Raw genomic sequence first — 69,707 nt, forward strand, 5'->3', positions numbered from 1 at the left:
AAATAGACTTTTCAAAAGATATTTATAAAACACTTGAACACTCTATTTTTTGGTGTTCAAAACCATATACAATTACGTATAGTGAACTGCACTATTAAATAACTGGACAATTTTAGCAGAAACTTATTATTGGATATTATTTGTCTAGGAAATTTCAAATGTGTACACGTATCTCCTTTACATATTATAGCAAATGGAAAGTTGATATAGCCGCTTAATCAAGATGACATTTTTTATATTATGCTACATGATACTGATTGACATTCAAGATTAACAATGGAAAAAATATCATTCAACTTGGAAAGTCATACTAGTAATAAATTCAAGTTTGGCATTTTGTTATGTTTTGCTACATGATACAGGTTGACTTTCAGGATTAACAATGAAACACCCTTATCATTCAACTTGGAGTGTCAAACAAAATTTTAAAAAGCAGCATGTTGAATAAATTATCATTCAATATATAGCAATATAATAACACCAACTCAAACAGAAAATAACAATACATTTAAAACAAAACTGTCCTCAATACAATATCATCTATAATTGTACCATGAGATGATATAGATGATAAAGGCAATATATCGAGCTGTAAAGAGAGAATTCACACGAAGTATCCGAGAATCAATTATAAACGGAATCACAGTCAATTCTACAGAGACCTTTCTAACAACGTTCTAAAACACAAAATTTGGACATTTAAACTAAATCCAAGACTTTTGTTTCAAGTAACATCAAACGTTCACTTTGTAGTTTTATTCATGCTATAGTTGGATTTTTCAATATATTTGACTCGAACTAAAACACATACAGTTTTGTTTTCAAACAAATTAAAATTATCTAAAATCAAAGCTAAAAGGGGTTTGGCTTTACTTTGCCTAAACGAACAAGTCACATTTTTACGTTTATCAACTTGCAAACTCTGTAGTCATTAATCTTTATGGCGAACTTCCTAGATAATCTTTGTTACTGGCCCTGAAATTAAGTTAAAATAAGAGATATGTTTGTTATACAATAAGAAACGAAAACGTATTGATATGAAGTTGCTGAAAAAAATAAACCACTTGTATTGTTCACTAAGCAGTCACTTAATGAAAGGTCACATAACAAGCATCTTCTTCTGGAGAAGAAAGATTTTAACAGTAACTGTTCGTCTATTACTTTTTCCCCTTTAGATTTTCTCGTAGTATATATGCGAAACTATAAACTAACGCATTTCCAAGTAAAATGTTTATTTTTACAAAAACTCACCAAAGTGGTTTGTATGATGAAATAAATTCCCATCTATTAAAACTGTAAATAGCAAACCATCTTATCTATTGATTAAATACCTTTTTTTCCATAAATAGTAGACAATTACGTAGATGACATATAAAAATTGCATGTTGTATTCAGTCTTTAAATAACCGAGAGTAAACAGACAAACACTCCTATCTTTAACAGCTGTTAGAAATCATCCGAAAAGTAATTATCAATTGAACGCAGAATGCCATGAAGCTGTTGTTTACTTCATGATATATAATAACAGCTGTATTATTAATTCCTGTATATAATTTCCTTTTTAATCAGCTTGAAATGTTTTCAGCCCTTTTAATGACATGAAATTTGAACATAATAGACTGAGCAATTGTATGTAAATCGACTTATCTCCAAGTAATGATTAAAATAAAAGAACCATCTGATGCTTTAGATCAATACAGTTATAATTCATAACGAAATAGCTGGACTCTGGCAAAATATGCATTGATCTCATAATTTCTTGTAATATCATATATCTAAACTATATTTTCTTATACCATTATATATCTTAACAAAAATAAAACGGAAATTTTAGGTCCTTGTAATAAAGTTTTTCACTCCACTAGTCTTGCACAATGTTAAAGGAAAGCAAGTACGAAACATTGTTTATGAAGAGGCTATTATTATCTTAAAAAAGACTGTTAAGAATAAAAGTTGTACTGTTTTTACTAAAAATAAATCTCAGAGAAAAACTGGCAATTGCTTTACTGAAACATGGAAAGGCCTCGAAGAAAGAAGTACCTACTGATGAAATTCAAATAACTAGATTTAAGTAAACGAAAAAATGTTTTGATTTGAATTTCAAACTCACAGTTCACACTATTTTGTAGAAGGGGAGACATACACTGTGGAAGTTCGAACCCTAAAGGCTGAGGTGTACTATCATCTCACTTTCCTTATGTTCAGACATACTTGTTGAAAACGTCATCCTAGTCAAATAACATTTTTAAACGTCGAGATCTGTATCTCATGTACTTATCTAATTTGTTTACAGTACAAGTTTACACCATTTTATAAATGGATTTTAGCTGTCAGATAAAACCTTTATGGCTCGATTTGATGATCAACTAATATATAATTTTTGAAAGGACAAGAATGTCTCACATTAACATTCTCTAAAAGTATAAATTACCAACAAAAAAGGTAATTTTTGTAGTATATATTATACTACCCCCACAAGTTACCATGTAGTTCAATCTCTCATTAAATAGTCAAATGACAGAAAAGGCCAAACAAAAGATTTTAAAAGACACAAAGTCGAAGACTCTTCCATAAGGATAATGCGTTTTATAAAAACATTTCATGGCGATATATTTTACTCAATAATAACATATTATATTTGCTGTGCTATTTCATTAATCATTTTTCTTTGCGCCTCATAAAAAGTACCCAAAAAAACAAGCTGTCTACAAATGAAAAAAAGCAAAACACATGCCCCTATTATGGCCAGTCGTACAAGTTTCAGTGTCGGGTATACTGTTACCGTATGACTCCATGATATCGACTATAGACCAATGCGTTATCCACTTTTCTAATAAAAATCGTTTTTAATATGAAAGTCATGTGACCGTTATTTTTAACCTACTGACCCTTAAAACAATAAGTAAGCTATTGACCACAGACAATTATCTTACTAAGTTTAATTACTTCTTCATTTGTTAGACAAGTGATCTTCACCTCTGACCTACTAACTTCCAAACTATTTGACCAATCATATTACAACCATTGCAGGTCTAATTGTTCTCAAGTCAATGAGCGGAATCATTTTAGTCTCAAAAGTCATGTGACTTTTACCTACTGATCTCCAAACTCTAGGGGTCATCTGTTGACAACTGGCAATCGTCTTGCAAAGTTTGTCACCTGTAGACCCAAACGGTATGTGAAATGGATCTCACATTTAGTTAAGGTTTCTCACTAAAATTAATTTACCAAGTGTTTACTGTTTTCATGTTTTGGATAATCAGACATAAAGTCATGTAAATCTTATATGATTCAGTTCTAGCTAAGGCGAAGCCAATTCCTAGTGTGGTTTTAGTTCAATTAACTTCCAGTCGACTTTTCAAACTCTATATCACTCTCACTGACATCATCGTCCAATTGTACAACTGTGTCACCATTATTTGAAGTGTGTATAAGGCGTTTCGCTTCTATCCCTTCCTCTTCCATATATGAGCCAAATTTACGATGAAATGCTGCTACAATACCACCAATTCCGAGAACGACAAGCATGTCTATAGCCGCATGCCACGCAAATATCATAGCCGCTATCATCATTTGGTCATGATCTTCCTCATCCCAATGAAATGAACTCTTAAACGGCGGATATAATATCCAACCCACCTGCCAAAACCAGGTACCCTGTAAAAGTGTCATATATGATCGCGCAAGAGCACATGGTAAACTGTTTCTATACTTCATTTCAAGAACAACAGCAATAATTGACCCTACAACTGCATATATCAACAGTGTGTGTAGAAGAACATCTAAATCTGTCCGTCCGTATAGATGGAATTTAAAAAGTACGAATTCACAGGTTACTGCCATAATCATTGCAATATAGTCCATTTTTGGAGGTAACGGACATTTATAATACATCAATATATCTACAACACCTGTGAATCCAAAGAATAAATACATAGTCGCATGTTGCCCATTTCCTAGATTAACAAAATGCCACTCTTTGGAAAATCCCGTGTAAATTTCAAGAGAAAAGCCTACTGATACCAATATCAGCTTTAAGTAAGCTTCAACTGGCAAATTCTTCAATTTTCCACACAGGCAAGAACATTTAAATATAACCGACGAGGTGAATTTGGAATTTCTCTTCTTTGCCTTGTAATAGCGATGGAACATCTGGATGGACCACCAGAGAGCAAACACAATAAAGAACGATCCTGGGAGAGCATGACCACCAAAGTTCCCCATGGTTATTTGTTGTAGACTATCCAATACAGAACTGTTTGTACCTGAAAAGAAAACCTGATTTATAATAAATATTCAAAAGAAATAAACTTAATAGCAACACTTTATTTCACCGATAACAAATCTACTGAGCTTCCTTATAGAAAGAAGAAGCTACAGACAAAATTTGGTAAAACTCTGAGAAAAAGTTACAAAAGAAACATTATAATCTAAGTAAGAAAATAGCTTGTTTGCATTTATATTGAGTCTTTTCCATTAAACACTATATTGCAACATATTGTTTTAAACTTGTTTTCTCACTTAACAATGGAGTTTATCAGAAGTATCAGACAAGATTTGTACAATTAAAGGAAATCTGTTGTATAACTGTACAATACATAATGGTAAAAAGCAGAATATTATGCTCAGGCCCCGTGTTCACAAAACATTTTTCGATCTCAGCTGAGTTTGAGTTTGAAATTTTAATATCAGTTTTACTAAAACTTCAAGCTTAAATTTCAAATGAGACTGACCATCAATACCGAATAATCACTTTAAAATAATTATTAACTTAAAATTTTGTGTTAAACATGCTATTTTGATATAAATAAGAAATTAAGTTTCATTATCAAACTCAGCTGAGATTGAAAATGTTTTGTGAACACGGGGCCAGATGACAAAAAGTTTTAAAGCATGTGCTTACATGCATTTTATCTTGATTGCTATAAAAGTTATAAAATACAAAATGTATAGAAAGAAGATATACAATAGATTCAGTAAGCCTAATACTTAGGTGTGTTTAGTAACAAAATGCAGACAGAAGTTTCATTGCCAATGACTGCACAGTACAAACTAATGTATCCCCACCTCCCTTTTCCACATATTTAGTTAACGCAATATAGTTCTAGTACAGCAAGTTAAGAAATTACTGATACAGTTTTAGAGATAAGTTAATCAACGCTGCAGTGGGAAACCCTTGTATTTGTGGACACATTGGTTGAGTGCGCTGAGACATCGCGCTATTCTATTCCACAGTTTTTAAGAAGTGGGACAAAGGATGAAACTTTCATTATAGACAAGTTATCATATTAAAATTAAGACTTGTATTATTGCATGCAAAACTTCAGCCAAAGAAGGGACGTAATTTGAATTAATTTCAGAGTTCTCTAACTTGTTCATGTAAATGTAAATACATGCCTTGCAGTCTAAAAATATGTAGATGTAATTGAGATGTAACTCGACAGTAAGTTACACGCATAATTGGGAAAGGTTACATAATTTACATTAAATTTAATCTTGAAATAGATATCTAACTAGTTATACCAGTAGATTTGTTGTGGAAAGGTTCAATTCAATACGTGAACTTTTTACTGAAAAAGCCACGGTTTATCTTAACCCAATTTTTCTAAGTCGAAAGGGACAATAATTTACAATAAAGTCAATCAAGAGTTATCTAAATTAGATATTTCATTAAGTTTGATGACTAGGGGCATTGTGTGAGGTTTCAACACGATACATATCTGTTACAGAATTGATTGGAAGCAAAACTTTAAACCCTGTAAATAGTGTAGAAAGATCGCTGACAAGTAACCTGGGTAGGTACAATCGACATACTTAAGATGATTTCCTAACATGAAAGAATAGTGCATATCTTGCGATGGCAAGTGAGGGGATGGAGGTGGGGGAAGGGCAGGTAAAGTAAATAATTAGATCAAATAATAATCAGAATGTCATGAAAATTGAAATTAACTTACTCAGAACCAAATCACATTCATTTACATATCTATCCTGAATGACCCGATATCACAGACAAATATTAAACATTTTACTGCCCAACTTTAACGAAATAGTTACATGCATGGCCATTGACAGATTTTGTTTATTCATATAAAAATAGGAAAATGCACTTCACTTAATGAACAATCATCAATAAACGAACGTTTACTACCTTGTAAAACAGATAATTAAAGTTAATCATGCAGAAAGAAACTAGGAAATGACGGATTGTTAGTCAATTTATCCTCAACAGCACAATTTTTCACTTGATAATTAAAAATAGACCAGTTTTTCTCATAGGCCTATGACTGTACATTATAAATATATATTTGTAAATACAAATAAAATGTGGAAAATGAAGTTATGAATTCATATTTATGGAACTCACAAATCTTTAAAAAAAAAAACTGCGTAAATGTTTTGTGATAAAGTCACGCTTTCACTGATAAATTTTCCATTAGAATCGAAACTAGGGAAAACCTTACATAAATCCGCTCTATTTTGACAAGAAATCTCCTGGATGTTACAACCGTTGCTGTCTTAATGCAGTTCGGTAATGAAATTGTCGTTCTAAGAGCTTAATAGTGGTCCAACTGGATACTTCAGTCAATAACACGTCAAATTGCAAGCAGCAGCTGCAGATAAAGAATATTATATTCTATACCATATCGAGGATTTTTGACGTAATCATTTGATGTATATCTTACTTATTTTCCAATCCTTGATCGTACGTGCGTGCAGTCACGACACAAATTCTCCACAATAATTACGTGTCATTTGAAATGAAGTCACTTTTAATTCTCCGTCAGATAAATTTTGATCGGATCAGTAATTAAGTAACGAAATTATAGAATACTGACTATGAAAGAGCTTGTCTAGCAGAAACATTATACCATGTAATTATATTTTGAAGATAAATTCTGAATTATTGTATGCAGGCATAAGATATTTTTTTCATCATATTATAGATATAAATTACTGTCTTTCTAAAATGATATATTCCGTGTAAAATGTTATCCAGTAAATTTTTCATTATTTTGAACATATTACACAGGCTTACGGGGTATATAATGGTTAGACTGTTAGGAAATGATAAACTGGCCATCTGTGTAATGGACAGTCAATTTGAAAGGGAACGGCAATAGGACAGGAAACCAATTTAGATTATGGCATGTCCCAGTCAGTTTCTTCTCAGAAATGAAGTTTTTTTCATAATTTAATAGTTACAATTACAATAAAGATTATTTAAATATTACCATTTGGGCCGCGCCATGACAAAACCAACATAGTGCATTTACGACCAGCATGGATCCAGACCAGCCTGCACATCCGCGCAGTCTAGTCAGGATCCATACTGTTCGCTAACGGTTTCTCTAATTGCGATAGGGTTTGAACGCGAACAGTATGAATCCTGACCGGTCTGGATCCATGCTGGTCGCAAATGCACTATGTTGGTTTTCTCATGGTGCGGCTCATATTAAAATTTGTGTCAAAGCAATTAGACATGTAAAGAGTATTAGTTACGTATGTAATAATATGTTTCTATAAGAAAAGTATTCCGAAAAAAGTAACGCGCGAGAATAATATTTATTTGTGATGTGTTAATAGTCTGGTCGCATTATTTTCGACTTAGTTATACATTTTCTAGATTTTTCATAAACATGATAGATGGTGTCAGGAAGTTGTGGTTTTTCAAAGACATTATAGCAGATTTTCGTGGTGCCCTTCTCATGACGATCACGTTCAAAGGCGCTGTACATACAAAGACAGCCACTCCGGGTACCAAATTCATCCTCCACAAGTACAGACAAATCAGAGGGACGGAATGAGAGAAATCCCCTGGAGCAGAAAAAAACTTTTAGATACAGCCCGGCTTATCTAACATAACTCTTTGCGAAAAGGCAGTCAGGTTCTTAAACGTGCCCAGTGTGTAGGCCTGATAGCATGAAAGGTTGAGAGTTGCTTTATTAACATCTATGTAAAATGGCAAGTAAGAGATGCTAGCGCCTGTATTTTGGCCATAGTGCCTCAGCAAGAAACTGTACATTACCATATGTGCCTCTGCGGGCACTTTTGTTCAGGCATGGAAGACATCTCGGCACAACAATTACCTTCCAGGGTGGCTTTCTCTGATGAAAGAGTTCTACGTCTCTTGACGAGGTTTCGAACCTGCAGTACTGGGACAGGAGTGTGTTTCAAAGCAGGCACTGACTATTCACTCACGGTGGCTACTATTCGCATGCTTGAAAATAAATAATAAAATCATGTCATTAAATCTGTCAAGAAAATGTCAAACAAATTTTAATCATGAAAAAATACAAAGTATTTCTTAATGTATTCAGTATACTTCAGCAATTTATAAAAGCTGCGGTCCTTTTCAAAACCTAGCGAAGGCTAATGATGGTGGAGTAGGAACAGTAGCATGTCCATGTCACTGAAATATTATGTAATCTGACAGTCGGTATACAAAAGATTTATTCTTTGATTCTTGTACTAGTGCATCTCCTCTTAGAGAGTTTTCATAGAGGATATTACATGAGCGTCTTTTCATACTGAATTTATTAAACGAGTTGAATAAAATAATAAAATGCGAGGCTCTGCCGAGCATTTCATCAATTTTATTCAACGAGTTTAATAAATTCAATAAGGAAAGTCACAAATGTAATATTCTTTTGGTCACATGTTAGCCTTTCCTGTCGAAACATCAAAATTTCTACTTTCTTTTACTATATAGACAAGTCAATTTGACCAACGTTTCCTACACTATAAACGACGTCGACGTCAAACCTTTATTACACTAGTGTATTATCATTTTTATTTAATGGCTTTATTACACTCACGTGTCGTCAAACATGTGATAAAAGTATATGTTATATAGTAGAACTTAAACAGATCCTATTCTATCACGAGCTAAAACATCTTCATGACATACCTAAAAAGGTACATTAACACCTCAAACATTCGTGTATGTAGGACAGTCGTGTATTCAGCACATAATGCATTCATCTAAAATCTTAGCTTATTTCATTTCCTCTCATGAACAGACTTTGTCAAACCTTGCCTACCAAATTACTTCAGCCATATATATCAATCATATGTATGTATTGTCTAAAACTAAGTTTAAAAAAAAATTACATGATAAATATTTAAACTGACTTCTATTAGAAACCTGTCAGTTTTGGGCCTAAGTTAAAACAGTTTCATAATTTTTGTCAAATTATCTTACACTCATCTGTATTATTTCATAATTATTTTTTAATCCTGTCGGTAGCCCTATGTCTTTTCCTAAACTGTTGAATTCTGACCTTTTTCGGTAGCATATAATACTTCTTTTTCAGTTATTTTGCATTTTGTACCGAAGACTAGGCTACAAAGCAACATATGAGCCGCGCCATGAGAAAACCAACATAGTGCGTTTGCGGCCAACATGGATCCAGACCAGCCTGCGCATCCGCAATAAAATGGATTCTAATTTCTTGGCGTATGTTTTTCCAAATATGGGCCGTATGAGATGCCATGTTTTAATTAGGAAATAATGTTTAGAAAAACCGTGTTTTAAATTTATTAATGCACGAAAATAGGGTACATGTCCGCGGAATAATTATTCTGCGGACGTGTAACAGATTTGTGTGTATTAATTTTAGTAAAACACGATTTTGCTATTCTAATATGCTTTTAATATAAAACAGTACATGTACATAAAATATAGTAGCGCTCTTTCTTGGAGGCAACAAAAATATTGACGTCATCGTACGTTAACGTGCTTTATAAACTAAAATTGAAATTCTCTTTAGAAATAAATTATTTTGTATATTTTGTGGAAACGTGGTCTCACAAACATTAGCTATGACTGTCCAAAGTATAATGAAACAAAAAAACATGTGTAAATACAAATGGAATATGGAAGATAAAAAACCCATCCTATTTACAGAACCCGCATATTTTAGAGGAGCTGTGTACACTGTGATAATATCACGCGTTTACTGCTTAATTTTCCACTAAAATCAAAACTTGGGAAACCTTAAATAAATCCAATCACTCTGTCTCGACAAGAAATCTCCTATTCTTTTACAAAGATTCTGTCTTAATGCAGTTTTGCAATGAAATTGTCATACTAAGAGCTAACTACAGTCCAACTGCATACTTCAATCAATAGCACGTCAAATTATAGGCTACACTATATCGAGAAGGTTTGGTTTGGCGTTCTCTTACTTATTTTTTTTTTTTTTTCAATCATTGAAATTTGTCAGATTTTATTGGGAATAATTTCCTTGCGTGCAGTCAAGCCACAAGTTCTCAGAAATAACGATTTACAGTTGAATTTCGGTATCTCGAACTCACTAACCTCACAATTCCGGCTATCTCGACGACATTTTCAACTCCTGTCCCGATACACGTGCAAAATATAATTTTAAGTCAAATTTCGTTTATCTCGAAGTAAAACGCTTTATCCCTTGGATTGCGACATACCGTGTTTCAACCTTGGATTGCGACATACCGTGTTTCAACCTTGGATTGCGACATACCGTGTTTCAACCTTGGATTGCGACATACCGTGTTTCAACCCTGGATTGCGACATACCGTGTTTCAACCTTGGATTGCGACATACCGTGTTTCAACCTTGGATTGCGACATACCGTGTTTCAACTTTATTTGGTATCAAGTCACTTTTAATTCCGCGTCAGATCAATAATTAAGTTTCTTAAAACGATAACTGATAGTGAAAGAGCTTGTCGCTTAGAAACGATACGTTTCTAAGATAATTTCTGAACTACCGTACTGTCTGCAGACATTAGAAATTCATTTAATTTTTCATTTTCATGAACAAATTATCGTCTGTCTAAATTGATAACTGTGGCGATAAATGCTGTCATATTGTTTTACTGTCTGAAGCGTTTGTAAATGTAAAATTATGATCGGCGTGAAGTTGGCAGTACAGCAGTAGCAGCAGTGTGAGCAGTTAACTGCTGCTACTGCCAGCAGTTACAGCAGTTAACTGCTGCTACTGCCAGCAGGAGGAGCAGTCAACTGCTCCTACTGCTAACAGTTACAGCAGTTAACTGCTCCTACTGCTAGCAGTTACAGCAGTTAATAAGCTGTTACACTAGTTTGATGATGTTGGTGATATCAAGTATTTTGTGTAAATAAAAACCTTCACCTTCTTTGCAATATACATCACATCAAGTAAATCCCTATATTAGTACATTCAGTGCATCTAAATGTTTCCTTTTTGTACTGTTATTTCAAGCACAAAATTGGAGAGAGGGGTGCACTACCTACCCCCCTCCACCCCTACCCTTCCTTGCTCCTACGCCTATGGTAAAGTAGTTTACGTTTTCTAAATAAAAGGAGTACGTCTTTTTTAAAGGCATATATATTCAATGAGATATATTTTAAGATTATTGACGTGAAGATAGGAATAAATATTAACAAACAGTTGCTTGCTGTGGAATCGAATTTCCTGGCTCCGTAAAGACACTAAACTAGGTTTTAGGACTCCATCTATCGCATTATGTGTGTGTGTTCGGGTTTAACGTCTTTTTCAACATTTCTTCAGTCATATAAAAGACGGTGTCTACTTGCAGCAGTGAGCACAATGCCCAACTTTATAGTGCTGCCTCACTAGAATATCACACCGTAGACACGGCATGATTTCCCACCCAGTCACATTATACTGACACCGGGCTGACCAGACCTAGCACTATCATATTAAAGCAGAAGCTGCTAGTACCATCTTTTACGTCTTTGGGATGACGCGGCCAGGGATCAAACCCACGACCTCCCGCTCTCGAGGCGGACGCTCTACGACTAGGCTACCGGGGAGGTTCTATCGCATCATGTAGATTTGGTAGAAGCGAAAAGTTTGGGGGTCCCCAGCTCCGCCCCAGACCTTGAGTTTTGGATCGGACCGGGTGGCCGTTGTAGAGAGGGTTGTCCCCCACCAGGCACGGGTGGCCGCCATTCCGGGAAAACTCTTGTTTGGGAGAAACCCGGGTCGAGGTCGGGCGGTTTTTGCCTGGAAAAGTCTTGTTTTGGGGAACACTGGGTTGAACCTTTCTTTCAAGAAATTTGTACGAAACTGTTTAATGCTGTCGATGTCGTAAAAGGATCCTTGTTAATTGCTGTCATTAAACATTTTACTTCTAGTAGTAACAGGAGCCTGATAACTTGATCGCTTTCAATATACATTTCATCTCGGTAGTTACATGTAGAAAACTGGTATACTGGTCTTATAATATTAATTATTTGAATGCTGACATACAGAAAACTGCTTTCATTGGTCATTTCACTGTTGGTAGTGACAGGAGTCTGGTACTAGTAACCTGCCCTCATACATCGCTTAACTCCTGGCAGAAACATAAATGAGACTTGTAAACCATTTAAATGCTGGTATTACAAAATGTATAGGGGAATTTTAAACTGCTCGTATAAACCAGGTAAATTGCTAGCAATAAAAGGTATAAAAAAAACTGGTAAACTGCTCTCATAAATCATTAACATATATGAAACTGGTAAATTGTTTTAAGTAATATTTAAATTCTGGCAGTTACGTATATAGGAGACTGGTAAACTTTTCATAAACAATTTAACTGTTGGCAGTAAAATGGTAAGAAAGGTGACGATACTGCTCTTATTTTATTGCCGGCATCATTTAACTACCTGTAGTGACATATCCTTTCCGCAGCCTTAACGTACTAAAACGTATTGGCGACTGATGGCCCTTTCACGCTTCCGTAGAAACAACATTTTTTATTTTAAATTTATTACAGGAAACTTATTTTGAAAATATTTCTGGAATGTCTAGGTCTGCAGCTCTCAAATACGGTTATATCTTACATCTGAGGCATATACTGACACTCTCAGACAACATAAAAAATGACATTTTGAGTTCGAAAATCATCAATGTACCCTTGTTCCGTTTCTTACCCCTGTGGGATTTGTGTTTATCCGGAGCTCTAACACTTTTTCATAAATTAAAAGCTGACATGCTGTACTAAATCCCAGGTAATTTCAATTCGTAAAAAATTGCTGAAAATTAGCTCCCCAATAGCAAAAAAAAAAAGAAGTCCACGCGCATACATGTAAACGGGGTGACCTCTGCGCGTGACCCTTGACTATCTACGAATCAAAATCCGGCTTTCGTTTTCAAGTTTAGCATTTCTACTTTCATTTTATTTACTTCCAAAATAGCTAACGGTCGAGTGACGTCATTTTCTGTGTTGTCAAAAACATACGTTGCATAAATATGTGCTGGCTATTGTGGCTGATTTCTGCCAAGGTCGTTCTGTCGTTCTGGCGCCCCCGCCATAACGAAAGAACGACGTTTTCCTCTTTTGGCGTTGTCTCGTTCTGTCGTTCTGGCTCCCCCGCCATAACGAAAGAACGACGTTTTCCTCTATTAGCGTTGTTTCGTTCCCTCGTTCTGGCACCCCCACCAAAAATATTTAACGAAGATTGCAACGCGACTGAACGAAAGAACGACACTTATAAACGGCGCCCTAAAAATCGTCGTCTTGGCGCTCTGTCGTTCTGGCGCCCCCGCCACAACGACGGATAGTACAGTAAAATGGTGTAAAAATACTTCAGAAAATGGGAAAAGAATGAAACTTGGTACATAACTACTTTAGGGCAAAATACTAAAAATGAGCATGAGACCCACTCCGAAAAATCCAATATGGCCGAAAAATCCAAGATGGCCGCCATATATGTATATATTTTCAAAAATACATAATATTATATATAAAATTTCTATTGACACTTACAGTCATCAGTATAATAAGCTAAAACCACCTGTCTGAATAAATCCAAACATATTATATTACAAAAATACCGCTCTTCCAACAAAAATGAAAAAAGTTGTCTCCCTTGGATAAAATGTGCTATTAAGCAGAAGAAAAGTCATAATGCATTTATATGAATCAAAATTAAGTATATAATTGTAACTGGCATATCAAGAATGTTTAAAATGGCAACAGTCCTGTGCAGAACTTTACAACAATTGTAAATTAATTAATTATAAATACATTCGAACTTCGGTAACTGGAACCCATCAGGACCGACTAAATTTATTCGAATTATCGGTAGTATGAGTGATCGAAAAATATATTATAAAGGAATTTGTTTGGGACCTGACGATAGATTAATTGAAGAATGGTGTTCGAATTATCAGAGTTTGAGCAAACGAAGTTTTAGTCTGTAATGTGTATTAGTGAATAAATGACATGTGCTTCACATTGTCATTAGTTTTCGTGACTCAGAATTTGTAAGTGTTACTGTATTCATTTCAATTTATTTACACTAAGAGAACTAATGACACTTAATAAAATTATATAATTATATAATTATATATATAATTTATAGGAACGAAACAACGCCAAAAGTGGAAAACGTTGTTCTTTCGTTATGGCGCGTTCCGGTAGAGCATGCGCAGTGTGATTATATTTTCCGTATTTTGCTTAAGCCCATTTCTACTGTTTCATAAATAGATAGATACACTTTTTCATGGAATCCATAAAAGTTTGGAAACGGCACCTATCTTTCATATTTCACACTTCGAATTCATTTCATTCATATCACCCGGTTTTGTTTCAAGCTTAAGTTGAAAATAACAGCGACTTAATAGATATATCCAGTTATAATACTCACATTATTCAAATTTGGAAACAATTAACATACCGATAAAAACGGTGGAAGTTTTTATCTAGTGTTAAATATGTATACGGTCAAATACTTAAAACATCTTAGTCATATTTTTACTCTAAACATAAGTAAATATTTTTTATTCAATGCATTCATTCTAGCTTTGATAGAAAAGAATAATATCAGAAAACATGACTGTGGTTATATCCACTCCCTTTGTGAACTACATGTTTAAATTTGACGAAAAACTCGGTCATCGGTTAGCAGCAAACATAATGAACTTTAAGATACTATTTTCAAAATGACATTAAATTATATACATATCATGAACATGATGAAATCGGCTAAGACCACAACAACAGCCCCTTAAATATGTCTAAAATAGATTTTTGTTTCGTTTTTTTTATCTTTCTTTTTTTGTGTGTGTTTCCGCCAAACTCCGTGAAAATCGAAAGTTGCCGAATATGAATGTACGGTACGGGTACGATATGGGGATTAGGAACAACCCAAATGGCGGTCTCCGCTAAAATGGAGTAACTCCGAGTTACTTTGCCGAAACATGACAATACTGCGCATGCTCTACCGGAACGCGCCAGGACGCCAGAACGATGTTTTCACATTTGGCGTTGTTTCGTTCCGTCGTTGTGGCGGGGGCGCCAGAACGACAGAACGCCAAGACGACGTTTTTTAGGGCGCCGTTTATAAGTGTCGTTCTTTCGTTCTGTCGCGTTGCATTCTTCGTTATGTCGTTTTGGCGGGGGCGCCATAACGAGGGAACGAAACAACGCCAAAAGAGGAAAACGTCGTCCTTCGTTATGGCGGGGGCGCCAAAACGACATAACGGCACTGGCAGAAATCAGCCACCATAGCTGGCCGTCCTAAGGATATACAGGAAACTGTATGAAGCGTATCGTAGAAACATTATAGCTGTGGCAGTAACGTCTATCTGACACTGATACCAAATATTGTCATTTAACTGCTATAGGAAATATAACAACAAAATCCTCAAAAATTCGTATTTCAACAGCTTTCAATATCATATAGAAAACTCCACAAACTGCAGTAAGTGACAATATGTAACTGCTGGCAGTGACATGCCAAAGAAATGAAAATCTGTAATAGGCTGAGGTGTGTTCGAATCTCGACTCGGCACTTTTCCCGCCTCAATATCGTGAAAGAAGGACAGATGTAAAATCATTGGACATAACACTTAGCAACAGAACATAACAAGTCTTTGGCAATGCCCGTAAAAGAAATGACCATTGAGTAACTTTGTGACAAAAAGTGAATATCTGAAATCGCACGAGACTTGGTTTACAAGTTTGAAGATATAAATAGATTAAGAACGCTTCAATGATCTTTAAACGATACGGACAAATGTATAAGCGGGAAGAGTAGGTCTGAGGTCCTAATATACATCTGAAAGAAACTGGTAAAACTGATTTTAGATACACAATTTAACTGCTGGGAGTATTATTGTAGGACACTGACAAAATAAATACCTTATAAATGCCATTCTCATCATAACTGATAATACAGCTCTATTAATTGTTGTAACTGCTGGCAGTGGTGGCAGTTAATTGGTGTAAGTACACACGATCAATTGCTGTAACTGCTGGTAGATAACTGCGACACGCAATGAACTGCTGTAACTGCTAGCAGTAGGAGCAGTTAACTGATGTAACCGCTGGCAGTAGCAGCAGTTAACTGCTGTAACTGCTGGCAGTAGCAGCAGTTAACTGCCCCTACTGCTGCTACTGCTGTACTACCAACTTCACGCCGATAAAATTATGTTGAACATATTGAGATAGTTAAAAGACGATATTATGGACTAAAATTCCTTCAGAAATGATGTTTTTATTATTCAGTTGGTACTATTATTGTTATAAATATTGTAATACTAAACCTGTGATGAGTATTATAAGATTCTTTCACTGGTTGTAGATGCAGATGGGAATATCAGGCTCAAGGGTAACTGTTTAAGGCGGAAACGAGGCTCTGCCGAGTTACCGCATAAACAATTACACAAGAGCTGGATATTCCATCCTTGCATACCAGACGGGTATTTCCAGTGTTTCATCGGTGCTAGAAAACTCCATCTTAAACCTGGGGGTTAAGGATGACTTTCGTGCTGTAAATGACGTATAAAGAAGTAAATCCATGTAAAAGATTTAAATGCAGGAATTTATGTTTTATTACATAAAATACCCAATACCTTCATAGTTTCTCTTTGTTTCTTATAGTATATTTTTCGATTTAAAAAAAGTTATCTTTAAAAAAAAAAACAAAGAAAAAAATTACATTACGCTGCAAGTGATAAAACAAAATCGGAACTTAACATTGTTATATGTCTTTGAAAAGTGATAGAATGTTTTTCTTGTATACTATATTCTACAAATAATGGTAAGAATAAAAATCAAACGAACGACTTTCATATAGCAGCGTGTTTAAACAAAGCGCTGGAAATCAACGTCCGTAAACCGGAAAAATGTCACATGTAACATTTCAAAGTCAAAGTAACAATGTATAGTTCCGGCTTGTTTTATCACTTGAAGCGTAATGTAATATTGCTTTTTTTTTACTTTCTATAAGACAATATGTTTTTAATCGAGAAATATACTATAAGAAACCTGGGAAGAAGACAGAAATTTATATCATTGCTCCAGAAGAAACAAGGAGGAACTATGACGGTACTGGATTTTTATTCCGTTTTATGAACTACATAAATCTTTTACATGGATATAGCTCCTTATGCGTCATTTACTGCACGAGAGTCATCCTTCACCCGGGTTAAGACGGAGTTTTCCAGCACCGGTGAAAAAACGGAAGTCTCCATCTGGTATACAAGAATATCCATGGCTGATATGTTTATCACCTATGCAGCGGATTGTTATGAATAAAATACCGACGGGAGGTGCATTTTCCCCATATTTTTGCTGCACTGATCATCATACTCAGTATCAGAAAGCTATGGATATTTGGAGAATACAACGTGATTATGTACATACCTCGTAACATAACAATCACTTCACTGGTACGTTGTGCATTCACAATATATCATGGTAGGGAAAACGCATCTTTTTTTCCTGTTATAACATCTGCAGAATCCCGAGTTAAAACACGAAAGGAACATGTGCTAGTTTAAATGCTATTTTAGCATAAAATGTGTAAAAATGCTAAAAAGATTAATATATTGTCCCATGATCAACGTCTTCAAGTGTCCATGTAACTCGCGGGAATGTCAGCCATTTTTACGACTCCAAGGCTCGGCAATAAAAATGTAGGAGTGTAAGAACACATATCAGAAGCGATTTCTCATTTAAATATTATGAAAGAGCATGCATCAAAAAGAATGTTGCCAATTATCTCTTGTAGCTCTATGATATAAACATTATCATTGTATTCTCCCCTGTGTCTGGTATTGAGAACTCTGAGGCCTGTAACCACATCATCTTTCAGGAAATTCATTAAACAAGTGCTTTCCCAGAAAGTGAGAAGCATGTTAAATCTTCATTATTTTCAAGAACTATAATGGAGAATATGAACATAGATGGCTTTGTTAATGGAAACTGTCTGGTTTTCTGTTACATTCATCAAGTTTTGTCAAATAAAAACAGCTCAGCAGAATTTCAAAAATTGAAAATGTCCAAAATATGATAAATTTGCTGACAAAAATAGGCTGGCTGAATCGAATATGAATGAGAAACTATCGCATATACCTGAATATTTCCATTTCAGAGTTTTATCCTGTAATGTTAAATTTAGGAATAATGATATTTTCGGATATTTACAAAGAATGTTTCTTGGCTTTGTGATTAACAGTATAGTCGTCAGTGTATCCAATCAGAATTCCTGAATCCTGTTTAATTCTGACTCGTTCTCTGCAGGTAGCTAACAACTTCCCACATAGATCAGAGGCAAAGAAAGAATGATTTCAGACACATTACCTTGTGTCAGGTTATCATCAGGAACATACACTTTGCCCGGGGATCGAACTCACTACCTTTTGTTTCATAGTCTTTCAAAAACTATGTACTCTGCTAACCAAACAGGCATTTTCCAATAATGCAACTCTGCTAACTTTTAAATGTGTTTATTACATATTTCATGTTTAGCATACCTTTAGTTTAAAGAACTTGTCTTGCTGATGGTACTATCAAAGTCGGGGACCCGATCTCGCCTGCTTCTACACAACTGTATCTTCTTGCACGTCGGACTGACGTTTCCGTTGACTTTACTCATATCGGTAACCCCATGCCTGATGTCTATTGCGCTGTAAACTGCGAATAAGATTCCAGCACTGATTATATGCAGTAGCAATTCCTGGATGATTCGCAAGAAGTGTCAATGTGGTTTATACCCATCTAAACGCACAAAAAACAACAACAAAAAACACTCAATCCAAAAAAATAAAAGTTTTGCTTTCCATTAGTAACAAAATAAATGTCAAGATAATTCTATTTTCAACATCAAAATACAACAACAAAAAACTTGAAAAGACGTGTCCACGTTCAATTGTAATTTCAAATTTGCCTTCCGATGAAAATACAGTTCCTGGTTTTTATCTAAAGTATCGTTAAATCCACAGAAATATATGTCATAATACAGCTGATATGTGTGTTTCTCAAAACAAAAATACCTATACGCCATTGAAACACTGTATATATTGCCGTAAACGATAACACAATTAATGGATGAAAATCTACGAGGTATTAACATCACTTCATCTGAGGCGTCGGCGTTTGTTAAGATTTTTGTAAAGGTCCACTTTTTCAGGTCCATGACTCTCTCTTGCATTTGTTATGAATTATGACCTTTTGTAGGTTCACTTTTCTTGAATACTATAGCGTTGAAACTTATACATTTTTGTCATCAATATGTGATTAAGGTCAAGAACTACAAATCTTCTTGCATACTGCCGTTTGTCAAGCACTCACGAACGAGCATTTGCACCCACAGGCTGTGCTTTTGTTGGTTGTATGCCCAGTCATATAGAAGGCCTGCCTGTTCAGTTTATTTAATTCTATTTATTTATTTATTTATTTGGGTTTTACGGCGCACCAAAACAGTATAGGTTATATGGCGCCAAACAGGACTACAAATTCTGGTTTCACATCTCATTTACATCGAAATAAAAACATGAGGTATGGAATCAAAATTTGCATACCTGCTGGAATCACAGAGTTACAGCAAAACCAAGTGTTAAGACCCTATTAGTCGCCTCTAACGATCATGCAATGGTAAGGCAGTGGTTCCAGTTCTTTTCATACATCGATCGTCCCAGAAGCACATGGGGCTTTTTTAATTCAGCCTTTCAATAAATATGAAACCAATACTCACTAGCTAGTGCTGCAAGTACTGGTGGTGGGGCGGGGGTGGGGGGCGTTATTTGATGTCGGTATCCCACTTACTTAGGCTATGTTCAGTATAAACATCTTTAAAATGTTACATATACCAAATAGAAATCCAGTAACTTGAGTAAGTGTGGTAGAACCTGTATCATTTAGAGATTTAATGTGTGAAAACAAATATTAGTTTACCAACTAAATGTTAGTAAGTGCTGGAAATTCAACAATCAATGATTCTAGTGACAAGAATCAACCGTATTTAAGATAATAAATTCCCTTTACAATTTTGCTATAAATTCAAGATTGAATAACAATGCAAAACCATAAACACTGATCACTGTTTTAATTGACTATATCTGATAGCATCGGCGTGACATTAAATGCATGTTGCTTCATTGTAAGCAATTAGATGCTCAATATTCAACCCCATAAAGTTAACAGTACAAAAAGCAGACATTAATCTCCGATGAATTTATCCTGGAAAAACTTGCATCTGCTTTTATATCTGATCTAAAATCTATTGATTAATTGGCACAGAGGGAAATGGTGTTAACATTTGCATCATCGCCCATTGACCGTGGTCACATTTTAAATAATTAATCTATTAGATCTACTTCCATTTCATCATGACCTGAGGCATCCGCATCCACGATCTTTATCTGCTCTGCTCATGTTTCACTGCCTATGGAGAGTATTGCAACGACTGTATTTATCAGACTTGCAAAAGTATTTATAAGACTGGTTTTATTTCATTATTTAATACAGACTGTCATGAGCCTTCGTCGCTTTATGAATTTGTAATTCGTACTGAAATATGTACTAATACTAGCTAGACCATAAGTTGCAGAAGTAACAAAGCGGGACTTCTGGAAAATCAGGTTCATTTTCGCCAATGTTGCCGATTTCTAGAGGATCAAAATGTTGTTACATTCATTTTACTACTGACTCGCATTAATCTTTTCGAAACTATCAAAAAGTCTGGGATGTGTTCTGTGCCGAAACAGATAATGCATAGCTTCAAGGTGTCTGGTATGTATATCTTTTGTTGGGTTTGGACGCAAATCAACACGATCAACGTGACACAATTTACTTTTCAGCATTGCATGATGTAGAAAGACACTAGCTGACCCTTTGAGCATTATTTCAGAAAGACTGGCACCTGGATAGAACCACCGACCTTCCGTAAAATAATACTACACCGCAGACGAGGTTTCGACTCCACATCGATGCGGGACAAAAGATTTGAATTCAGCGACTTTCACCACTCGGACACGAAGCCTCATCTAGGCATTTGACATATGTAATGAACAATTCAACAAGTATTTGTTATTATAATGATATGTACTTTATTTCTGGAATTCACGACCAAGCTGGTCAAAAATAAATAGATAAAACTAACACCGACATTTCAAAACAATACACAATATTATCATTCATACTCTAACATCTAACAGTTTATTGTCCAAATATTGCCTACATGTAATTAACAAAAAATACCTTAAACTACTATACAGAATCAGAATTTGACTTTTAACCTTGCTGTTAACTGTCTATGTTATACCAATTAAATGATTTTATTTCAAAAAGTGATGCGAATATAAACCTAATAACCCTGTTACACTCCATTTCAATGCAAATGAAGATTGCATTCTGCAAATCGCCTCATATTTACAATTGTACTTAGTTATTTGGTTAAAAAGATACGGCGCTGACACGTGGACTTACCACCTGACCCTGACCTTGATCTGACATGACTGAAAGTACACGTTGTCACGTTTTGGCAAACATTTGCAGTGTGTAATTTGAAAATGCTTCAAAGTGATAAAAAGATGTACAACAGACACAATTACTACATCTGTACATCTGACCTTGACCTTGAACCCACATGAATGAAATGTGCGTTCAACGCGATAAATACAGTACCAAAAATAATTTTTAAAATCGTCCAAGGGGGTAAAAAGTGAAAGGGGGGGGGGAGCGTGATTTTGTGACAGACGAACGGACTACCATAGCAAACAACTGTTTTGGGTAGATATATCACTTTTTAACCATAAGAAGTAATACTAAGACAAAGGATAAACTAGATCTTCAGAAAACTCAATCACAAAACCTTCATGACATCTTCAATAAGGATTATCTTAGAAGAATCTGAACAAAGTTTTCTCAAATCATGTACACAGACAGGAGTACATATAAACAGCATCTTTTTCTTCTTCAGATTGTACTACGGGGTATTCATCACAATAGGAAAATCTCGTAATATATGAAGTCTAGGGACTTTTAACCCTCATGTTTAATGCTGTTCCCAATGTTAAACTATAACCATATCAATAAGATCAGATAGTCTTCCCATGTTTATATAAGAAATTGACTCCTAAATACCCACATTTTCTTAAGATATTGTTTGTTTTATATTGTTTGTACTAGCGACATTACAAGTATGGATATAAACTGTTCAACCTTTATCAAAGTGCAAGACGAATCATATACCCTTAGTAAGTGTTTAATATTTGCACTGTGTCACAATGATTTGCTTGGTATGGGTTTAAAAAGAGGTTTTAACAGTTTTTCACTTATGAGACGGTGGTCAACTTTCATGTCTAGTTTCCCTGAAATGGAGCCAACTTATTGCCGTATAGTTACAACTTCAAAAAGAATCATAATATGAATCAAACAACGTTTAGCATATTGTCTCAAACTGCCCTCGCCCGTTATGAAACTAGAGACCTTTTAGTCTACAGCCTTGTGGTCAATCTACTGCACGAAATGGGAGTTTAACGTATTGCGTAGCATATGATTTGTTCTTAATTCCTGTTAAAAGTACGAAGGATGAGTACACCGCTGTATAGTATGACATGCTGCCAAGAACAACCATCAAGTTTTTTACATTTGTTTCAGTAATGTAAAACATACTTTCTGAAAATAAACCCTCTTGGACAAATATACTATGATTACCTAAAATATTTCACTGACATTATTAAGTCACAAGTCTGGACATAAAGATCTTGAGGTAGAAAAAATAATTTAATAAAAATATTTTAAACATAAATGGAAAGATTTTGACTTATTGCTTTGTGTCTCAGCTAAATATTGTGTCAATATGGAAAGACTATTGAGCAAAGATGAATAATTACTAGTAAGTCATAATTAATACAGTCTCAAAGAAAGGATTAAAAATTCACTTGCGTATGCTTTTTTCAGTAAGGGCATCAAACGATTTAATGGGGTCAGGTAACTGAACTGACTCCAAGGTCTATACAGTGGAACCTCTGTAGAGCAACACCCTTTGGGAGATATAAATTGACTGTTATGTAGAGGTTGTTGTTCTGGAGAAGTAAATTTAATAGTATATTTCAGGTTAGGGAAATTTTTGATGATGTTGCTATAGAGAGGTTTTTGCTTAAGAGAGGGCCGCTCAGGAGAGGTTGTACTGTATAATCTATAAAATTACTGCAGGTTATCTAATTTACTGGTTTTCTATTTTTGAAAAAAATAATTGAGAGGTTCTTGTTAATTACTTAGGTTTTAGGGCACACCAACCCAGTACAAGTTATATGGCGGCAAAAAAGACTAAAAAGTTTGGTTTCACATCTCAAATGTATCAAAATAGACATGATATATAGCATAAAAACTTCAATACCTGATGGAATCATAGAGGTACAGCAAAACCAGATATAAGACCCTATCAGTCGCATCTTATGACAATGCAAGGGTAACTTTCTATACTCAAGCTGTCCTTAAACACTTTGTACAACTTCGAGGTTGTGATATAATACATGAAGGAGTTTTTAATTATGCAGTTCAATAAGCACCAGTTGTGCCAAAATTGGTCAAGAGATTTTTGTTATGTTATTTTTGCAACATGATACAAACTTAAGTTCAAGAAAGAGAATGAAGTACAACTAGCATTCAACTTTGATTTAAAAACACTATTGAAGTAAATACACAGTATCATCTCTTCAATACAAACATTAAATATATAACAATATCATAACATCAACACTAACAGAACAAACAATTTATGCCAACAACAATATCCAAAACAAAATATTCTGTAAGACTATATGATGTTATGATGTAATGATCAATAAAGTATTTCAAGCAGTATAGACAGAATGCATGAAATGTATACAAGATTCAATGATAAATGAGCCATGCCATGAGAAAACCAACATAGTGGCTTTGCGGCCAGCATGGATCCAGATCCGAGCCTGCGCATCCACGCAGTCTGGTCAGGATCCATGCTGTTCGCTAACAGTTTCTCTGATTCCAATACGTTTTAAAAGCAAACAGCGTGGATCCATGCTGGTCGCAAACCCACTATGTTGGTTTTCTCATGGCACGGCTCAAATGGAATCACAGTTTATTCAGCAGGAACCTTACAACAAGATTCTAAAACACAGGATTTGGAAAACTACCCCCAAGATTACTGTTTCCTGGGACATCGAACTTTCACATCATATTTTTATTCATTGTATTTGCATTTCTTGAACATATTTCATTCAAACTGAAACATATACATTTTTGTTTGTAAACAATTTAACTGGCATTTTTCAAAACACTATTTCCTAAATTGCCAAGAAGTGGTCATCATAACTGGACTGCTTTCAAAACAAAGATAAACAAGATTTCGTCCTATTTTGTCTAAAGATGTAAAGTCACATAGTCACTTCTCTCAGCTTACAAATTCTATTGTAAGTTGTAACACTCAGTATAAAACTAGCCCCCAGTTAAATGAGGCCAAATCTATATGAGGAACTTCCTGGGTAATGTTGGATATAGTTTACCTGCTTTCAAAAAAAAGAAAGGTCTTCAACAGTACAAAAAATGGTTTTATGCAGACGTGATAAGACATAAACAATGTGCTTTTTACAAAGCAATCAGTGACTGATGATAGAGTAGTCACTGACTGATCACATAGCAGTCACTAAACACTTACAAGGCAGTTAACCCGACTGATTAAATAGCATCCACAGACAAATTCACATGGCATTAATAGATAATTCACATAGCATTAACAGATAATTCACATAGCAGTCACTTGAAGAATTGGTAGTTACTTTCTGCCTTTAGATATTCGCAAAGTATAGACTAACTGAAAGCAAAAGTTCTACGAAGTAAAATGTTTACTTTAATTAATAACAGAACAAAAACTCATACTGCATCATCCTGTAATAGCAAAAGTCTTAGTACAGACCATTTTCACATGAAGATTGTTTGACTAAACGTTTGAAGCAAATTGTATCCAGATAAGGTTGTGCACCTGAGCAACTTCGAACCCATTCCTTAAAAGTGAGGAGTTGAATACACCAAATTTCTTCACTGTGGCCTATTTTGTGAAATTAATAAAGGGCCATAAAATCCCCAGAAAAAGTCTTTTATTTGTAGTAATCTTCACATTAAGGCTCTTCATCTGTGAAACTTTCACACATATCCTTTCAGTTGTGTTTGAGGAGTTGGACAAACAAGATTTTTCTCTATACTTTATACAGCAAAACTATCAAAGGGCCATAACTGTGGTAAAAAAGTCACAGCAAAAGTTCCTTTATGGTCATGAGACTGCATATTAAGCGTGTTCATCTGTAAAAGTTTCAAGTAAATCAAGCTAATAGTGTGGGAGTAGTTGGACACAAAAGATTTTGAGAAGTATGGACAGATGGACATATGGACAGTAGCAAAACTGTATGCCACCAACATAAACGTGGGAGCATAAAAAGTTAACTGCTCTGTTTTCACATATTTAAGGGGATCTATTTAATGAAACTGATGAAAATGTAAATATCTTAAAACTGAATGCAAAAATGGCATAACCTTTTGTTATTTCACCAGAAGTAAGGAAGTGTTGTTTTAAAGTCAAGATATGAAATAACATCTGTATTGTGATTTCCTGTACAGAATTTCCTTTTAGTCTGTCTGAAATGTTTCCGCCTTTTTAATGACATGAATCCCGAACACAATCTTAAGAGCAATTTTATGTAAATCAAGGATATCTCCAAGGAAATATATCGTAGATAATTAAAACATAGAAACATCTGATGGTTTTGATCAATACTCTTATAATTTATAATTAAATAGCTAGGCCTATGGCAAAACATACAATGATTTAACATTTTCATACAATATCATGTATCTAAGTTATATTAAATTGGAAACTTAAGACCCTTGTAACCAGCATTTTTCATTCCAATGACCTTACACAATGAAAATGGATAGCAACTACCAAGCATACACTGTTTAGGTAAAATGACTGTTAGGCAAAGAGTGCTTGTTTTTTTTTTTTCACTCCAAATAGACTGTTTAGGCAAGAAGTGCTTATGTTTTTACTCCAAAAAAGACTGTTTAATAGGCAGCATCTGGCTAGTAATTTGACTTCAAAATATAGTTTAGGCAAAACATGGCTAATGTTTTACTCCAAAAAGACTGCTTCGGCAACAACAAATGGCTAATGCTTTTCCTTTAAAAAGAGGTATAGTCAACATGTGGTTAATATTTCTACTTCAAAAGGACTGTTTTGGCAACAAATGGCTAATATTTTTACTTCAAAAAGACTACCTGGCTACCTTTAACTCCAGAAAGACTGTTTATGTAATTAGTGACAAATGCTTTTCTTAAACCAGGAAAAGCACAGAATTAAGGAAATACCTGAATTAAATTCTTAGAAAATTTAAGCACAGGAGAAAATAATCTAGCTTGAATTTTAAAGCCAAAGTACACAATATTTATGGCATATCATAAGAGTGAGGATGATTTATATTAATACAGAGTTACAGACTTCACCTCAGGTTTTCTTCAGCAATGTTTGGTCAAACCCTGATAAGGTTTAAGTACCTGTTAAACTTTATTTTCCCAAATATGAACCTTAAAGTTTATATTTACAGTACATGTTTTCTCCATTAAATATATGGATTTAAGTCTTGGAGACCAACTAATATTTAATATGTAACAGACAGGAATGCCTCCATGAAAATATTAATTGCAATCAAGGTTGTGGAATGTGTGTAAAAATCTTAACTATAGGAATTAGAGTGATCTCAAATTTTAAATAAAATATTAATTATTTTATCTTTCTAAGTTACCATTAAGTTCAACCTCTCTTTAAAGAGTCAAATGATAGAACAAGAAAACCATTTCAAAGGATATAAAATAAACAAGAGCTGTCACTAATGGTGACAAATGCCCCCACAGTGCCTTGACCTTTGACCTGATGACCTTGACCTTTGACCTGGTGACCCAAAAGTCAATAGGGGTCGTGTACTCAATAAGTACTATCAGCATGTGAAGTTTGAAAGTCCGGGTGCAGTGGTTCGCGAGTAAAGTGCCTTCATGCAAAAAGTTAAAGTTGGCCCCTGTGACTTTGACCTTTGACCTGGTGACCCCAAAGTCAGTAGGGGTCATGTACTCAATAAGTACTATCAGCATGTGAAGTTTGAAGGTCCTGGGTGCAGCAGTTCACGAGTAAAGTGCTTTCATGCAAGAAGTTAACGTTGGCCTCTTAGACCCTGACCTTTGAAATGGTGGCCCCAAAGTCAGTAGGAGCCGTGTACTCAATAAATACTATCAGCATGTGAAGTTTGAAGGTCCTGGGTGCAGTGGTTCGCGAGTAAAGTGCCTTCATGCAAAAAGTTAACGTAGGCCCCTGTGACCTTGACCTTTGACCTGGTGACCCCAAAGTCAGTAGGGGTCGTGTACTCAATAAGTACTATCAGCATGTGAAGTTTGAAGGTCCTGGATGCAGTGGTTTGCGAGTAAAGTGCCTTCATGCAAAAGGTTAACGTTGGCCCCTGTGACCTTGACCTTTGACCTGGTGACCTAAAAGTCAGTAGGGGTCATGTACTCAATAAGTACTAACAGCACATGAAGTTTGAAGGTCCTGGGTGCAGCGGTTCGCGAGTAAAGTGCCTTCATACAAAAAGTTAACGTTGGCCCCTGTGACCTTGACCCTTGATCTGGTGACCCCAAAGTCAGTAGAGGTCGTGTTCTTAGTAAGTACTATCAGCATGTGAAGTTTGAAGGTCCTGGGTGCAGCAGTTCGCGAGTAAAGTGCCTTCATGCAAAAAGTTAACGTTGGCCCCTGTGACCTTGACCTTTGATCTGGTGACCCCAAAGTCAGTAGGGGCCGTGCACCCAATAAGTACTATCAGCATGTGAAGTTTGAAGGTCCTGGGTGCAGCGGTTCGCGAGTAAAGTGCCTTCATGCAAAAAGTTAACGTTGTGACAAACAAACTAAAGAACGAACGGACGGACAGTTGAAAACTAATATGCCTCCTTTCGGGGGCATAAAAAATGTTTAAGTATGTCTTGTACGCAGTTTCAAACATAACATTATTCTTCTACTATTCTTCTTTTATTTTTATCAATAAACAAACATACTTCATGAAAGAACACTTCTTACTCAGAACTAATATTTTTAATTGCTTTGCCGTTCACATTTTCATCCTCAAAAATAAGTACTCATTATTATGCATTATGTATATCTAAAAAAGAAAAAGAAACAATAGACATTTATTACATCTGTGGTGTATTTTCTTTTTTTATAGTTTAACGTCATAGCAACACAATTAAAAGTAATTATGGAAACTTTCTAGATTTTGATGGTGGAGAACGATCCCTCAATATATCAGTTGGACAGCTTACTCAAATAAAAGAATTCTACACTCTTAGCAAAGTTTTGATCCCTTAGCAGTGAAACAAAATGTATTTAAACAAACGGTCTTTGGAAGAAATATTGCATAGAAAAAATGATAGATGCACAGTTCAATCCATCTTTAAAGAGGAAGCAAAGTGGTAAAATTAAATGTGCCTCCAATTACTGTCACTGTACAGCCATATGTTACTTCTTGGAGTGTATCTGCCTGATAGGGAGAGAGGGGGACACCCCAAAACATCAATAAGAAACACAAGAGAAAAGAAAAAACTGAAACAGTAAAATAAAAGGGGATGGTGGTGGAAATCCCAAATAAAACACAAGATGCACAACTTCACATGTTCATTAGCATAACTAATCAGTTTCATGATTCTAGGTCAAATAATACTTGAGATATGTGCAAAACAAACGTTTAAGCCCTTCATGTATATTTATGACTAAGTCAAGGGTCATAACTCTAGCCTTGCCAAGTGAAATCCCAAACAAAACCCCACAAGCATAACCTTACAAGCTAAATATTTAATATTGCTATAAGGTATCATGACTAGGTCACATACTTCCTGAGATATGGGTGACATAAACATTTAGGTCATTTAAGCATAAATTTGACTAAGTCAGTGGGCCTTAACTCTGGTCTTGTTGAGTGAAATCTTAAACAAAATGCCAGGTGCACAACTTAACCTGCTGAAAAATGCTTGTTGACTCAAGGTCAAATACTTCTTGAGATATGGACGGGCATTCAGACATGAACAAATCTTAGTGCACCCGCAAAAATCACAGCAAAAAAACATGCACACCAAACAAACTTTATCTATGTTAATTTATATTATTACAATTTCAGTAAATTCCTGCAATATAAATTTCAGAGGCTGACACTGTTACAATTAAAGTACAAGTTTTTACAATACAAATATCATCTTTATTATCATAAGAGGCACAACTAAAGATTAATATAGACATTTCACCGTAACTATATACCAGCTGTTTGTTTACTTCCTGTTAATATGGAACAGTAGGGTAAATAAAAATATAGCATTCTGAATGTTAAAACTTTGCTGTGATAAAGGTCAACCTGACTTTGGTCAAGTATTGGATATATTAAAACAAAAACAAACAAAAACACAGCTGTTCATTTATATTTTAAGCTTATTGATAGAGTATTCACTGAGTGCTTAACATATGCTAGACTTTCATTTCAGATACAAAATGTATTTTTAAAGCCTCAGGTTGCCCAAGAAAGATACAGGCTTTTTGGCATTAGTATAAAGTTGATAAAAAAAACTTTGCCTAAAAATATGGTATGAATATAAGAATTTTATTACCAATATCACAGATTTGCACTGACAATTAAATGTTTAGCAGAAATCCATTAGGAATACAAATATAATAACACCACACATTTGCTTATCTTGTTTACACAACCTAGACAGATTGGAATTATATTAATTATGAAGCTACAAGCCATTTTCAACCATGTATTTTGGTTAGTTTGTTGACAATATGTCTCAATATGTTTGGATGAAAACATAAATATAAGACAATAAAGCATAAAGTTCTTATAGGGATCTAACTGTATGTAACAGAACTGTTTGTTCCTTAAATATTAAGAACCTCTATCAAAAGATATAAAAAGTGAAAAAATGTCATAAAACACAGCTTGATTGAGATTGACAACCTTTTAAGGAAAGCTAGGTTAGAAATTTCCTACTTGCATGATTACGAAGAAATATTCGTATGTATATAGATAAACAAAACTTTTTACTTCAAAACATGGAAATGAACCAACTTTAGTATTAGTAAAAGTTCTTGAAAAGTTGTGTAAATACATCATTTTTTTGCCAAGACTTTAATAATTAATAGTTAAATGTATCTTTTCACTTAATACAAGATGTCCACGGGCAACATGTCAAGCCTACCAGCTGTCAGAAGGGCTGGGAGTGCAAAAAAAAGTCTTAAGTCCACATAAAAATCCTAACCAGTAGAGATAGGTCATAATACACCTTAAAATTGGATGTAACATGCATGTTGTACTACAGAATTCCATACGACCAGTAATAAAAAATTACAATAAGCTATTTATAGTAACAACAAAGGGAAGTAATTCTAGGTTCTTGCACATGACACTCCGTCTCATGATGATGAACAACTGTGCTAAGTTACATCAAAATCCCTCTATGCATGAAAAAGAAATGCTGCGGACAGTCATTCTTGTATCTGACCTTTGACCTCTAAGTGTGACCTTGACCTTACAACTAGGGACCCGGTTATTGCCCATGACATTCCATCTCATAATGGTGAACATTCATGCCATGTTACATCAAAATCCTACCATGCATTAAGAAGAACTGCTCCGGACAAACTCATTCTTCAATTTGTCCTTTGACCTCCGTGACCTTGACCTTTGAGATAGGAACATGGGGTTTGTGCATGACACTCCTTCTCACTGAGGTTAACATTCATGCTAAATGTAAAGATTGCTCCATGCATGTCAAAGTTATGGTCCGGACAAAATCGGACGCACGCACGCACATACACTGAACCGCCAAAAGTGGCGACTAAGTCGAGCTGACACAGCAAGCGGGCTCGACAAAAATGACATTGTCACATTCAAGAGGGTGTATGTGATTTACTGGAATAGGTCAAAGTCAAGGAGCTTTCATATACAACAAAAAATACTTGAGGATACTAACTTTACAGACTTACTTTAAATGTATGAGTACAATAAGTAAAGACACTATTTACTTTATTTATGTTCATTTTCTTCTTTGAAAAATGATGCTGGAAATGAAACATTTATATTCTTTGGAATGTAAATAAAAAGCCATTATATATAATAAGCTGTCATATTTTGGTTAATGTATGCAATTACAAGTGAATTCACCTGCACATTACAGGTATTAAAATATGTCCCAGTATTATCACATAATCAAACTTTAAAGCAACAAAATACAACAAAAAGACCTTGTACAGAAACACATGCTTCATTGATCACAATGATTAAATGCATTTCACATGCTAGGAACTGAAGCAGTCAAACAAAAATGACTGGGTAACTTGATTACATTATAGACAATACAAAACAAACCCAGAACTAATACAAGATGATTTGTTCAGTATGATTGAAGCATACATGAAATTATTGTTTGATTCAACCTCCCTATTGCATTTTCCCCATTAATCTCTTATGAATCAAAAAAAGAATATGTACACTTTACGAAGGGAAATCAGGAAAAAAGTTCTTTTTACATTTAATCTTTTTATATCATTTTAAACATACCAGTATGCATATACTGTGAAATCAATAATATTCATGGGCGACTAATTTATGGTTGAGAAAATCAAGAAAATTTAATTCCAATGAACAACTTAAGTTCCCATCCATTTTCTATTCAAAAGTTTACATGCACAAACTCATATCCCAAGATAAAACAAGAGGGCCATGATGGCCCTATATCGCTCACCTGTTATCATTGCACTTGAGGACAAGAAGGTCCTCAGAAAAAATATCTAAGTCCAAAGGACAGGAACAACAAAGTAAGAAATTTTACCAAACAGAAAAACAAAATTCTTACAAGGTACAGATATGTCAAAATACACCTAAAAATTGGAGGTACCATCCATGTTGTACCACAGAAAAGTGGTCTCGGTTTTCCCTACGGCCAATAATAAAAAAGTTACTAAAAATAAGCTATTTATAGTAACGTAAAAGGGAAGTAATCAAAAAGAAAATTATTGTAAGTGAACAAAAGAAGGATCTGCCAAATAAATCTGTTGACATAAATGAAATTTCAGATCAGTATCTTCATTAGTTACGGAGACATACCCATTTTAATTTGAAATAAAGGGAGGTAATCTGACATAAAATCAGTCCATAGTTATCTATCCTGATTGGCTCAGTGCAACTAATGACAATAATGAAATTTCAATAAGTACTATAAGTACTTACTGATATAAATCCATTTTGACTACAATCAGGGGAGGTAATCAGATATAAAATAACTCTGGAAACTATGACTGGATCTGATTTGTCATGGAATCCAGGATTTATTGTTGCTGAAGATATTTTGGAAGTCTGTATCAAATAAAACCATAAATGTAGTCTCTATATGGCTGCAAAAGCCAAAAGAGCCAATTTTGGACCTTTAAGGGGCCATAACTCTGGAACCCATGATGGAATCTGGCCAGTTCAAGAAAGGAACCAAGATCTTGTGGTGATACAAGTTGTGTGCAAGTTTGGTTAAAATCCAATCATAAATGAAGCTGCTATTGTGCAGAAAAGGTCAAAATAGCTAATTCTGGCCCTTTCAGGGGCCATAACTGTGGAACCCATAATGGAATCTAGCCAGTTCAAGAAAGGAACCAAGATCTTATAGCGATACAAGTTGTGTGCAAGTTTGGTTAAAATAAAATCATAAATGAAGCTGCTATTGTGCAGACAAGGTCAAAATAGCTAATTCTGGCCCTTTAAGGGGCCATAACTCTGGAACCCATACTGGAATCTGGCCAGTTCAAGAAAGGAACCAAGATTTTATGGTGATACAAGTTGTGTGCCAGTTTGGTAAAAATCAAATCATAAATAAAGCTGCTATTGTGCAGACAAGGTCAAAATAGCTGATTTTGGCCCTTTCAGGGGCCATAACTCTGGAACCCATAATGGGATCTGGCCAGTTCAAGAAAAGAACCGAGATCTTGTGGTGATACAAGTTGTGTGCAAGTTTGGTTAAAATAAAATCATAAATGAAACCACTATCGTGCAGACAAGAAATTGTTGACGGACGGACGACGGACGAAGGGTGATCACAAAAGCTCACTTTGTCACTATGTGACAGGTGAGCTAAAAAAAACACGAAATTAAAACGATTTCACAGGATATCTTTCAAAATTGTCCACTGATATAAAACTATATTTTAGTAGCAATTTAAAGCAGCAAAGATGAACAATTCTGTTTTCTATACAATTTTAAACAGTCCTGAGAATGCATGTCTTCATACATCTGATCTGCCTCATGCATGTATATTGTATTTGGAAACTGTCTTTTTCTACTGTAGGAGTTTTTTCATACCACTGAAATAAATTTAACACAATACCCACAGTTTAAAGGATTAAAGGAACAAAAATTCACATAGAAGACACGAGATACAGGCCCAATATAAAACTTGTGATTATTACTATGCACAAAATTACACACCAAGAATCTGCAAAGCACTACTTTAACTTAATACACTATTTACCCGCATAATATATAAAACAAGGGGAAACTCAGAAACTCAAAATCTGCAATGCATGTATGATGTAAAATGAGCAAATAAAATAAGCTTAGCATAATGGGATGCTCACTAAATTAAATTTACATTTCTCAGTTTTTAATGCATAAATGATATAAATCAATTAAGATAAGTACTCTTTATTCAGTGGGGTGTTCACTGAAAATTTACCAACTGTATTGCAAACAGTGCAGACAATGCTCAGACTGCACAGCTGTGCAGGCTGATCTTGGTCTGCACTGGTCGCACAGGCAGAATTACCTGCCACCAGCAAGCTAAAGGTTGAAGTCCCCATGCCTTTGCCAATTATGTGCAATGTGCCCTTATATTATGCATGCCTATCAAATGGATATGCCTCACTGTACTGTGAACATACATATCTTTAAATATACAGTCTGGTCCTGCACGGTCCTTTGCAAATTATTGAAATAAAAAAATACTTTTACTGAATACAGGGTATGATAAAGAGATACAAGATGCAAATTAAAATTGGGCAAATTTAAAGTCCACATTACATAAATGGTCAACATTAGCTATGTATAGCTATTGGCAGACATAAACAGTCAGGGGTGTAACTGTTGTAAGTTATGTAACCTATTTCAGTTACTTTTTCAAGCATTTTATAACCTGTATTAGTTATAAAATATTGTTAACTCGGGTAAGTTATTCAATAAAAGTCTTTTTGCTCTTCTTACAAAGTGACCTTTATAGTGAAATTAGTAGCAAACTGTGATTAGTCAAATTCTCTTTTAGTCTGATCATGACCTGATAAGCATAATGGGATGTTAAGAGTTTTATAGCTTTAAAACTCTTGCGTAAAACTTTATCAGCCTTGCGTAAAATTTTTTACTGCAGAGCTGGAAAGATAAAACGTCAAGGATTCAGGTAATAATAGCATTAGTCACATTCAAAATACGGAATTGGCACAGGAGGGCTTTATAATATTTTATGATAACTGAAACAGAGTTATGAAAGTATAAGCAATAACTCAAATGGGTTATAAACTGCGATAACTTTAAACAGTTACACTCCTGACTGATAAATAGCCATAATTATGGCTATAAATAATTTAGTAGGTCAACAATGGGTAAAGTACACATACCTTGTATCAGTTTTACTGTACCCCAACAATAAAAAAAGGCAATTTTAAAGATTAATAAATTTAAAAAAAAAGAAAAAAAAGATATATCCCCATAACCATTGCAAATGTCACAACTAAAAAACATTCATGAAAACTTAAAAATGTCATACAAGAATTTAATAATAAATACACAAAAATCAAAGTTTACAGGATTCTAGTATTTTGTAAGGACTAGAATAAGTACACAGTTGTACATTTCTAAACAATATTGCAGGATATACCGGTAAATATAATAACATTATGACATTTATACAACCTGCTATTATAACACGACCCTACAAATATAATGCTGATTCATATTGTGACAGTGAAATGCATACATAACTGGATTTCTTCTGAAAATGACTTCCAAAATGACATTAAAATATACAAAAATGATAATTTAAAAATAATTTTCTGGTATATAAATAAACTATTATAAATCATATAATGTAAAATACTGGGGAGGATTCATCAAACATTCATCATAATGTTAGCACTATATGTACTGCTTAGTAAATCCATCTAATCTGGGGTTTTCATGACTTTCTGCTTATTTTGCAATATCCAGATATACATTAAGCTATGAATACATTTATCTCAATGTCTGCAGTGATGGTAGTAGGAACCTTTTAGAATTTTTTGGGTACTTTAACAATGTCAGTTTTATGGCCAGGACTATCATTTTTCTTCCAAAATTTTACGAACTTGTTACATACTAGGGAAATGTAGCTTAAAACTAAGGTATTTTGTAAGTTTTGCAAAAATCATTCAACAAAACAATGTCAAAATTAAAATCTTTCCAACTATTTGGTACTCAGAATGGGTAAAAAATTGCAAAGGAAAATCAAAATCTTTTTCATAAGGCAAATTAAAAAGAAACCAAGAAATTTCAAAAATTGAAAAAGTTTCCATTACCAGGAGGTCCACCACACAAGTTCTTTACAACTGCAAGCTTTCTCATACTGTCTCTTTAAATGAAAAGAAACAGTATCAGTTTATAACACCCCCATGATATCCTGTCAAAGGTGACAGGGTAGGTAACTTTCAACCAAGAGTATGGTGCAACTTTGACCATGTGATCCTAAAAACAGTTGTCATACTTAAGAATGACCATTAAACAAGAGCACCGCCTTGCGGGTGCTGACGCTCATCTGATTTTTTTGTGTAATAGAAATATTGTCCTACCCATGATTTTCTAAGTCTAAAAAGGGCCATCATTCTTGCAAAAAGCAGGATAGAGTTATGTTTCTTGATGTACAGTGTCCACTTATGATGGTGAAAAACTGTTGCAAGTTTTAAAGCAATAGCTTTGATAGTTTATGAGAAAAGTTGACTTAAACATAATACTCAACCAAGAAAATGATTTTCTAAGTCCAAAAGGGGCAATAATTATTGCAAAAAGCAGGATGGAGTTATGTTGCTTGCTGTACAGGGTCAACTTATGATGGTGAACAAGTGTTGCAAGTTTCAAAGCAATAGCTTTGATAGTTTAAGAGAAAAAGTTGACCTAAACATAAAACTTAACCAAGAAATCTGATATTTTCTAAGTCCAAAAGGGGCCATAAATCTTGCAAAAAGCAGGACGGAGTTATGTTTCTTGCTGTACAGGGTCAACTTATGATGGTGAACAAGTGTTGCAAGTTTTAAAGCAATAGCTTTGAAAGTTTAGGATAAAAGCTGACCTAAACATAAACTTAACCAAGAAAACTGATTTTCTAAGTCCAAAAGGGGCAATAAATCTTGCAAAAAGCAAGATGGAGTTATGTTTCTTGATGTACAGGGTCTGCTTATGATGGTGAACAAGTATTCCAAGTTTCAAAGCAATAGCTTTGATAGTTTAGGAGAAAAGTTGACCTAAACATAAAACTTAACCAAGAAATCTGATATTTTCTAAGTACAAAAGGGGCCATAAATCTTGCAAAAAGCAAGATGGAGTTATGTTTCTTGCTATACAGGGTCAGCTTATGATGGTGAACAAGTATTCCAAGTTTCAAAGCAATAGCTCTGATAGTTTAGGAGAAAAGCTGACCTAAACGTAAAACTTAACCAGGCAACACCGACGCCGATGCCGACAACCGCTCAAGTGATGACAATAACTCATCATTTTTTTTCAAAAAATCAATGAGCTAAAAATCATGCCAGGACACTTGATGGCAGTAATTGTGTAAGTATTCTATAGCTACCGATCATAAGCTATTTTTAGTCTCTGACCACGACCTCTGACCTTACTGATCCACAGAATAATGGGTGTTTTACTTAACACAATCATCCTAAGAGACACTGTGGACCAATGTGTTGTTCTCTATTTAGAAGGGAGCATTAAAAAATCTGCTTATAAATAGCAATTATGTGTGACATATACCTATCTTTTTTCTTTCCTTCTTAATCAGTAGTATCCTTAACTGTATTTGACATATCTGTGTAAATTTCAATAAAGATCTCTAACTAAATTTGACTAACCAGGTGTGCTGTTTTCATATGGCAGAAAATCAAGCATATGTATATATAAATGCTATCAAAGAATCCTATCTAACTATGACAATGTATGACAAATCTAACTGCTAGAATGTATCTAGTTCAATAAACTTCTTGTGGGCTTTTCAAACTCTATATCACTCTCACTGTCATCATCGTTCAACCGGACAACTGTGTCGCCATTACTTGATGTATGTATAAGGCGTTTCATTGCTATCCCTTCCTCTTCCATATATGAGCCAAATTTACGATGATAGGCAGCTACAATGCCGCCAAGTCCAAGAATAACAAGCATGTCTACTGCCCCATGCCATGCAAATATCATAGTCGCTATCATCATTTGGTCATGATCGTCCTCATTCCAATGAAATGAACTCTTAAACGGTGGATATAATATCCAACCCACCTGCCAAAACCAGGTACCCTGTAAAAGTGTCATGTATGATCGTGCAAGAGCACATGGTAAACTGTTTCTATACTTCATTTCTAGTAAAACTGATATGATTGCTCCAACTATTACATATATCAACAGCGTGTGTAGGAGAACGTCTAAATCTGTCCGTCCATGTAAATGGAATTTAAAAAGTACGAATTCACAGGTTACTGCCATAGCCATTGCAATATAGTCCATATTTGGAGGTAACGGACATTTATAATACATTAATATATCTACAACACCTGTGAATCCGAAGAAGAAAAACATAGTTGCATGTTGCCCATTTCCTAGATTAACAAAACGCCACTCTTTGGAAAATCCTGTGTAAATTTCAAGAAAAAATCCTACTGATACGAATATCAGCTTTAAGTAAGCTTCAACTGGTAGATCCTTCCATTTTCCACACAGACAGGAACATTTAAATATGGCTGTTGAGGTAAATTTCGAATTACTCTTCCTCGCTGAGTAATAACGATGGAACATCTGTATGGACCACCAGACAGCAAAAACAATGAAGAATGATCCTGGGAGAGCATGACCACCAAAGTTTCCCATGGCTTAGATGATTTGATATTACAGCTGTCAAAAACCAGGATAGTTTATGCCTGAAAAGTAAAAAAATACTGTATTAAGTGTCAAAAATAATTAGTACATTATTCAATAGCAACAGCTTTATTTCTTTATTTCACTACTTTTCTCAAACTGAACAAAAAAATGAACTTCAAAATATAAAATAATAACCCAATTGAAAATTAACTGTTAAATGAAAACATAAACAAACCGCTTCCATTACATGCGTATTCCAACAGTTAAACTATGGTCAGTTTTTCTTGCAGAGCAGGCACTTGGATACAACTATATCTTTGGTAAACTATATAGATGGCTTCCTCAAATGCATTAATATTACATCCCTGATTTAAGAATCTCAGAATTTCATATAATTAACATACTCAAAAGCAAAGTACAGTCATATAAATAGGTAAGCGAAATTAGTGTCCTTGATGTCGCAAACAACCATCATTATATAACTATTTATAATACTTTTTATTATCCAGCTTTTAATGACTCATCCTTATCATAAATAAACAAAAGTTTACACTACTTTATCTTGTTTTGTAAAACAAATCAAGATAATGATGTAGGAAGAAATTAGAAACACTTCTCAACATGTGACAGATTGTTTCTCAATATATCCCAAACAAAACAATGAAGACTATCCGAGAAAAGTTTTGTTTTTTGCGGACAATAAAACAATAGAACAATATTTTTCTCATTAAAGCATGTGACTGTCCAATGTGGTACTGACTGAAGTGAAAAACCATTTGTAAATACAAACAAAATAAATACATCCTATTTTTAGAACATATAAATCTTGGAAAAGCTGTGTTAAGTCTTTGTGATAAATGTCATAAATCCAATCACTCTATTTTGACAAGAAATCTCCCATTTCTGACAACTATTTTTGTCTAAATGCAGTTTTCAAATGAAATTTCTTACTAATGTCCAACTGGATACTCCAATCAATAGCATGTCAAAATACAGGCTGGCAGCAGCTGGTAAAAAAATATACTCTATACTTTCCCACACACTTCTGATGTTATCTTTTAATCTATATCTTACTTATTTTCCAATCATATGAAGTACAATCAGATTTTATTGGGAATATTTTCATTGCGTGCAGTCACAACACAAGTCCTTTACAGTAATTACGACTTACTCGGAATCATGTCACTTTTAATTCCCCGTCAGATAAAATATGATTGGATCAATAAATAAGTTACTTAAATTCTAGTACTGACGGTAATATGAACTCTCTATGAAATAGCTTGTCGCATAGAAACGCAGTATCTTTTTAAATTAATTTCTAAAGTACCGCACTGTCTCTCCAGACATTAGAAATTCATCTCCTCCTATATAATTTATACAAATTAATTCTAAAACGATAATTTTCTTATAATATTATTACTATTCAGTCAGTGGTCCTTACCATGTAAACAATTTACTTCTTAAAATACTTACATATGTTATTTTCAATCTGAGGTACTTTAGGTAAAACAGCTGTATATTTCTACCCATTTTTCCTGAATTTCAATTTTTTTTCTTAACAGTCGATTTTTTTTTCAGTTTAATTTCTAATAATGACCCTTCTAACTAGATACTTTGATCCATTCAATCAGTCAATAAAAAACAAAATATACTGAAAGTAATTCCTGAGAAACATGCTCACATGCAAAATTATCACAAAACTTCAATGTAAAAATCTAGGGGCAAAATTTTGCAAATGTGTAATATGCAACATATATGCCATGTTAGGTGTCATATAATCGTGTGAAGTTTAAAAGCATTTAGCCTAGTAATTTCTGAGAAACCTGCTTACATGCAAAACAAAATGATTAACCTGAAATTTGATGCTGAAAAAGGGCAAAATATTGACAAATCTAAAGCCAGAGTTATGTAACTTGTCCTAGGAAGTCACCTCATGATGCAATCAAAGGGTGATAACAAAAACTGTAACTATTTGAAACATTTCAAAATGTCCAGCTGAAAATGGACAACTTTGCTGGAAAGCTTAGATTATTATTGTTATCGCTAAGTACTAAGCTTTTCTCAGGGCAATTTCGAGCACTAATGCAAAATATTGCCCTTAAACATTTTCGGGAAATGAAAAAAAAATATCTAGAGTATTTTATTTCTTGCTGAAATGTTTTCAGAATCATGCACAATTATTTTTAATATAAATGATTTTATTAATTAATACTTTCTGTAAGTAACTAAGCAACAACACATCACCTTTAAAATGTATGTTAAATTAACTTAAAGTCTAGATAGATCATAAACTGTGTCCAGGAAGCCACGGTTTATCACAGAAATTTATCATGTTATGAACATACTTCAGGACATAATATATTAAATTTAAAAATTAAATATAAGTACAAGATGGCACTGTTACAGTCTGTACTAGACATAAATTTGCAAGTAAACAATGCGTTATATAAGTGGTCAAACTACAAGTGAAAAATAAACCTACCACAACAGCTGAGCTGAGGTTAAAACAAGGAGCTGCGTTTTCAAACACCAATATCATGCACCCCCCACCCCCAAGAAGAAATTGACCAAAGATGTGAATTTTTTGAGGGTTTAAGTCTAAGGGAGAAAATCATATGATGGTCAAGTGGTAATCTATATGTAGGTTCGTTTGTAGGTCATGCCACATTAGTTTTGTTGAGTGCGTGTATGAACTACATTGTGTCATTTATGTTAGCTGCAGGACCAAAAATTTTGTTTATTAACCCTTACCCTGCTGAATTTCTATAATGAACTTGTCCATCTTTCAATTTGGGCAGTACCATTAACTGTTGAAAGGGGTGCAAACTATAGTGTAATTTCTAGAGCGACGCAGCCGGGCGCCCCACCCTGCCCTTTTGAACTGCCGCCATGCTGCCCTTAAAATGTGCCCTCCTACCTTTGATCTTTTGCTAAATTCCGCCATTTATCCTGTAGACATGCCTGGCCGATTTTTTTATCAGCAAATTATGTCACGGCGAGTGCACACAGGCAACAAGAATCAGTGAAGTGTTAACACTAATTGATAAAGAGTATTGATCCTGTGTACTGTCAAATTGGCGCCAATTAATGTATTGCCCGTAAGCTGCCAGCTGATTACCGAGCACGTGAAAAATGCCCTGTAAGATTTCTTCATGCAAGCCTTAAATTCGACAATTGTTTAGTACATAATAAGAATACACCAATGTAGTATGATCATACCGTAATTTCAACCGGAAAATGCACAAATTTTAATGAATTACGAAAGCAAAAGTAAGTTTAGAATGTCCCTTCACGATTCTAATTACACCCGATGTTGTATGCAATTTTTCCATAATTCTTCAAAAAAGCTCACTATAAGCATATTTTTTTTATGATAAGTAACATCAAAATCTGAGGAACTATCTCTGGTTTACCCAAATGGATCAAATAAACTGAGTAAAAACCACTTTCAGACGATATTCATAAAGTGTACCAGTATCCGGATAGTACATTTTGAATATGTTTTTTACAGACTTTTTTAGCAATTTTCTGTTAATGAAATATATTAACAATAGACCTAATCAATATAACATGACTTTTGATAAGTACATGTATTTGTTTATAAATGTAACCTAGATGAAACAGACCTTTTTGATATGTTGTAACATGATTTTGGTTTCAAACTTAAATGGCATATAAAATAATTATGATATACATGTAATAAGCTGACATCCTATGGGACATTTTTTAGGAAAAAAGCTTGAATGTTTTGACCAGAAATATAAAGTAATGTAAAAACTCTTTGTAAACTCTGTTACTGGTCTTAGGAAGATACCTTTTACCACTTTATTCTTTGATAAGTGTACAGTAATCATAAATGTAATGAATATAATATTAACTTTATAGATAAACATATAGAAACGCAACTACGGTAACTTTCCTGTTAAAAACAGCACCCTGCCCTTTTTTGGCAGCACCCTGCCCTTTTAGAGCTGAGACTACAAATAACATTAAAACTAAGAAGTTACTGACTGAATGGTGAACAGTGCAGATCATGATCAGACAGCATGGATGTGCAGGCCAATCATGATCTGCACTGGTCGCAAAGGCAGAATCAATCGTGTCCAGCATGATAACAGTTAAAGTTTTAAGTTTAAAGGTGAAGGTCATATGAAGGTCATGGTCATTTATATATAGATCAGTCTTGCCACAAGAACAGCTGAGTGTGAGTATGAATTAAATCAGGTCATTAATGTGGGTTGTAAGCGATCTGGTTCTTACAGACAGACAAACGGACAGTATGCTCGCTATATGTCTGGGGGCATAAAAAAAATAAGCTAATTCCATCCTCTGTCACAATATAAACATGTCAAAGCAAATGAAACTTGAATGTTCACTCTACTTAAAGCGCAGACACTCAAGACTTAGTATTCGCAATTTTGACTAATTCAAGGGTCATAACTCTGGGGACACTTATTCAAACTGGTTGGTTATCAAACGTGGCTTAGATTTTATAAAGATACCCATTCTGTAGATAAAGAAAAAGCACTCTAGTCGATGAGAGGACACAGTCCATTTTTGCAATGTTGATAAATCCTGTGGCCATTACCCTAGGGATACAAAGCCTATCTAGCTAGATGACCTAGTTTTTTTAAGAGATACTTCTATATATATATGGTTTTATTTCAAGAAAAATATTTTTAATTAGTAATTGTCAATTTTAAGTAATTCAAGGCCCACAACTCAAGAGCTACTCGGACTATCTAGCTGCTGAGATATTTTTCCCATGAACTTTCTGACCTAGTTTGGTGAACTGCTCAAGTCAGAGTGTTGACAACGTCTGTGGATGCCACCCACTTTCCCCTCACCCAGACCCTTCCCCCATACCCTGTCATTTGTGTTCATATAAAACAAGCAGTCTGCTTCACAGGCATATAAACACTGGGAAGAACCTTGTTTTTAGACAAGATATGCACTCAAATTTTATTAATTCTATTTCAGACTGTAATGCAAAATAAAAGTGAAAGCACATACATCAAAACAGATTTCACATCTAAATAATAATTATACTGAAAGAGCATGCATCAAATAAAATGTTGTCAATTATCTCTTGTAGCTGGATCCATAATATAAACATTATCACTGTATTCTCCCCTGTGTCTGGTAGTGAGCACTTTGAGGCCTGTAACCACATCATCTTTCAGGAAATTCATTAAACAAGTGCTTTCCCAGAAAGTGAGAAGCATGTTAAATCTTCATTATTTTCAAGAACTATAATGGAGAATATGAACATAGATGGCTTTGTTAATGGAAACTGTCTGGTTTTCTGTTACATTCATCAAGTTTTGTCAAATAAAAACACGCTTCTGACACACTTGATGTAATCATAAATAGACGAGAGCTCAGCAGAATTTCAAAAATTGAAAATGTCCTAAATGTGATAAACACATGATATATCTGCAGACAAAAATAGATTGGTAGTACTGAAATAAAGGAGAAACCAGCGTGCATAGCTGAATGCTTACAATTCAGAGTTTTTTCATGTAATTTTTTAAAAATATTTGCATAATAATATTTCTTGGTTTTGCACATTTTTTCAACAGTCTTTCTGTTACACACTATGGCTGTCCGAGTGAGCTTATATTCCGCTATCAGTTACTGTACTTAATTGTAACAATTTTGTATAGTTAGAGGATTCAAACTGTTTAGTGTCATACTATTTAAATATTTCATTCTTTAACAGGTGTGCCTAGTATTGAATATTTAGGAAGAACCCTATCTGCATGTTGGCATGTTAAATAAATAAAACAAAAACAGACCTTTCGTAATTATCCTTGTTATACATAGAAGTTTCAGTGACTCGCATAATAATCAAGGGGAGCAACTTGGTATCAATGGTACCTACCGCCCGTCACAAAAAAACCCACATGCATCAGACAGATAACAAAGATGTGACACAAGTTGCCTTTTTTCAAATTGCCACTGAGAAGTGAACGTGTTACTTCCCGAGTCATAGTCTTTTAGATGTCTACCAACTGAGCTACCTGAACAGTATATATTTACACTTATGCTAGCTTTTATTTTAAATCAAAATTGTACACTACTATTTCCAAGGTGAAGTTATTGTTGTATGATACCCAACATGAATGATTCATCCCAGAACAAAGCTGTATATAACATAGAGTAAAACAGCTACTGCTGAAGGGTCAAAGACCCCATCCCCACCCCACAGGACAAAAACAAGAACTTGAACATAAAGAAATGATAGTTTCATATACAGAAGACAGTTTTAAAATGTTAATAGTAAAACAATACAAACTAGAAAATGCTTTTGTAAAAAAGCGCATGTCTCCCCCAATACACAGTCCTATAGGCAAGAAGTCAATAGGGGTCAGGAGCGAAAGTCAAAGAGACACTGATGGTTGGCTGCAATAGGGATTATCTACTTGGCATGTCCAGTCATCCAGCTAAATTTCAACACTCTTGGCCTAGTGGTTCTCAAGTCACTGTTCAGGCTCCTGTGACCTTGACCTTTGATCAAGTGACCTCAAAATAAATAGGGGTCATCTACTCTGCATGTCCAATTATCCTATTAAGTTTCAACATTCTAGATCAAGTGGTTCTCAAGTTATTTCCAAAAAATGATTTTACATGAACAGGCCACTGTGACCTTGACCTTTAATAGACTGACCCCAAAATCAATAGGGGTCATCTACTCTGCATGTTCAATCATCCTATGAAGTTTCAACGTTCTGGGTCAAGTGGTTCTCAAGTTATTGATCGGAACTGGTTATCAATGTTCAAGCCCCTGTGGCCTTGACCTTTAACGGAGTGACCCCAAAAACAATAGGGGTCATTTACTCTGCATGAACAATCATCCTATGAAGTTTCAACATTCTGGGTCGAGAGGTTCTCAAGTTATTGATTGGAAATGGTTTTCCATGTTCAGACCCCTGTGTCCTTGACCTTTAATAGAGTGATCCCAAAATCGTCAGGGGTCATCTACTCTGCATGACCAATCATCCTATTAAGTTTCAACATTCTGGGTCAAGTGGTTCTCAAGTTACTGACCAGAAATGGTTTTCAATGCTAATGCCCCTGTGACCTTGACCTTTAACAGAGTGACCCCAAAATCGATAAGGGTTATCTACTTTACATGTACAATCATCCTATGAAGTTTCAACATTCTGGGTCAAGTGGTTCTCTAGTTATTGATCGGAAATGGTTTTCAATGTTCAGATCCCTGTAACCTTGACCTCTAATGGAGTGACCCCAAAATCAATAGGGGTCATCTACTCTTCATGACCAATCATCCTATGAAGTTTCAACATTCTGGGTCAAGTGGTTCTCTAGTTATTGATCGGAAATGGTTTTCAATGTTCAGGCCCCTGTGACCTTGACCTTTGACGGAGTGACCCCAAAAACAAGGGGTCGTCTACTCCAGCAGCCCTACAACCCTATGAAGTTTGAAGGTTCTAAGTCAAATGGTTCTCCAGTTATTGCTCAGAAATGAAGTGTGACGTACAGACGGACGGACAAGGCAAAAACAATATGTCTCCCCCAGAGGGGGGGAGACATAAATAAGGAAATGCCATGGTAACTGCATTTTTCCACATATTTTTTCTCAATAAAATCTAATTTGTACAGCTTAACAGACAAAGCTTACTCACGGGTGGTAAACGCGCAATCCAATTCCCACTGGGAATACGCTAAAAATGGGTTGTGCGACTTCCGGTGCTGGTGTTGCGCATCAATATGTACAAAATCGAGGTAGGTGGGTTTTTGTTTTTGTAAATAATGACACATTTACGAGTGCTTTCGAAAAAAAGCAAAATGCTATTCGACACAAAAATGAATAAAGATCATATGTGTGAAATACCAACTTATTAATTTAAGAATCAGCTCTGTTATCACGAAAACTCTGCTGGCTCGAGCTGTCAAAAAAGCATGGAATCATGAAAAATGCAAATTTTCTAACTCTTGTGCCTTCTTTCTGGAAATGTGATGCTTCTAATGATCAAACACGTGTAAAACAGTCATGGATATTACATACACTTGAATGAAATGTTGCTTTTGGGGGAAAGATTGGCAAAAAGTAATCAGAATGGGGTTGCGCCCCGGGAATGGAGTTGCGCGTATACATTATATACATTATGATGTATACGAGCAACTCCATTCGCGGTGCGCAACCCCATTCCCGATTATTTTTTTGTCCATTATGTCCCCGTAAGCAGGATCTGAAGCAAATAATTTTGATATTCGTTACTTCAAAACAGTTTAGTTATCATAAAAAGCATCAGATGTCCTCAGATTAGGCATATGAGGTCAGAAACTTCCATTTTTGTTGATTTCATACTTTTTTCACGCTTCTTGTCGCCTGAGTTTTCGTGATAATAGAGCCGAATCATAAATTACAAACCAGATATTTTACACATATGATGTATTATCATATTTGTGTCGAATAGCATTTTGCTTTTTTCGAGAAAATTTATTCTTGTCTCATACTAAGCAAAAACATTACTTCACATACCTCAATTTCGTCTTTTTTTACGCGCAACACCAGCACCGGACGTTGCGCAACCCATTTTAAGCGTATTCCCGGCGGGAATTGGATTGCGCGTTTACCACCCGTGTTACTGCAAAACATGCAAGGTTTAACAAGAGTATATTCTGAAAGAGGATGGTATCATTTTATTCTGTAGCTTTTAACTAACCACTGCACTATTTTTCTGTTAACAATTTTGATTTACTGGGTAGATAATGTTTTATATTTAAATCTATGACTTTCTGTTCAATTACCTGTTCAAAGTTACCCAGAATGCCACTTCCACTTACAAATGGACCATCCTGTCCTTGATCTGTCAGACCTATAGATGTAGTTTTACTCTATTACTACACATACATAAATTTCCAATTTATCTTACTTTCCGCATCAATATTTCAAATTTAATTTCCAACAATGAAATATCTGTATCTGTTTGCTTTCTCCAATAATATGCACATTTATATATCACTGACACTTAATGACACATTATTCAAAATGGACAAATAGATCTTACTGATTTACTCTAAAATCCAATTTAACATTTTACCTACATACCGGTATATAATTATATATTTAAGTAATTAACATATTACTTTACATACCGGTTAGTTTTACTTTGGTAGAAGGATTCACCTACAATAGAAACTTCAGCCAACCATTTCAATTGTTTATTCTAGATATTGACCCTAGCAATAATACCATTGAGAAATAATAAATTAGGCATGACATGCCCAGTCATATGATATATAGTTAGTCCTACATTTTAAACCTTAAATATGTTCCTTCACAGTTACAGGATAACAGTATGTATACTGTTATCAGGTTTGCATGGTATTATTGGTCTGTCAAATATCTCTAAAAGACATTCTCACTGATCTTGATAGCACTGTAGAATGGTCGAATAGCCAATTATTCAACTATTTCCTCTGTCTGGTCCATTAGTTACAACACAAAAGATGGTACTGTGTCTTTCAATTTTGAACTACTAAAGAAAAAAAAAGCAATAAATAAAATAAATTATCCATTTCTTTAATTCAATTTTGAAAAATAAAGTAAGAATTGTGATCGAGAGCAAAATATTTATGTTCCCCATATATCTTTGTAAATTACAACACACTTCGAAATTATTTAGATTTATGGCATCAAAAAGGAAAAGGGGAATTTTTATACTAATAAACACGTTTACCTTCTACTTTAAATAAAGATGGAGTATGATTGGTTTCTTATGAACTGACACTGCTCAATCCAGTTAATGATTAATTAGGTACCAATCTGTCAAGAATAAAAGATTGTGTTTCATCAGAATGTATGAACTTACGTGATGTCCTTGGACAACCAACACTTTAAATTTGGATTTTGAGAACAAAATTTCTCATCCAACTTTCAAACCTTTAAAGTGCCAATTTTAGTAAATCTCATGATCATGATGATTGTACTTTAATATGCCTGGCCTACTATCAACACCAAACAATGTTGAGCATTAATTTATTTATAAATTTGAAAATTTTAGTTAATGGATTGTTGGACTGGCCTCTGCAATTTAACTTCCTAAGTTCTATACACACTGTTAATAAATTCATGCCCATTTTTCAGCTCAGCACCTGAGAACAATTTCATTTCGATGGGTCAGTGCAACACGGTCGTAACTCATTTTTTGAAAACTTTACAGGAGAAGCAAAAAATATTTTTGTATTCAAATGATGTAATGAAAAACAATACAATCTATATTATTTTTATCAAATAAAAACAATAACTACAATACTATGGGAAAAAATGTCAAAAAAATGTTCACTGAGGAGTTATTTGAAAGTTTTCCAGTTACGACCATGTTGCGCTGAAATGTGTGGAAATTTTGTCAAAAACTTAGTGCAACAAGGTCGTAACTAAATGATAACAAATAATTTATTGGAGATAATTCATAACAGAGATGTTTATTCAAAAGACTATTAAATCAGTATTTTTAAGCATATCCATTTATCTTTTTCTGTACTTTCAATGACTTGTTTTTGCTCGCAAAAATGTCCAAAAAATCATATATTATGTAGAAATAAAAATGTACTACTACAAAAACACATTTTAAATTATTTAAAAGTATTTTACAGTAAAAAGACAATAAGAGCTTGACTTGGTCCAAGATATTTGCATAGTTTACTGAACGTAGGCACTGAGAGTTTTAGTATTCAATGTTGTTTCAGTATTATACAGTAAATGGACATTATAAGAGGTTGACTGATCAAAGGTACTTGAATATTTTACTGAATTTAGGCACTGGGAGCCTTTATGGTCAAACTTATTTCATTATTTTACAGTAAAAGGACAATAGAAACTTGACTGGTCCAAAATATTTACATATTTTACTGAATATAGGCTCTGAGAGCTTTTATGGTCGAAGTTATTTCAGTATTTCACAGTCACTGTAAATGGACAATAAGTGCTTGACTGGTCAAAGGTACTTGAATATTTTACAGTATGTAGACACCGAGGGTCTTTAAAGTACAAGATATTTGCATATTTTATAGAATATAGGCAATATGAGCCTTTAAGGTCTAAGGTATTTGAATATGTCTGTGTTTAGTTATTAGATTTTCATCAAGAAATATGCACCGGTTCTGCAGCATAAATAATGCAGGCAACAGGAGCACAATACTATTCTGCAAAAGAACATGAGCATGCTTCTTGATACAAGTCTAAAAGTCTTTTTATTACATAAAAATCTACACTTAAACAATTTAAAGAACAATGTCATGATAAACACAACAACACAGTCACATGAAACTAAAATCAAAAATGATGCCATACACCTGATGTAAAATTTGAATGTCAGTATGGTCTGTTCCTGGAAAATTTTGTAATATATGTATGAAATGGCAGCCTCTGATTCATATTTTTTGTCTAAATTTTCAGGTATTAAGAGGGTCCCCACCTCCTGTTAGGTTGGTCAGGGGAGTCTCCCTCTGGAATATAGGTATAAAATGGAAGCCTTTAGTGCCTTTTGGGTCACAACTTTGAGGTACATGATGGGATACCTCCCTCCTGTTAAGGGGGTCAGGTGGATCTCTCCCTGGATTTTCTTTTTTAATATAGATATGAAATGGTGGCCTCAGGTGCAATTGGGTTTAAATGTAAAGGAAGAGAAGGGGATTTATTTTTTGTTGGGTTTAACGTCGCACCGACACAATTTTAGATCATATGGCGACTTTCCAGCTTTAATGGTGGAGGAAGACCCCAGGTGCCCCTCCGTGCACAATTTCATCACGAGCGGGCACCTGGGTAGAACCACCGACCTTCCGTAAGCCAGCTGGATGGCTTCCTCACGTGAAGAATTCTACGCCCCAAATGAGGTTTCGAACCCACATCGATGAGGGGCAACGACTGTAACCACTCGGCCACGGAGGCCCCTAGAGAAGGGGATATAAATGTAGAGAAGGGGTTCAGAGGGTTTCCCCCTAGAAATATTTTAAACATAGTTATGAAATACTGGCTTCTTGTGCATTTTTGGGTCTGAATTTTGAGGTACAAGAGATTAGCCCTCCCTCCTGTTAGTGAGACTCAAGTGAGGAGAGAGGGGAGGGGCTCTCCCCTGGAAATTTCTGTAATTTAGGTATGAAATGGTTGCCTCTTGTGCATTTCTGGGTCTAAATTTTGAAGTACAGGAGGGGATAACTCCTTCCTATTTGGTATAATACCTCCTTCCTATTTGGGGAGTGGGAAAGGGTCTCCTCTGGAAGTTTTTGAAATTTAGGTATGAAACTAGAGCTGCTTTTGAGAAAAGTGCATGTCTCCAACAACTGCCAAATCATCTGAATAGTAGTATAAGATCGGACGAGAAATATTCAAGTGTAAACCCTACACCCTATATATTCTTAATTCCCAATCAGACTTCCAGTGCTTTGATTATCAAAAACAACCCAATCAGACTTTCAGAGCTTTGATACAACCTAATCAGACTTCCAGTGCTTTGATTATCAAATACAATCCAATCAGACTTTCAGTGCTTTGTTTATCAAAAACCAATGTTTCAAGGGCCATACTTCCAAAGTGCCTGGGCTGATTTGGCTAGTTATCAAACTTGGCTGAGGACTTATTGTCAGACACATTTTTTTCAAGTTTGGGGAAGATCGGATGAGAACTGTTCGACTTAAAAAGAGTGTGGACAAGATTTGTGATAGACGGACGGATGGACAGACAGGAGTAAATCAATATGTCTCCCACCACACAGTGGTGTGGGAGACATATTGGCCTCAAGTGCATTTTTCCGTCTATATGTTGTGATATGGGAGGGGATACTTCCCTCCTGTTATGGGCTCGGGAGCATCTCCCCTCCTGGAAATTTTGAAATGCAGGCATGCAATGGTGGCCTCTGGTGCAGTTTTGGGTCTATATATTGAGAAAAATTATTTGTTTGCATGCAACTTCGATGAGTTTAAGTCACTGGGGGGTATAGGGGGAGCACGGGCCATGGCCCTTGATCAGCCAGGCCTTTATGTTGGTGTTTTGCAACATAAAAATCAAGTAAATCCTTCATTAAATTTAAATGTAAATGCTGGTCAATTCATTTATGTTTTAGTGGTTTAATGACTTATACAAATATTCGATATACCCAACAAAATCTTCTGTATATCCAAATAAAACTTACCGGAATACGAGCTTTACAAGCAGAACTCATGCTTCACTTATAGCACAGAAAAATTTCCACTTTTAATACTAACATTTTGTATTTTGCACAATTCATGGAAATATGCATACAAAAAGGAAAAATGTTATTTCATTGTTATCCTTTCACAGTTTTACATGAAACTTGCATAAAGGAAAGTTTATTTAATAATTACAAGTATAAAAAGGTGCCTTTTTTTAAGTCAAGACATTATGAATAGGGCTTCTGATGCTAAAAAATATTGAATTTGGAAGACGTTTTGCTGAGAAATAGTTAACAGAGTAAGTGTTTTGGTAAAATCCTAAACATGTTGGTCAATAAATTCTTAACACCACTTTACATTGATAAAATATGGTAACAATATTAATTTTGTAGTATTATAAATACCATTTTCTAAGTTGTTTAAAAACAAAAATAATCATTATTTATCATTTAACCATTGTAATATGTTACACTTTGTGAGTTACAACCATGTTGCACAGAAATTTCAAAGTGAAATAGCATACTAACTCTGTGCAACAAAGACGTATTTTGAGTTACGACCATGTTGCACTGACTGAAAGTGTCTTCCTGAGATACAACCTTTTGACAATTTTACTTTTATCACTTTAATTTTAAGAATGTGATTTAGATATTTTAACAAGTGATGTTTTTATGTTAAATAAGGCAAATTATGTAAAAAAGTGTATTTGGTAAAAAAATCAAGTTACGACCATGTTGCACTGACCCATCAATTTGTTTATAGTTTGAAAAAGTTTGTCTAACGTACTTTATAATCAAGTTTGCTTTAATTTATATTTATTTATCTCAAGCAGCATATGGACCATGTAAACAAGAGCACCGCCTTGCGGGTGCTGATGCTCATCTGATTTTTTTGTATAATAGAAATATTGTCCTACCCATGATTTTCTAAGTCTAAAAAGGGCCATCACTCTTGCAAAAAGCAGGATAGAGTTATGTTTCTTGATGTACAGTGTCCACTTATGATGGTGAAAAACTGTTGCAAGTTTTAAAGCAATAGCTTTGATAGTTTATGAGAAAAGTTGACTTAAACATAATATTCAACCAAGAAAATGATTTTTCTAAGTCCAAAAGGGGCAATAATTCTTGCAAAAAGCAAGATGGAGTTATGTTTCTTGATGTACAGGGTCTGCTTATGATGGTGAACAAGATTCCAAGTTTCAAAGCAAAAGCTTTGATAGTTTAGGAGAAAAGTTGACCTAAACATAAAACTTAACCAAGAAATCTGATATTTTCTAAGTACAAAAGGGGCCATAAATCTTGCAAAAAGCAAGATGGAGTTATGTTTCTTGCTATACAGGGTCAGCTTATGATGGTGAACAAGTATTCCAAGTTTCAAAGCAATAGCTTTGATAGTTTAGGAGAAAAGCTGACCTAAACATAAAACTTAACCAGGCAACGCCGACGCAGACGCCGACGCCGACAACCGCTCAAGTGATGACAATAACTCATCATTTTTTTTCAAAAAATCAGATGAGCTAAAAATGACATCATGGAAAATCATACTTCCAAGTTGGTCGGTAGTCTGGCTACCGACTAGATAATCTTTTTTTCTAGAAAAAATAATTCTGTTAAATATTCTGACTTTCATCAGTTTTGGCTCTGGTTATACCTTTGTTTTGAGAAGAAAAGGGCCATAATTATACAAAATTTGAAAAGCCTAAGGAGTTATCTCCTGTGAACAAAACACAGGGTCTGAACACAGACTACCAAGTCAAACAACAATTTTCTCTAACAACATATCCAAAGGCATTTCAGATTTTATTTCCATTAAAAGAACTGGTACTAAAACATCTTTATACCTTGGATTACACAGTCCATCAAACGACTAATGCGGAAAATGGATAAATTTTATTTCAGACATAAGAAAGATAAAAATAGCATGTCTACAGCAACCTTTGTTAACCTGAAAAAACGAGATCAAGGGACAAATTAAATCATCTTAAAGTAATTATATAGAGAACATTTTAGGTATGAAAGAACTAGGTGAGGAAAAGACACCAGTAACAGCAAACTTAAAACCGAAAAACTTTTCAGTCTCATCAAAAATGACAAACAGGACACCCTGGGAATCCTACACTATTTGATAGAACTTCAAGCACCACCAAAACAGAAAACATATATTAAACAGACAGTTCCAATCCATATTTACTCCCATGTCACCATTTACCTTTCTCAGTCTTGTCTCTCACCTATTCCCAACATTAATCTAGCTTCTACTTTTTCTTTCAGAAAATAATATTACAATTATGCCATACATAAAGTAAATGTGATGTAATACCACTATTCAAGAAGGGAGACAAGGAAGACCCTGCAAATTGTAGACCTTTTTCTTTAACATGTATTCTTTGAACATGTAGAGTTTTCGAACATATCGTGGCCTCCAATGTAACAGCTCATATTAATAAAAACAACATTCTTTATGATTTACAGCATGGTTTGTGAGACACAGCTTCTACAACTACTGGTAGTTGATCATCTGGCAAGAAATACGAGAAAAGACAACTTTATTAGATTTTAGTAAAGCATTTGTTAAGGTCAGTCATCTAAAACTTTTATATAAATTACAGGAACATGGCGTTAACAACACAAGTCTTTTTTCAATAGACCTGTAGAACCCAAACAGTCGTATTAGAAGGTGATTCTTCAACAGAGGTCCCAGTTTTAAACATCCAGCATACCACAAGGATCAATTCTTGGCCCTTACTTTTTCCTTTATATATAAGTGACCTACTCTGCGAAATAAGATCTCACAACCACCTAGTGGTAGAGCGCCGCTTCGAGTGCGGGAGATCGTGGGTTGGATCCCTGGCCACGTCATACCAAAGACGTAAAGGACAGTACTAGTAGCTTCCTCGACTGGTGCTCAACATTAAGAGGATAGTGCTAGGACTGGTCAGCCTGGTGTCAGTATAATATAACGTATCTACAGCATGATATTCCAGTGAGGCAGCACTATAAAGTTGGGTATTGTGCTCATTGCTACGTTTATATGATTGAAAAATTGTTGAAACTAGAAATTTGTCCATGGGACACAGATGCCCCCACTACATGACATTAAAATGACAATTTTTTCCCAGGTCAGAAGCCATAACTCCTACACTACTATATAAATCCGGACGCGAAACCCCTGGTGCATAATTGCACATGCTGACCAACATTCCTGTAAACTTTGGTGATTCTAGGTCAAATACTTTTGGAGCTACGGGCAACACAACATTAAAATGACCGATTTTTAACTAAGTCAGGTGCCATAACTCCTACATGACTGAATGAATCCGGATGCAAAACCCCAGGTGCACAACTGCACATGCTGACCAACATTCCTGTAAACTTTGGTGACTCTAGGTCAAATACTTTTGGAGCTATGCACGACACAACATTAAAATGACCAATTTTTAACTAAGTCAGGGGCTATTATACTCCTACAAGACTGAATGAATCCGGACATGAAACCCCAGGTGCACAACTACACATGCTGACCAACATTCCTGTAAAGTTTTGTGACTCTATGTCATATACTTTTGGAGCTAGGTGCGACACAACACTAAAATGACCAATTTTTACAAAGTCTGGGGCCATAACTTCTACATGACTGAATGAATCCGGACGCGAAACCCCAGGTGCACAACTACACATGCTGACCAACATTCCTGTAAAGTTTTGTGACCCTACGTTAAATACTTTTGGAGCTAGGCGGGACACAACATTCTCAGAAGGACGGACGGAAGGACAGACAGACAAGGGCAAATCTATATGCCCCCCCAAAGTGGGGGCATAAAAAGACGTTAACTCCTAACACACATACACACACAAAATAACATGACAAGTTTGTTTGCAGATGACACTGCCGTAATTTAGCAATTAAAAATATGCCTGACTGCCAGACTCTCCAAGATGATTTAGACAAGCTGGTCAAATGGGAAGAACTTTGGGACATGGAATTTAATCCAAGTAAATGTGTTGTTTTAAATATAACTAAAAGGAGGCAATCATTTTCTTTTAATTACATGTTACATCATTGGACATATTTTAGAAGCAGTTGACAGCCCCAAGTATTTAGGAGTGAACATATCAGCAGACCTATCAATGGAATAAACATATAGACAAAATTACTATAACCTTTAGCATGCTAGATAAATTGTCGTCTGCATGAAATGTCGTCTGCTAAAATTGTAAAGTTCATTCAATTCGCTCCAAAATTGGAAGAAATATTGTCAGAGTAGCAAACAGCTTGGAACCTGATCAGACGCCGATTTAATCGGCGTCTGATCTGGTTCCAAGCTGTTTGCAAAGGCTGTTAAATTCGCCTGCAGCAGGCTAAGGGATAATGCTAATATAACTCTTGGCTTCCTTCACAGAAACATTCAGAAGAAAAACCAAAACATCAGAGAAGTTGCCTACAAAACACTAGTTAGACCACAGACTTCTTCTGTCTGGAGCCCTCATCCACAATCAAATATAATCAAGGTAGAAGTTTTAACACAGAGCAGCCCGTTGGCATTGGGTTAAATTAACTATTCTTGTTATGACAGTGTCACCAGCATGCTACATGAACGTCTTGGTGGAAGACATTACGAGACCAAACTGACAATGTTTAACAGTTTTACAAAATTATGTGCAGTTTGGCGGCAGTGCCAGTTCCATCATATCTTGTGGTGCCCTTGAGAATGATATGCCACATGCACCCCCTTTCCTTCAGGCAAATTTACACCTCTGCCAGCTATTACAATTATTCCTTCTTTTCTTACACAGTCGTTCTTTGGAACAACCTACCCAGTACTACCATCTTGATATCTGACATAGAGGGGTTTAAGCGTAGTCTTAGCCCCTCTCTCATTTCAATTTACTCCCTATTGGGACTCGAACCCCAGACCTCATGATCCTTAGGCGGAAACTCTTAACCATGACACTAAAGGGTTAATCCAACAGCAAGGCTGTTGAAAGTGGCCTATAAACCTACTATCACAAGAAGATCTCCATAAATTAGAAACATGGGAAAGAGTCTGGCAAATGGAATTTAACAGTGACAAATGTTAAGTCCTTAGAGTAAGTAGGAAGAGAAATCCCATTATTTATCCCTACAGATTACACAACACAGAGTTAAAGTCCACCTCATCAGCTAAGTACCTAGGAATAACTATCTCCAATGATTTGAACTGGTCACAACATATAGAGAACATAACCTCTAAGGCAACCTCTTCCCTTCGATTTATCAAGAGAAATGTCAAGACAGACAACATTAAGGTTAATTTAACCGTTAAACAAGCCGCATACACCACCTACGTCCGCCCCAAGTTAGAATACTGTTCAAGTGTGTGGCATCCCTGGCAGAAATCTCTCACCCATAAACTTGGAACAGGTCCAAAGGTCAGCAGCTAGGTATGTAATGAATGACTACAACTACACAAGCAGTGTAACTGAAATGTTGAAATCCCTAGAATGGAAAACACTCCAGTATCGCAGGTTAAACTGTTCACTACTTTTGTTTTACAAAATAAGGACCCAGACCGTCGCAACTGACCACGGTTACCTGACCCCCACTAGAAATCTGAACTACTTGATCCCTTATTCCAGCACCCAATACTTTGCCAACTCTTATTTCCCTAGAACCATCTGTCTCTGGAACTCCCTCCCCACATCAGTCAAAGCTAGCCCCAGCCTCAGTATCTCTAAGGAGAGGCTGGTGGTGGTCACTATGTAATTCTTTCATTCTGTCCTATTTTAACTGTAGCATACTGTCCTTTTATCTTTTACTATTAATACTGTAATACACTAAATTTCTGTAACAACTGTCTCTCTGACAGCGCCGACCAGTCATAATCGGAAACCAATTGTTGGTTGTACCGATGTAGTTGTAGACTACACTTCTCCCTCTTTAATTTTCAGAGCTAACTAGCCTTCCAGAATGACCCTCTACAGGGTTCCCACCAGACTTTTAGTGACTGTGGGGGTTTTTATACCCCCTAGGTCATTAAACTGGGGGTGAAAGTAGGGGGTTTTGATATTTAGATTAATAGAACTTCATTTCTACTATTATTATAAAATTTAAGGGTTTAGTGCAAAACTAGTTTATTTCATACTTTAAACATAATAGTTTTGCACAAAGCTCTAGCATTATTAATGTTGACATGTATTATTAAAATACAATAAAACTAATTACAGGTGCCCGTCTAGTCTTGGTGCCCATACTGGCGCCGGCCCCTTAAAAAGAAGAAAAAAAAAGTTAAAAACCACTGTTTTAATCTAAAAACGAAAAAAACAATTTTTTTGAATTTTTTTTCCTATATAATTTTATACTCTTACATGGAAAAGGTGCTTGTGTTACTGTAACGCTATGGAAGTTTACTAGTGTCGCGAAATTGGTCCTGTCGCACTTTAAGTGCATTTCGGTAAATTGTATTACTATACAGCAGTCTATGTAAAAGTCAGAGGTATTTCCGTAGGCGAGTGACGTCATACGGCCATATAAATACACACTGCGCATCCAGTTTGGGCAGATCGTCCTGGGAGCTCAAAGAGTGCACATCGAAGAGAAACTGGAGAAATAATTTATAATAAATAAGCCATAATTACAACTGGGACTTTGGTAATAATAATTTAGGTGAGGCACCCTACATATTTGCAGCTTCGGCTACATCCTCTGGGTGCCTCTGTAGCAATTTTTAGTGTCGTCGTGTAAAACATGTTGGCTTAAGTCTGAACCTGGTAGTCTGAGACAAGGTTTAAAACATAGTTGAGACAAGGTAAACAGTGTTTAGACAAAATTGTTAGTTTTTGACATTTGGGTTGAATTATTTTAAGTTGGACCTAGGTGGTGTGGAAAGGTCAGCTTCAACTGCAGCTATGCTCAATTTGGGTTCCGATCCATAACCACTCTAGGTCGAGTGGTTGTGACAGTTTTAAACGACCTTTTAAACGCTGGGTAAAGGTCATAAAGTTTGTTGTTCAAACAGCTGGGTACAATAGGACAGCATAGAATTATGTTATCTGTTGATTTTATTGATTAATGGTTCAACAAACATTACAAATCTTGTCAAACATCAGAAGCAAACTAGCTTAAGGAAAATTCTTGATACCGTTAAAATCAAAGCAGAAGCTAGGAAATTATATATATTCAGTTTATAATTAGTCGCTAGTGTAACACGTGACACTAGACAAGCTGTGGAACACCAAATGTCGGTCAGTACCATGCAGCTATGTTGCTGTTTACACATCGGCATTTAGAAAACAGAAACAAATATTCTACTGATACAACTTAAATACTTACATTTAGATTCAAACCAAGAACAGCATAGGTTTCTACTTGTTGCAAAAAAGGCGCTGTCAATGTTATTTGCATGTGTCTAGAAAAGTGGCTTTGATTAATGTTTTAAATTATTTAAGTTGTGACTAGGTGAAAAGATTGTGTTTACTAAATTTATAATCATGATGTGTAATGGCAGTAAGGAGCCTTCTGTTCTGAATGGACATTTGTTGTTCCACACGTGGTCAGTAAACTCCATAGGTTACAGCACACAGCACTTTTCATGTAAGAGTATTCACGCTCCAGATTAAGGTGTAGTGTTGTTACCCTTTATGAATTTATAATTTTTGAACTACTACCAAGGGGCATAATCCTATATAATTTTTTTTTTGGTTACAACTGCGTATGACCTAATTCAAGATAAAAAAGGGCTGAAGTAAAGTTTTCAAAACCATAGTAATTAGAAGGCGTATCTGCACTTACAGTGTTATACAGAAGGGTCACTACACTTATTTTATAGGTTAAGGCTATTGTCACAGACAGTTTTTTCGTTTTGCAAAACTATGATTTTCATTACGCCCTTATAATTCTGAGGCGTCGATATAGGGATTTTTGTTTTTCAATTTTTTTTTTCATTTTAGGATTAAAACAGTGGTTTTTAACTTTTTTTGAGGGGGCGGCACCCATATGGGCACCAAGATTGGACGGGCACCTGTGAAACTAATATCAGAAATATTTTATTACTTTTGTTTACATGCTATGCAATTACCATTATTTGTTGCTGACGTATCAGTCTTTGATATTAATGATTCATACATAACACCTTTCAGCTCGGCTGTTAACATCGCCTGCCCTAGCTGTTTATCAAATTAATCAGTTAGTTTAGTTTGGTTCTTTTTCTCGCATGTGCAGACAGCAATCGATTATGTCACTCAAAAGTCAAAAAAATACCACGTGTCAGACTGTCGCTACAATTTTCTATTCATAACTTGCGCATTAAATATTTAACACAGAACCAGTCGAGTAACACCCGGCACGACTAAAAATAGACACTGGAATTCCACAAACTGTTCATTTTTCAGCTACTTTCGGATTGACTGCATTGTATGTTTGCTGTTGTTTTGATCTAGAACAATTTAGCAACTTCCTGGTTGGCAACTTAATTGCGTGATAATAAGTACAGGAGCTATTTTCTGTACGTTTCAGATCGACATTCATGCGTGAAAAACGTACATATTTACATGAATGGGAACCCTGCCTCTATGCAGCTGCTCAAAGCACGAGTCCATCAAACATCCTTGTCGCCATTAAAGTAAACCCTTGGAGAGAAATTACCAAGCTCTCTACTAAGGCTTAAACCCTGGACCTCTTGATCTGCTGGCAGACACTCCAACCATGTTGCTAAAGTCCTTAAGAGTTAACCCAACAGCAGACCTATAAACCTACTATCAGTATCCCTTTTAAATTTAATACAGATGTTTCAAGACTTTGAGATATGGCAGTACTAGAAGATAAACATAATAAATCAACATCAGAGATGTTCCTGAAGTACACGACTTGATTATGACATGTGACCGCAATACAGTACTATCTCTTTCAAATTTTATTAACTTTAGTATGAATATTTTTGGGTACGAATCGGCTGTCAAAAGCTAGGACTTCGCAGTTTTCCTAAAGCAGTTTCAATAGAGAACAACTAAAGTACAGAAAAATAATGTTTAACGATATACATACCTGTATTCAATTAATTAATCATTAAAGTACTTTCCTTTGCGAAGTAAAATGACAACTGTTTGCGGACGTGAATAATTTCATGTTCGTAATGTTTGGGTTGTGTGTCACGTGACTTTTGACGCTTCTAAATCTCGTCATTCGTACCGTAACGGTGGGCTAAGGGTACATCTGCTGGAGTTGATAGAATTGACGTGGACTGCTTACATATAAGAATCTTTATTTTGAGTCGGTTTTTTAAACATATAGCATTAGCATTTTGCTATTTTCCGACTATAAATCTAAAGACAATAAAACATTTCAAAATCAAAAAACAGTAGATCTAGGGTTTTTTTTGTTGTTTTTTGTTTGTTTTTTTTTATACATAATTTATTTTAGGTCGATTGTGAAGGAAGTTCTACAACTTATATAAATCACCCTCGACACCTCATTCCTGATGGAATCCATCGCCATGAGGGTATGAGAGAAGAGGCCAGTTTCCCTTTTAATGCTGAGCGCCAAGCAAGGGAGCTACGGGTACCATTTTTTACGTCTTTGGTATGACGCGGCCGGGGATCGAACCCACGACCTCCCGCACTCGAAGCGGACGCTCTACCACTAGGCTATCGAGGCGGGTTTTCTCAAAATATTTAAAGGTTCGCAAGAAAGAAAACATACCTATGGTATATATTTTTCTTTTACCTATATCACACCCTATAAACGACTGTAGCCCCCCTCTTCCTCTTGCGAGTGATCAAAACAATAAACAGACACGCGAAAGGTAAGAATCGTCTTCAAATTCATTATTTTGCTTTACACTGTATGTGTATTAAAGTTTAACGTTAAGTCTAACATAAATATGTGTATATGGTGATATAATAGATGAAACTGACAGGTAATGCTTACAAAATGTTGACTGATCACACTCATTGCATGAAAATTCACTCGACCAAGTCACGAAACTGACGAATATAATGCCAAATTGATTTGTAATCCAATTATCCATGATGCTTTCTGTAATATGTATGCATACTCCATAAATATATGTAAATAAAATGTTTCGTATTTATTGCGTTTTTGAATGAAATTGATTTTTATCTAATCTGTGTAAAAACATTAACTGTATGCCGACTTGCCAATTTTGATATTTGATCTGAACGCGTATTTGCGAGTGATACTGTATTACATCTTGCGAGTACAGTAGGCAATTTATGTCCTTTAAATGTGTAAATGAAATTTAAAAAAAATGCATACAAAATTGTCTCTTTTGATCACGCGTCATGTTTATAATGTCATTTAATGTCGAACCCCTCGTGCGATGCTTGTACTAATCCATTGGGGGTGGGGATGGAGTGTGGGGACTCGCTATCCTACTTAATTAAATAATTAATTGAATGCTTCAGCGTCGTTTACATGCAAGTATTCAGTGTTGGTTTTACACGCATATGTCACAAACTGACATACAGGCCTCAATGTATCTGTAGTGTAAATACAGGTATTGCATCATCTTTTTTGTAAATTTTTGAGTTACTGAGGTAAATGTCAGATTTTACGTATAAAATAGCTCTCATGTTTTTCTGTATTTCATAAGTTAAATTTCCATGTAAATTTTATTAAATTCGGTTCAGTAACAAGAAAGTTGGTATTTTATATACTTCAGTAATTTATGTTTTTATCCCCCAAACCACTATAACGGGCCTTAAATTTTAAATTTCATTCCGCGCCAAAGTAGTCAGATTTTCCGGCTATATCGTGATTCCCGTGAAAATGCAAATAGTCAAGAGTACACGCATAAGCCGTGAGTCCCATGAAATTTAGTATTTGGCGGGACATTACCCTACAAATAAACTGGACTAGATATGCCTAGTGCACACTACTTCCGACATTAGACGAATTTACGTCAAATTGATATTATATTCATAGTAGCTTCTTTTGTATTACGTTTATTTCGCATTGCATTGTATTAATTTGTGATTGTAAATAATAGCTGCAGTTTATCATTTCTTTATCTATAATGTTTTATCATAAACTTTTCATATCTTTTCCATGCTTTAACTTTAGACTTGTTAGTACTTTTAGAAATAATGGAAGTAATAAGTGACGTATTTTAATCGCGTGACGTATGAACTTAGTAGCACATATATTTTGTATAAGTAGCACATATTATTTATGGGAGCCTACGGAGGTATGGTGTACCCAAAGGAGCAGTTTTATGCCCTTACTTATTTGTTTTGCTATGGTGCTTACCATATGTTATATATTTTAGCTACTTCCACCAGACGACTTTTACCTGGTGATGCTGTCACGACCCGGAAGTACAATACCCGAGGTTCATTTGTCTTCACTCGCCTAGGTGTGATTTTCCCAGCGCAGAGCTTTTGTCCCATGGTTGTGCCGTAAACCGCAAAGACGATGATTTTTGTGATCCACTGAAGTCAGCTCAGGGATGCAATCACCTACCATCATAAGGAGCCAAAACGGAGTCAACGTATTCACGGTTTAAAGGGACTTTATTTGAAGATATGTTGTATTTTTGTTGTATTTAAAGTTCAAAGTTAACGGAAACATCTGTGTCAACGAACAGTCAGTGTTAGAACTTTATACTTCATAAAAGAGTTACTGAGCTCATATTTTTTTCTTTCTTTCTTATAATAGGATTTTTTTCACTTTTCATTTATTCATTGTAAATAATCATTTTCTGTAAATAAATTTGTAAATATTGTAATGGGTGTTGATTTGTTCTGATAGTTATTGTCCCTGGTACGTCCATCCTGTCACAACATATACTATCAGTATAAACAGGGTCCCTACTATTTCATTCAAGAAGTTAAGCGTCGACTCCCTACGGAAATCACAGTTACCTGACGATTTTAAAATAAATATGAGATGAGACAGGAGGGGTCTATAGGTTGACCCTCGTCTGTATGTCCATCTGCAACAAAATGATCCTCTGATTTTTGAAAAAAGAACTATTTCACCCGCAAGTATCCTGCGAATAAACGTATAAATAGAAAAGGATAACGAAAACATTACCGGAAAAGTCGATTAAATCCTTTTAGTAATTCAGAGTTTACTTCATGGTAAACGAGTCAACATGATTCAAAAGTAGTACAACTATTTTGTCCCGAATGGCCTAATGGTTTAACTACCCGATTCCCCCTTCCTCAATAATAATATAAACATGTTATCGTTACAAATACCGTGCGCGAGTAGTACAGCCGGCGAGATTACTACCTGTTAATATTTACTGCTATTTCTCAGGTTAGAAATAATTTACATTTGATAGTGATAACACGTCAGGAATCTGTCCTTGCGGATTTGACCTGGTGACCTAGTTTTTGAGCCCAGATGACCCATTATCAAGATTCTATTGATGGTAACATTATGACCAAGTTTCATTAAGATTGGACCGAAAGTGTGACCTCTTAGTGTTAACAGTCAAATTGTTGCTGACGGACGAGGATGACGGACGACGGACACAGGGTGATCACAAAAGCTCACCTTGAGCAGTTCTTGCTCAGGTGAGGTAATAAACATTCATTTTTTCCTCTAATGGCACTTCTGCTTGTAAAATGGGAACTTATTTCATTCGCAGAATGTATTTTCAGTAAAATAAGACATGTTTCATGTTAAAGTTCGTGTGTTTATGGCAAATACAAAGACAAAACTAAAAAAAATGCTGTTTATAGTTCAACCATCGTTTTTATCCAATGACAAGCGAGGGATTTTCAAAAAAGTAACCAACTTATTTTCATATTGTTTCATAACTGAAGAATCTGATCCACTTAATCATGAAGTAGTTCAAAATTAATGAGTATTCATTGTTCCGCCTATTATGGATTTCCCACATTCTAGGAGGCGGAGCAATTACCAAAGCAGGGACTGCATACAAGCAGTGTGTCTATGTAGATCTAATAAACGGACCAGGTAGATAAATGAGCTGTGCCATGTGAAAACCAACATAGTGGGTTTGCGACCAGCATGGATCCAGACCAGCCTGCGCATCCGCACAGTGTGGTCAGGATCCATGCTGTTCGCTTATTAACAGTTTCTCTAATTACAATAGGCTTTGAAAGCGAACAGCATAGATCCTGACCAGACGTCTGGCGCGGCTCAAATATTTTAATGCAAGCTGTACTTTCATAGATCAAGTTTGACCTTTCTGTATCTTTCACTACCTCTACTGGTCTAAAAATAAACCAGGGTGCACTTAAATTCTACTTTGTCTTGTTTTATTTATACATGTAGTTGCTCGACCTGTACTGTTACATCATTACGAGTTAAACCTGCATATTATATTTCCATTGAATAAGAATATAAGATCGTGTTCCACAAAGTACTCGATAAGACTGATGTATTTATGATATAAACTCAATTAAAATCAGCACTGGATCAACCGCTGTTTTGCTAAAGGTTGGCACTAAAATGACCTTGTATAAAGTTGTAGTAAACATGTACTTCTCCACCATGAGTGAAGATAAGACTAGCCAATGAATTAACAGAAGGCGTGGTTAGTTCACTTCAGAGAGAGCTTTTTTGCAGTTTTGACCTGAAATGGGGCGTTAAACTATAAGCCGGTTATAGATCACTTATTGAACTTCTAAATGCATTAAGTTTTGCCTTCACTACGCTACGCTCCGTTTCGGCAAACTTAATTGCATTAGAAGTTCAATAAATGATCTATAACCTATACTTACTGTGCGACGCTGTCAAGAAAGCGATCCACAAAGGATTAGTGGATTCAGTCTGGCGCCGTTTCACTCCAAATCACCCCATTCACTGTTCATATTTTCACACCTTATTAATTGTAGTTGCGATTATATACTGGGTTCAATGGTTTTAAATTCTAGAAAGTATAGAATTGTATGCGACACATCGCCTAATTATAGTCTCATGATGGTGAACATTTGTGCCAAGTTATTTCAAAATCCCTTTATGCATAAAGAAGTTACGACACTGACACAAAAAAGCAGACCATGTTTCACCTTAAAAAGAAAAAGGGAAATAATAAGATGGACATTAAGTACATATTGCCGAATCGGATGTTTGTACGTCTTTGAGAGAGGTAGGTGTAAAAGCATTGAAGTAATTGCACAACCAAATATATGAGGGCACATACATAAACAGACCGAAAAGGGAAAACCCCATGTTGACTGCTATATTCCACCCTCCTTCAAACTTTGTTTGCGGGTTATAATTATGAAGAAGTACTACAGGAGCATAGGAAACGCCGATATTTTATAAAGAAGTCACTCACAAACAGGCATACAGTCTTTTTACGATACTCGCAAGGACTTGTACAGTATTTAAGCAAGCATGCATACAATCAGGAAATAATACCGAATCTTCTTTCATTGACGGTTATTAACAAATTGGAGAATTTATCAATGATATGATTTTATTTTACCAAACTAGTATTGTTTCTTTATCCATGAAACAGTGAAATTTACATGTAGGTCATTCTTCAAGTAAGAAAATAAGTACTTTTGACGCCGACAATGTATAATTCTGGACAAAATCAGTGATCAATAGAGTTTTTTGCTATAATTCTACCTGTCATCAGACTAACACATTATATAGAGAAACAAATCATGTTCAGCTTCCAATAAAATGTAAATATACATACCTTCAAAGCAAATCAGTCACTTTAAAATGTTATTTTTTAACTTTTAGCTGTCAGTTTATTGTTTTGATCACTCGCAAGAGGAAGAGGGGGCTACAGTCGTTTATAGGGTGTGTATATGTGTAGTAACTTTTGCCTTCACAGTAGAAATTAGTGTATTGTTATATAATTATCTGGTAATACAATACATACGTTTGAAAATATATGGATAGTGAACAGGCTACATTAACACACGGAATCGCAATTTTTAGATGTCATATTCTTTTAATTATATATGTTATTTTTTAGTTCATAACATATTTTAACGATTCGGCTCCATAAATGTCTACATGTAGGATGATGCCTCTAGATTCAGCCTAATACTCTGTCGCATTTTAGGCCTACTTGCCTTTAGCAGGTTCTTCAAATATCCGCATGCTTTAACATGTTTTTTTTATACATAAATTTAGAGACATTTCTGGCGTTAAGTACTTATCCTCCGGGCGACTCGAACGACGCGACATGTGAAGTGTCGAACCCACTGTAGATCTACTACGATAATACTTTGTTCATGCAATTGTCAGCAAGCATATAAATAAGTTGCAGCACTTCAAATAAAATAAGAACAAGTTTGCGATTTCTCGTTATAAATAAATTTATATACGGTAGTGAAAAGATTTGAATAGATACATTAATCAAAAAGCGATATAAAAAGTAAAAGGATATTTTTTAAAAAATGCGCCCACGCTGCTAAGAATGCTTGTAAGGCCTAAAAAAATTCTTTGTTTCCGGTAACATGCTAAAAAAAAAATTAGTGTAGGTAGGTCGGAAATTTTTTTTTTGGATTTTTTTTTATTAAGGGAGACTTTTTGGAAATTATTTTTGTGTCAAATAATGAATGTAAATAAGAGGGTATGCCTTCAGAGCATCAGTAAGTTGATTTCTAACATCACTGGACATGTTTAAAGCATAAAAAGTGCAGTTTTGCAACTTTTTGTTAAAAAGTTGAAAAAAAAAATCTCCAAGCCCATAAAAACATTTAGGGTCGGGCCAAAAATTTAGGGTAGGTCGGGATACCGGAAACAAACAATTTTTTTTACGCCTAAGACAAAATATATCGGTAATTCATATATACAATAAAACGGATATTAATAAATCTTATAATTATCTTTTCTCAGATATTTTAAATGGAAACAGTATATATTACGGCAATAGAACCGGATGCTAAATATGCCACTGTTCAGTTATGTATATCCATCTAAATTTCCCTCGTTTGTTTGTTTGTTTTGCGTTTAACGCCGTTTTTCAACAGTATTTCAGTCATGTAACGGCGGGCAGTTAACCTAACCAGTGTTCCTAGATTCTGTACCAGAACAAACCTGTTGTCCGCAAGTAATTGCCAACTTCCCCACATGAATCAGAGGCGGAGGACTAATTATGATTTAAGACACAATGTCGTTTATCATATAGTCACGGAGAATATACGCCCCGCCCGAGGATCGAACTCACGACCCCGCGATCTGTAGACCAACGCGCTCTACCTACTGAGTTAAGCGGGCGGGCTTTAAATTTCCCTTGACAGGTACGTAAATCTTTCGTGCGTGCCAATCCACAATGCTCAGACTGTTTGTAAAAATAACAGAAAATTGGCACAAGGCCGTAAATTAGATCTGCCTGAATGGGATACGTGACACAGGGCTTGTTACAGCATATTCACGTCGGAGATATTTAAAATAGATATTTTCGTCCTTGATTGGGTCTGATAAAACGAAATAGAAATGTGTTAGCGATAAAAAGATTTAAAAAAAATATTTGCCTATATTTAATATCTCAGCGATGCAATATATCAATGTATTCATTTTAAGTTTATAAGTGATGTCACTAGCATAGAATTTTTTTTATATGTTTTCTTCAAACTTTGTACATTTTCTTTGGTTTCAAAAGAAACGTGTTTCTCAGAATGAACCCTCTGTGTCCCATGTTGTTTAACAAGTATTTACCCACATCGGACCCATGTAAAATGTCTCAGTGAAGTATCAACGTCTTGATTTTAAGAATATGATTTTTGTCTCAAGTATAAACAATCGTTTTTCTATGTTTTCTACGAATTTTAATACAAATCTCTGGTCTCCAAAAATATGTTTCCCAGAAGGGCCCCATATAGGTCCCATATTTCCTTTCGTGACTGTTTGGGCAGTGTGTATATATCTCCCTCAATATATTTTTTATTTATCTATTTTGTAAAAATGAAAAAAAAAGTGTAACGATTTGATAATCATGTCTTGTTATTGCATACACTGAATTTAACAAAATAAGATCAAATCTCGCGAGATTGTTTGAATCGGGCGCAATTTTGAAAAGGATAACGTCCATAATGGCAACATAGTTGGGTTGTTGATAGATTTATCATTTCAGCAAGAATTCTTCGCAGTTCTCAAACAGGTAAAATTTTAATTACAATAAATAGCTAAATGAAGTGTTGTTGTTTAAAATGTACGAAACAACTTTAATAAATACATTTAAAAAAAATGTTTTTCATGTGTTTTCACGACACTTGTGGGCAAGCCTACATGGGGCCCATATGGGCTATATTTGGGCTTGGTCCAGACAAATGTATCACGTTTGTCCAAAGTCTAAAAAGTATTTCTTAAACTTTCATGATATATTAATACCATTTTCTTGTTCTGTACAAATATATCTCCCAGATGCGAGCTGGGTTATCTTTGTAATCTTGTATATTTGTCATTTATTTTCTTAGAAACATTTAAAATGCTTGCAAATTTGTCATGCTATTTTGCAGATAGTCATACTTTTTATTGACATGTGCTCACACTGACATTACTTTTCTTCTTTACAGAGTGCCTTCACAAAGGATCTGTGATGAAGTGACTTGGAGGTGCAATAAATCAGGGGAATGAAACAGTCCAAAGTGATCCGGAAACAACTACATAGGCAGCTACAATGTTACGGATACTTTTGACAATATAAATAACTCAATACGACCCATACGATCCAAGAACGCCCCTAAACGGTCCATGATGTGTACGAATTGGGACTCAGAAAGGTCCCACATGGGTTATAAGATCTGGGATCCATGTAAAAATGGTTTGCAAAACAGATCTGGGTCCCATGTATGCTTGCGTGCTGAGTATATACATAAGAGAGAGTGAGAGGAGGCTACGCCCTGCGCCATTTTGGTTACACAACATTTCAGAGATGCTGGAAGTGCGTTCAAAGTCAGGCAAAGTCCAACGCGCAACCCGACTTTATCCCGTTTCTGTTTGGTCTATTTTGATTCGTGTGTATGGAGACCTGATCAGCTTGTCAGCTATATTCCAACTCGGGTCTGACTACGTTCTGGTATTGATTGACTTAAGGGGTGTTGAAAGCAGTTTCCGAAAAAAAGTTAATTTATGACCTCAATAAGTTATTATTGTTGAGACGAAATTTATTCAGTTACATTTTATGCATATTTGATATATAAGACACAGGCAAAT

At 35.1% G+C, this 69,707-nt stretch overlaps 2 protein-coding genes across 7 annotated transcripts; both read right to left on the reverse strand.

Moving 5' to 3' along the window:
- Nucleotides 1-2,919: 2,919 nt before the first annotated feature.
- LOC123552030 (transmembrane protein 45B-like) lies at nucleotides 2,920-6,606 on the reverse strand. 3 transcript variants are annotated; one of them, XM_045341409.2, is made up of 2 exons: nucleotides 6,462-6,606; nucleotides 2,920-4,265 (listed from the first exon to the last, which is right to left on the reverse strand). In XM_045341409.2, the coding sequence occupies exon 2, from the start codon at nucleotides 4,222-4,224 to the stop codon at nucleotides 3,340-3,342; it is 885 nt and encodes a 294-aa protein (XP_045197344.2). In that variant the 5' UTR covers nucleotides 4,225-4,265; nucleotides 6,462-6,606; the 3' UTR covers nucleotides 2,920-3,339. The 3 variants fall into 3 exon arrangements, with proteins under 3 accessions (XP_045197344.2, XP_045197346.2, XP_045197345.2); XM_045341411.2 differs by lacking the exon at nucleotides 6,462-6,606 and adding an exon at nucleotides 6,149-6,239; XM_045341410.2 differs by lacking the exon at nucleotides 6,462-6,606 and adding an exon at nucleotides 5,955-6,103.
- A 14,681-nt stretch (nucleotides 6,607-21,287) lies between these two features.
- LOC123552029 (transmembrane protein 45B-like) lies at nucleotides 21,288-60,740 on the reverse strand. Of its 4 annotated transcripts, none has more exons than XM_045341404.2 (2): nucleotides 60,633-60,740; nucleotides 21,288-38,512 (listed from the first exon to the last, which is right to left on the reverse strand). In XM_045341404.2, the coding sequence occupies exon 2, from the start codon at nucleotides 38,460-38,462 to the stop codon at nucleotides 37,569-37,571; it is 894 nt and encodes a 297-aa protein (XP_045197339.1). In that variant the 5' UTR covers nucleotides 38,463-38,512; nucleotides 60,633-60,740; the 3' UTR covers nucleotides 21,288-37,568. The 4 variants fall into 4 exon arrangements, with proteins under 4 accessions (XP_045197339.1, XP_053397530.1, XP_045197343.1 ...); XM_053541555.1 differs by lacking the exon at nucleotides 60,633-60,740 and adding an exon at nucleotides 47,232-47,376; XM_045341408.2 differs by lacking the exon at nucleotides 60,633-60,740 and adding an exon at nucleotides 38,701-39,104.
- Between the last annotated feature and the right edge of the window lie 8,967 nt (nucleotides 60,741-69,707).

The sequence above is a fragment of the Mercenaria mercenaria genome, chromosome 4, assembly GCF_021730395.1.
Source record: "Mercenaria mercenaria strain notata chromosome 4, MADL_Memer_1, whole genome shotgun sequence".
NCBI classification, from domain to species: Eukaryota; Metazoa; Mollusca; class Bivalvia; order Venerida; family Veneridae; genus Mercenaria; species Mercenaria mercenaria.

Excerpts from the sequence above, each read along its gene's own strand:
- LOC123552030 (XM_045341409.2), bottom strand. The coding sequence starts at position 4,224 with ATGGGGAACTTTGGTGGTCATGCTCTCCCAGGATCGTTCTTTATTGTG.
- LOC123552029 (XM_045341404.2), bottom strand. The coding sequence starts at position 38,462 with ATGGGAAACTTTGGTGGTCATGCTCTCCCAGGATCATTCTTCATTGTT.